The following is a 72,089-nucleotide window of genomic DNA, read 5'->3' on the forward strand; positions in this document are numbered from 1 at the left end:
TTTATCGCTTCACCCAAATTATTCATACAATTAACAATCTCATCTATACGTAAAAAGTAACTAGCAACACTCTTATCACTATGCATATTAAGAGTTTCATACTGAATTTTGAGAGTTTGAAGCTTAGCACGTTTTACCTGAGAGTCTCCTTTGTAGCTCTGAATGATTTTGTCCCATATCTCTTTGGCTGTCTTGAGTGGCATGACTTTGAAAAATTCTAATTATGAAAGACTTCTAGATAACATATTGATAGCTTTGGCATTGTTTTCATGTAACTTCTTACCTGCAGAATCTGTAGGAATTGCTGCTGGAAATTGATAACCTCCTTCCACAATTTCCCAAACATCGGCTCCAAGTGATTGTAGATAGGCTATAGTTCTTATTTTTCAATATACTAAGTTTCTCCCATTGAATATTGGTTGTCTGATGGATCCCATGCCTTCGTGATTATTCATCTTGAAAGATCTTCCTTCAAGCGATCAAGCTTCTTCTGAAGGACCTGCTCTCATACCAATTGTTGGAAATAATATTGCGGGGGGGGTGAATCAGTATTATCAAATCAATAATTTTTCATTTCCCAAACAGATTTATATACTCTATTTCTATGAAGTGAACTAGTGTGTACATGCTACTGTGATTAGTGAAACCAGCATATACCGAGTGAACTTGTGATTTAGTTAATTTATCATGTGTTGATCTATAACCAGTGCATCAATAAATTATTAAACAGTGTAGTAAAAACATAATAAACCATCTCACATAAGCAACACACATGAACACTAAGATTTAAGGTGGAAACCCAATGTGGGTGAAAACAACCTCCTGCTATCATCTATGTCTTCTTTTAATAATAAGAAAATCTGTTTACAATCTTGTACTGGTGCACACTCATACCAATATGCAGGCACTCATCTGCAGAAGGATACAACCTTCTCTTGTTTTTCAGCTTCTACTGGAAGGGAGCTACAAACACCTAGCTCTTTTACTAGCCAATGTGTTTACTAGTATGTAGGCATGGACCTACATAAGACTATGACCTCTCTCTTCCTCCAGGGACCACGTTTCATAAATTTTCAGACTAGATGCTCCTGGTACACAAAAATACACATGAAGGCCTCGTTTCATCAAATTTTCATAATGGACCTATTAGAAACTTTAAAATTCAAACTGCATCAACCAACAATCAGTTAATCTGAACAATCAAATCATTGTCACCAAAACACTGTGCTGAACCCAAAAACCTGCATCATCATTCATAACCATCTTCAACCTCAAAAATAATGCATCATAATGTATACGTTACTTTATTGAACTCAACCTGCGTGTATACGCTACTTCCTTTAATCAAACCTGCGTATACCTTCAAAACTACTGAAACATAAACCTTCTGAATCAAGTTTGTACCAACCAGAAATATACTGAACATCTATTGTCAATTTACATAACCTTACATAGGCAGTGGCAGAGTTCACCCTTCTCACTTATACAATCAATCAATCAGATATCAAACTCCTTATGCATTCAGTTTTACAATAAGATCTATGGAGACTTCATTGACATGCAACAATAAAACAACAATACTGATCAAATAGATCAGTGATCTCTGAACAACATACTTTTCTTTTGCATACGCTACTTGGAAGAGCTGAACTAGTGTGTATACGCAGCTTCACCAAAGCAAACCAACGTACATATATGCAAATATTAATTCTTAACTTCTTTGCTATTCCGCACTTCAGACAAACCTAGATCATGACATTCAAAGAATAAAATAGGTGTACACAATTAGATCCAGTCCAATCAATATCAGATCATTCAATGATAAGTCATTTCAGGTCTCATGATCCTGATCCAACGTTGAATTCAAGGTGCAAAAAATATTTCAGATCAAATCACCAACATAGCCCCTGCAACATAAAATATACTTTAGATAGAAGTATTCCTTAGAAACCCTTTTCACTTGCACACCTTGGCCTTATTATCTTCTCCTCCTTATATAGTTTTAGGCCTTTCTCAATACCTCAGACCAAAACCACTTAGGACCCGTGGTATTCTTGGGTGGGATAAAATAGTCGTTACTTCGCTCAATATTGTGGGCTAATACCATGGTATTGACCCCTGGTATTTTTTACTCTTTAAATTCCTTGATTTTCCAACCTGCACGCACTTCTCCTCTTGCGGGAGTGTGTGTATGCGTATACGCGCTTTTTGTTTTGTGGACCTGCGTGTGTACATTGTTGTGACTAAGTGATATGCATATACATCTTAAACTGCTTTTCACCATCCTTTACCTTCAACTTCTTCATTCTAATTAGTAGACTTTAGTTCCATCTTCCTGTTCTTCTGTACCAATGCCCTATTACATCTGAATGGATCTGTTACACTGTGGGTTGCCTTTCATCAAAACTTAACTGATCTATGAGTGAGTTGCCATCAAGGACAAAACTTGTATCATAATTCCAACAACGTTCTGTCGCCTTACATGGTGATGGACTCCCATGTTATTCCTATAACGCTTCAAACACCAAAGGATCACGAATGCATGCGAATCATGTTAAGTTTGAGACTTGTAATGCGGTTTTTGCTTACATCGGTATGTGTTATAACACCCTGTGTATAACTTATGAGGTGCGTTTTAGAATTATCCAAGAGAAAAAAATATGTTTCTCCTCTCAGACAAACTATTGCTAATTCGTTCTCCGTCGCTTTGTGTAACCTCGCTCTGATACAAATTTGTTGGAAAGGCGGAGGAGACAAAACATGAATTCACACAAATAATACGAGCTGCGGCTCTTCTATTGATCACACAAAACTTGATGCTTACAATGAACCCATTGAAGGGTATTTAACCCTTTCCAACTAGAAACTTTCCTAAAATATGTTAACACGCAACCACATGCAACTACATACTAAAAGTCATCTATCACTTAACTCGACTTGACTCAACACTCAAACACTCAACCCTCAACACTCAGTTAATTGACTCTCTAAGTTTAGCCAACTCCACATGCAAGAGTAATTATCTTATTTGAATAATAAGATGAGTTGAATATTAATTGGGGAAGAAGTACAAAACAATCCTTATAACATATGGTTTTTCTTCTACATTTGTCAAGTAAATGGAGCCCAATCCAAAGATTGAATTTAAATCACTGGGCTTCACCTTTCTATTACCGCAGAGATCTCTCACCAATTTTGTTTCACACTTCATGCAGTCCGATGAGGTCAAATGATCAAGAATAGAACCACAACTATGCAACTTCTTTTTCCTCGTGTTCTGCGATCAATGAGATAGGTGGATGGCAGGTTTGCGAACAACGCCTTCTAACAACGCTTTTAGAAAATCTCTCTTCACCTCCGCGTTGACAACAACCTCTCACAACAGGTTTCAACACTCGACACCATAAGTATCTATGAATGTAGCCTTTATCTCATGCGCACCAACAAAGCACACCCAACACCAATGACTTCTCCCAAGAATTACAAGCTCCTCCTAGATTCCCACTTTTGACTAGGAATCCTCCAATTCTAATACAACTTCCTGCGAAAAATTGAATGAAAAATTAGCAACGGATCCTTAATAAAAATAACGATTTCCAGGAGCCTTTGATCTCTTGCCAGTTTAAAATCAGCCTTCAAAACTCGTCCACACCGGATGCAGATCTGCGGTCTCCACACATATTTGCAGAATCGGTCAACGTAGCACACTTGCCCTCCAACATATCCACCGTGCAGCAACCACCTTCGACTTTCAATCTCTAACGACATTGTGCCTCTCCAGTCAACTTATGGGAAGAGGGATTTCCCTCACTCACCACACCAGTGGGAAAATCATATAGCAGGCTCTCCTCCGGACACTAAACCACATACCTTTTCACACATAAACCACACTCCTCTTAATACTGCAATCACACGAAATACACAATGCTCTCCAAATGTTGTGTGTACCAAAATCAATCTGAGATCGTATTCTAAATACGCTCTTTGTGGAGCTCTTCAAATAAGTGTGAAGGATGAAACAACTCATCGCTGCAAGACAGTTATGTAGAAAGCAATCTACACAATTCTCAACTTGGTAACTTTCTCCAGAAAACACCTCCTTGTTGAAATGTAATTCCAACTGTAGCACCAAAACCGTCATGGCATGCGATGGGATCGCTATCGCAAATTTCATCCACGCCCTGTTGCCTTTGTTACGCCCTGTCTTTTCTGTCGATTGCGATTCTGCGATGCGATTCGATCGCAAATCGCATATCGCACCCATATGATAGTGCTCCATTTTTCTCTTCCGCCGACGTGACGTTGCGATGCGATCCAAATCGCAAATCGCATATCTCATCTTCTTCAAACTGATCTCAGCCGTCTGATTAGATCAACGGTTGTGTACAAGCCAGAACCATAAATTGCGTGACGTGAAGTGCAATTCTCATTGACCACCAGTTTATCAATACAGTAATTAATGAAATTTTTACTTCGGTTGTTGAAAGTAGATGAAGAATTTATTTCATTTTATTTTTCACGGGAGTATGGGATGTAAAAAACATATATGCTCTGTTTTATGTTGTTGAACATTGAAGTAATTTTCTGTTGTGTTGTTGAAATGTAATGTGCAGCAGCGCGAGCTCATATGAATGAAACTTTTATGCACAACAGTGCAGAGATTGAAATGTAATGTTTCTGTTTGTTGAAGAAAACGAAAGGGAGCACGCAACAGCGTGAATACAATGTTTGTTGTTGTCCGTTGAGAAATGTATGTGAAGCGTAGCTGAGCATGAATTAAAAAGAGGGCAAAATGTAGCAGAGCGTGAATGTCCAGTTTTTGTGAATGTATTGGAATGGGAAAAACTCACAACAGCGAATGTAAGAGGAGTTTTTTCAGCAGGTTGAATGCAAAGAATATGCAGCAGCGTAAAAGGGCGAATGCAAGTTTTTTTTTTTAATGGAATATGCAGCAGCATAAATGTAAGAAATTTTTACACATAGCAATGTAAAATATCAAAACAGAGACAGAGTAATTTTTTTTTTGTGGAGCTGAACTGTTCGTGATGAAATCCCTCTGTTAGAGGAAGAAGTTTGTAATAGCAGTCTTGTTAATAAATACAAAGTTTTTTTGTGCAAATGTGAAACTCTGTTCTTCAGAAAACAATTTTGCTTCCCTGTGTTAAAACAGAGTATTTTCTCTGTTCTGTTCAAATTATTTTCGTTTTGGAATTAAACAGAAAATTCCCAACATGGTATCAGAGCTTGTCCAGGCTCTTTGAAGGTGTCAAAGAAGCCGAAGGAAGGATTTCTTGCTGCAGCAGCTTCTCCAGTAGAGTGAAGACTCAGTTAAAAAATATCCAAGGTATTGCTCAAGTTAGTTTGTGTGTTACTACTGAGGACAGTCAGTTATTTTAACACACAGTCAAGTATTTTGAAGCACAGTTAAGAGTGCAAGAATGGCTAGAGCCCGGTTCCTTCATTCAAAGTTTAACAGCTTGAAGGTCGACATTTAGAACACAAATGGCGAGGTCAAGGAAGAAAGTCTCCAATCCTCCTAAGGATGTGTCTCCCTCTACTACTAAAATAGAAGACAATCAATTTGATGAGGCTCCAAGGCTCAATGGGAACTTTAATATATGGGAAGCAAGAATGAGGACTTTCTTACAGTCTCAAGGGATTGAAATTTGGGAATCAGTGATTGATGATAGCAGGATGGATAGAGAATCCAAGGAGTACAATGCAAAAGCAACAAAGACAATCTTGAATGGGCTACCTGATTCTGTAAAGAAGAATCTAGGAAAACATTCATCAGCAAAGGATATATGGGACAAACTTCATGACCTTCACTCAAAAGGAGCACTGACCATGACCATCAATCAAGAAGGAGATCTTGAACCCATCATAAAAGCTGAAAATGAGAATGATGACATCAAGGTTGAAGCAGACCTAGAAGATGAAAAGAATGAAAAGGACTTTGTAGAAGAACTCCTCGCTCAACTTATGACTTCCATGGAAGAGATTAACAATTTGAAAATGGAAAATGAGGCACTTAAGAAGATAACTCCAGTTGGTAACCAAGATCAAACAAGGAAGAAAGTTGACCTCATCAAGCTTCAAGTACAAGAAATAGATGAAGAGCTTGCCAATCTTACGAAGGAATTTCATCAAAGCAAAAGGAAGCATCATGAAGAAGTCATATCCATGACAAATCAATTGAATAAAACAAAGAAGCAGGAAAATACCTTGTCAAGTCAACTTGAACAAAGGCACAAGAGCGTGAACAAACTTGAAGAAGAGATTGGCCAGTACAAGGTAGAGGTCTCCTCCCTTAAGTCTCAATTACAAGAAGCCAGGAAACAGGCACAAGTAGCTGAGAAGAGAATGGAGAGCATTCAAGAAAAGAATGAAGAAATATTCAAAATGAAGTCAGATATCATCTCTCTTAAAATAGTAGCAGTTGAAGCTACTCGTAGCAAGGAAGAAACTAAGGAACAACTTGCAAAGAAGAATAATGAGTGTGAAAGATTGGAAGAAGAGATTGTCCTCCTCAGAAAAAAGGTTGAAGGGATGAACAAAATCTTGAAGAGCTCTCAAGTCTTGGATGACATGCTTAGCTCTCACAGATGTCCATATGATAAATTAGGACTCGGGTATGCAGGTGAACCCTCAAACAAGAATGAAAATGCTTTAAGCAAAAGAGATGTGAAGAAGCCAGAAAGAAATTGTGATGCTCCTAGTTCCAGCAAAGGCAAGGAGAAAAATCAAGGCTACAATAGAAGAAATCCTATTCCAAGAAGAAATCTTGCTCCAAGTAGAAAACCAGCTCCAAAAAGAAATGTAGATGATGTCAAAGAGGCAAGAGGCAATGGTTATCATCAAAGGATCTCAAGGCAGAAAGGCTTCAGAAGTACATCAAGGAAACCTCCATCTCCCAGGTACCAAAGTTCATTTTTTGGTTATTGTTATTTTTGTTCAAACTTTGGTCATATGGCAAAAGACTGTAAAGCATCTCATAGAGATAGATGTTATAGTCTTCGACAACCTCCAAGAAACAATTTTACAGGAAGAAATCATGAAATCTTATTCATGAACAATGTAGAATGCTTCAAGTGTCATAACATTGGTCATATGGCATGTGATTGTAACTTAACATGGGCTCTTACACAAGCTAGAACCATGCAAAAGAAGAAAGTTACACAAGTATGGAGAAGGAAGGAAATATAGTCTGAAAGTCCCTTGAGCTCTCCAGCCAATCTAAGTTTTTTTTTAGAAGACTCTGCCAAAAGGAGACGATGCATACAGTTAGGGGGAGCCTGTAATTCTTGATCATTATCGCTGAAGCTATTAGTGAACGGGTCCTTATGAAATCCTTGCTGAACTATATTAACAGTCATTCTTTGATGACGATCATGTTTTAGGAGCCATTTCATGGGCTTCTAAAAAGCAGCCTATTGTAGCATTGTCTACAGCAGAGGCAAAATATGTGGCAGCATGTCAAGCAATTTGGATGAGAAGGATGTTAAGGAATTTATGCCAAGAGCAAGCAAAAGGAACTGTGATTTTTTGTGACAATAGCTCAGCTATCGCATTATCTAAGAATGTTGTGTTTCATAAGAGAACGAAACACATTGACACAAAGTTTCACTGCATCAGGGAATTGGTAAACAATGGTGAAGTTGTTCTACAACACTGCAGAACTCAGGAGTAGGTCGCAGACATTTTGACCAAACCATTGGGACAGAAAAGTGTTGAGTTTTTGAGGAAATGTCTGGGTATGAATGATAACCCAGCAGTTGAAATTAAAGGGGAGTGTTGAATGTAATTCCAACTGCAGCGCCAAAACCGTCATGGGATGCGATGCGATCGCTATCGCAAATCGCATCCACGCCATGTTGCCTTCGTTACGCCCTGTGTTTTCTACCGATTGCGATTCTGCGATGCGATCCGATCGCAAATCGCATATCGCACCCATATGATAGTGTTCCATTTTTCTCTTCCGCCAATGCGACGTTGCGATGCGATCCAAATCGCAAATCACATATCTCATCTTCTTCAAACTGATCTCAGCCGTCCGATTAGATCAACGGTTGTGTACAAGCCAGAACCATAAATTGCGTGACGTGAAGTGCAATTCTCGTTGACCGCTAGTTTATCAGTACAATAATTAATGAAATTTTTACTCCGATTGTTGAAAGTAGATGAAGAATTTATTTCATTTTATTTTTTACGGGAGTATGGGATGTAAAAAACATATATGCTATGTTTTATGTTGTTGAACATTGAAGTAGTTTTCTATTATGTTGTTGAAATGTAATGCGTAGCAGCACGAGCTCATATGAATGAAACTTTTATGCACAGCAGTGCAGAGATTGAAATGTAATGTTTTTGTTTGTTGAAGAAAACGAAAGGGAGCACGCAGTAGCGTGAATACAATGTTTGTTATTGTCCGTTGAAAAATGTAAGTGAAGCGCAACTGAGCGCGAATGAAAAAGAGGGCAAAATGCAGCAGAGCGTGAATGTCTAGTTTTTGTGAATGTATTGGAATGGGAAAAACTCGCAGCAGCGAATGTAAGAGCAGGTTGAATGCAAAGAATATGCAGCAGCGTAAAATGCGAATGTAAGTTTTTTTTTGTAATGGAATATGCAGCAGGATAAATGTAAGACATTTTTACACACAACAATGTAAAATTTCAAAACAGAAACAGAGTAATTTTTTTTTTGTGGAGCTAAAGCGTTCCTGGTGAAATCCCTCTGTTAGAGCAAGAAGTTTGTAATAGCAGTCTTGTTAATAAATACAAAGTTTTTTTGTGCATATGTGAAACTCTATTCTTCAGAAAACAATTTTGCTTCCTTGTGTTAAGATCCTGTGTTAAAACAAAGCATTTTCTCTGTTCTATTCAAGTTATTTTTGTTTTGGAATTAAACAGAGAATTCCCAACACTCCTCACAACTCAGTCACACCTTTTTCACAAACCTAGAACTAACCTTACACTCATACCAACTAAAATTTAAGAAAGAACCATACATAAAAGAAATGTGCAGCTCCAGGTGAGACCAACTCAATCTAGAGAGTGTTTGCACTCAACACACTTTGTTTTCCATTAGCAAAAAAGATAGTACATATATAAGGTTATACATTATTGAGGAGTTGGAACAACTTCCTCATAAATAGGAGCTGCATCCTAAATAAATCTCGCAATCTCAACAAACATCTAATAATACATTCTAAAATAGTCTCAATTTCTCCATTAATTCCAAGTACCTCTAAATATAAAAATTAACTGGACATAGCTTGGGAGCTTCTCTTCAAGCCTTAGCTTCATATGATGTTAAAATAATCCTTAAAGAAAATGCATCTACACAACTATACCTATTACTGCATTTACATTGCAAGCCCGCAAGTAGGAAATATAATATTCGCCATGCGAATGGAGGATCTCAGAGTGAAGGTGTTGTGGTTGGTAAACAAGGACGATATTGTTCCAAAAGTTCCTGGGCTTGTTTCCTATGAAAACTCATGTGGATGGTTGAGAAAACTATTCGGCTGGATTTCTTCGACATATTTTCATGTCGGTGTGCAAATCATTATGGACAACCACGACAAACGTAACGTTGATTCTGCTTACACAAACAATCTAAAGGTTTATCTTCATCTGATTGATGGTTATGTCCGAAAGGGTGAACCTTTCAAATATTCTGGTAGAAACACTCCCACAAACATCAAATTAACGTAGACAACAAGTAGAACTACAGATGATGGATGAAGCACCTTGACACCTGTAAACTACGAGGATGGATGAATGACTTAGATTGTTTTTGTACTCTCTTATTTTATTTTATCAACGTTCTCATTGTAAGAAGATTAAATCATTAGATAACCTATTTAGTGACTCAATGAGAATCAACCGCTTTTGTATCATTCAAATAACCTGTATAAATAAAAATAAAAATGATACAATTAATTTTAAAAATCGTTTAAGTTGGATTCCCTAAATTTGATTTTGGCACCCATCATATATTTCAATCCTCAAAGTACTCCATTCTAGGAGTTTGGTACCCAGCGTATCAAACTAAAATTTGTAAGTACTTTTTTTTCCATTCAAATAAAAACCCATGACAATGGGCACTACCGTCAAAATGCATTGGGAAATAGGCAGTGAGACCTACACTACACAACTTAACCCTTCTCTCAGGATTTGAGAACCTGTTACAATGGATATAATCATTGTGATTGTCATTCATATTTCCCATGAATATCACACCAACACTTCGTCTCATATTCAAAAGCATTCATGAATAATCATAAAAATATTCAACCAGCTATGCATTGCATTTAAGATGTCATATTGTATTAAGAAAATGAGCACATATCTTTGTCAACATAACAGAAACCAAAGGCATACAAATGTAATGCATAAATTCAAGGGAAAGAGAGGTTAAAATAAAAGAACTGTAATACCAATCCAATGGTCGCCCAAACCAGCCGGAACAATGGTTCTTTTGAGGATAATAATAATCAACTTCCACAAAACCACCCCACACCCCACATTTGTTTCAGGTTTAAATACAAAATTGATTAGCTAAGGACATCAAATTCAAATCCTCGGATCATATCAATGGATATCCTGTCAGAGAGAAACAGTGACTTTAATTCCTCGCTTTAATCATCAATCTTGCAATCATTGGACAAACCAGTAAACCTTATTCTAGAACATGTAGCAGTCAATGCCTTGTTCTTCAGAAAGGCCAAAAAAACCAATGGTTTCCTTTTGAATCCGTCATATGAAGCATATTCACAGAATATCAAACATTTTTTTGATTAAAAGGTCAATGTGGGTTCATCCACATGAGGTTGAAATAGAAAGCATTTAGCTAACAAAACTAAAGTTATTAAATTTGAACTCGACTTAATAATATTTAAAATCCAATTTGGAAACACCACTTGCCATACCATTTCGTTGACATGGGAATTTAAATGTGTATTAGAAATAAGATGGAAAATGTTTGCACGCACCCAAAAATTAAACATTTAAAATCCAATATGGAAACACCACGAATTGAGAGGAAAGGGAGGGTTGGAAGAAGTTTCTCTAGTGGAAGAAAATAAAGGCATTTCAGATGCAGCCAAGAAGCAATTGAGAGGAAAAGGAGGGTTGCTCACGTTGCCTCCATTTCCTTCCAACATTTGAACAACCCTCCAGTCATGCCTATCAAGGAACCAAGAGCCGGAGCGCGGGAGAGCCGAGCGTCACAGGGAGAGTTAGCCACCTTGCAGTCATGTCTATCAAGGAACCAATAACTGACAGGCTTAATCTTTGATCTCAGCTGTCTTGCAATTGGTTTGTGTTTTGCCCTGGAACCATCCATATCGCTCGCAAAAGTTGTGCTGCTCCAACAACCAACCGGGGACGAGCCAGCCTTATTCACTTTTGCATGGCCTTCGATTCTGTTTCATTGCCACGTTCTCCCTTCCTGCATGAAACATCCTTTGTGGCAATCCTGATTTTTCTCTTGCATGCATGGGGACGCCTGGAGGGTAAATCACGCCATCTCGAAGCTTCCCTCACTCCTTTTTAAGTTGCCCCCTGCAGTCTTCGACAGGTTTTCGGCCTTCTGGCCTCGCAGCCTTGGGGGCCTTCTGTATTCCTGGTTTTGATCGTGAAGGCATCCTGCATCTTAATCTTTCTTTGTGTGGATTGTGGTGGTTTCGTTTAAGGTCTCAGGCGCTCTCTCCCGCGGCTCTCGGTGAAGTTTTCATAGGTCAGTTTCTTTCCCTATCCTATCTCTGTGTTGCTTTTCTTGTTTTCATGGTAAAGCTGTTTAAAGGACTCAGTTATAGCTGTAGGAAGATATAATTTCTGCCCTGTAAGTAGACAGTTATGGCTTAGCAATGTGGATTAAAATGGCTATGTTCTTCTGAATGCTGGCCTGAATTCCGTCGCTTCCAAAAATGCTGAAGTCCTTACTATTTAAATTAAAGAATTCTATAGTCATTTACAGTTCGTGTTCAGATTTTCGGGTTAGAATTGGCAAATGGTGGTGCATTTTTCAGTTGTACTTTTGTTGCATGGACTGTCAGGACTATTCAAATTCTTAGCCTTCTCCTCAAAATATTGTTGCTTTCACTCTGTTCCTGTAAGGGTGAAGCCGGAATAACCAAATAATTTTCGGGACCTTTTTTCCAGCGATCTGTCAAAGGGGATTTTCAAAATTTCCTGGAGTAAATGGCTCTGTCCTAATCCACCGTGTCTTCTGTACTTAATAGTGCTCTCTTTCACCCGTTACAACTTTAGAAATCTTTGTGTTCCATTTCTGGTCAAATTGACGGTGGGGAAATCGTCCTTATCTGGCATCTCTATATGTGAGATTTAGAGCTCGGGTCTTATCGCCTTCATTTTCCCTTTCTGGAGCGTTCCATTTCTCGGATCCCGAGGGCTCTCTTCGCTGACATTCTTATCTCTCCTTATCTAGTAGAGTCTTTTAGTCAGGATAGGATCTACGGATCGGATATTTCCTGTACTGTCTTTCTTAATTCTCCTCATCTAGCAGTTACTCCATCCGGGGTTTTTGTTCAGAAAGGGATCTTCGGATTGGATATTTCCGGTACAGTCTCAGCATGTCTTTATGATCTCTAGGTGTCTTCTGCCTATATAGCGATCTGTCCTCCATCTCAATGGCAGGTGGGTCCGACTCATCTGCCACGCAAGCAATGATTCAAGCCACTATTGAGGTTGAGGAAGCTCATGTGAAATCAAGGAAGTGTACAGGTTGGCAAGCCACGGTGGAAGATATGATTGTCAAGCCCGCATGGCATGGAAAGAATGGTCCTCCTCCCGCGATGCCTGTTTCTGCCTTCTCGACAAAAGGAAGGACAGTTCTAGAGATGGGCGGTCATATGACCAGGCTTTTCACTTCAACAAATCCAGGATCCCGGTGAAAACTGTCTCTCCCCCAAAGGCAATTTCTTTAGAAAGCGCCATTCTAACGGAACGCATAGACAGTCTGCAAAAACTGGCTTTGATCGGGAAATGGCAATTCCCTGAAATGGGTGAAGCGGACATGAGGCAATGGTTGGCAGACAAATGGAGTCCCCTGATTGGATATACTCCTGTCATTTCCCACCTAATGAAGGAATGGTACTCTTTCCACTTCCTAAAAGCTTCCGACTTAGAGACTGTTCTTATAAAACCTTGGGTCTTTGGCAGAAGTTTCTTGTCCCTGTTTAGGTGGTATATTGGTTTTGATCCATTAAAGAACACTCCGTCTAACAGTCTGATTTGGGTGAAACTTCCGAATTTTCCTTTGGAAATGTGGTCGACTGAAACTCTCACAGAGATAGGGAACTCCATTGGCAAGTTTATTTATGTAGACCCCTGGTGCAGAGGAGAGAAAGACAAGAGAATCGCGTGGATCCTTATAGAGAAGCCTTACAAAGGAGGTTATCCGGACCACATCGAGATAGCATGGGATAGTTTCAAAATCAAACAAAGGTTAGACTTCTGGGGTATTCCATTTAGGTGCTCCTTGTGCCATAAAACAGGACACCTGATTAAAAATTGCAGTCATCGTTTCACCCGCAGGCACAAGAGAAATTTTTGTAAATTTGGTAGGAGGTCTGATTCATCTTTTTCAGAACGTACTTCTGATACTTTAAGTCTTCCGGAGGATCCTCATAAGATAAATCGGGGTCCAGAGGCTCCCGACCTAAAGATGTCTCAAAATCTTTCTCCCCAAGAACCCCTTCTCGAGTCGGACCTCCGCTGCTCTTTTCAATCTTCTCATGGCCGTCCTGATGCTATCAAATCGTCTCCTTTTGGATGCATTTCCATTCCTGAGCCCTTGGAGGAAAAAATCGTTCCCTCTCCTCCCTCTATGAACCAAATGGATTTTCTGGTCGGTTCTCATCCCATCCAGATTTCATCTTTATCTCCAACTCCTATTAAATCCCATACTCTTGATTCAAAAGGAAAAGAACCTCTTCTCACGCCTACTCCTTTCAACTCGCCTGCAGGGTCCCCGGTTAATAAATTTGATAGCGATATTGATCTCTTATTCGATAGAAAATCACTGGAACTGGAGCCATTGACTATTCATAAACCTAGAAGTTTGACCTACCCTTTCATTAGCCCTAATTCAGCAAAGAATATAACGGTCAGGAAGAAACACAAAGGAGGTAGCCGACACTTTAGAGGAAGATCGATAGCTTCTGAGCATGGAGTGAGAAATCTATCTCTTGTGGATGTACCAATTCTGGATTCGTCTGAGATTCAGCCTCTTAGAGCAAGTATGGCTGGCGAGTCATCCAAATGACTTTTATTGTCTCAATGAATATCAGGGGCTTGGGCGCATCCCCTAAATTCCTTGCGCTAAAAGAAATCTTCTACTCGGCTCATCCTAAAATCATCCTTATTCAGGAAACCATGCACCCCAGCAAGGTATCTATAGCATTCTTTAGGAGAATGTTCCCTTCTTGGTTTATGGTTGCCACTGAGGCAAATGGCCAATCAGGAGGCCTAGCGGTCTTGTGGGATCCCGCTTGGATAAAGGCAAAGGCATTCAGATGCTGTGCGGGAATTTTAATTTCAGCCTCTGTCAGGGGTCATGCCTTAGTCATCAACATTCTTAATGTCTACGCTCCTTATAAGAATAGACTCTCCTTTTGGGAAGGGTTGTTTGCCTCGGAAATTCTTGATATTGACTCGCTGATGATAGCAGGAGATTTAAATGTGACTCTAAGCTCTGATGAATGCTGGGGTAAATGCAGGTCAAAAGACCCTCTGGCAGACAGGCTCAGGAAGGAATTTTTGAACAGGAACCTGGTGGATATTGTGCCCAATAAAATGAAGCCTACTTGGGATAACAGCAGGACTGGGCAGGCTTATATAGCCAAGAGGATTGATCGTTTCATTATTCATGCAAGCATCATTGGAAAACTGGGAACGCCAATTTCGTCTATAGGAAACAACTTCACTTTCGACCATAGACCTATTTACCTCAAATGGCGTGGTAAGGATTACAGGCTCAGCTATTCATTTAAATTCAATAGAATCCACTTAGAAGATCTATCATTTAATGAAGTCATCTCAAACAAATGGAAGGAATTACTGCAATCTGAAATGGCTCCTTTCATGACATTTCGGGAAAAGATTGCAAGCCTGAGGACTGTGGCAAAGGACTGGCAAATTTGAAAGAAAAGGAAGGATAAACAAGAACTGAATGACATCCAAAAGGAGTTGGATACCCTATTAAATACAGCAGATCCGAATATTCTATCTCTTGGCCTCAAAGGCCTAATAAGAAATTTGGAGAAAAGAAAACAATTGCTTTTGCAAAAGGAGGAGTCTACATGGAGGCTTAAGAGCAGAGCCATCTGGCTCAAGGAGGGAGATAGGAACACGAGATTTTTTCACAATTTTGCAAATGCTAGAAGAGAGAAAAGTTCTATTTGGAGGATCAGAAATGATAAGGGAGCCTTTCTCTACTCTCAGCACGATATCTCGATAGAAGCAACGAGATTTTTTAAGAATCAATACAGAAGAAACGAGGTTAACATCCAAGATACTCTCTGGGGAATCGAACTGGTTCCGGAAATGTTTGATGAGGCAGCAAATGAAAGTTTCCTTAAGCCGATTTCTGAAGAGGAACTTCTAAGTGTTATTAAAGCTTTCAAAAGGGATAAAAGTCTTGGGCCGGATGGATGGCCCATCGAATTTTTCTCTCACTTCTATGACCTTTTTAAAGAGGATTTGCTGCGGATGGTGGAGGCTTCCCGGATGTCAGGAAGTATTCATAGTGCTATTTCTTCTACTCTGATAGCTCTAATTCCTAAAAAGGCAAGGTCAGACTCATTTCAAGATTTTAGGCCTATATCGCTCTGCAATATCATGTTTAAAATTATTTCAAAAATCATAGCTGAGAGGCTGAAGCCCACTCTGAATTCCTTCATCTCAAGGGACCAACATGCGTTCTTAAAAGGCCGTATCATTTTGGATGCAGTAGCCATGACTCAGGAAAGTTTGTTCTCAATGTTGTCAAACAAAATGGATGCGGCTATTCTTAAGATAGATCTGCAAAAAGCCTACGATTGCGTAGACTGGGGCTTCTTAAGAATTCTGTTGGAAAAAATTGGGCTGAAATCACAGGGCATCAACTGGGTAATGTCATGTGTCGAGAATGTCAGATATTCAGTTATCATAAATGCAATACCCTCGTCTTTCTTCTTAGCGGAGAGAGGTCTTTGCCAAGGTTGTCCCCTCTCCCCTTTGCTTTTTATCCTGGTAATGAACTCTCTCAGCCTACAGATTAACAAGGCTATTGAGGAAAAGAGATGCCGCCCGGTCAAGATATGCAAGAACATTTCCTTATCTCACAACCTCTTCGTTGATGATGTCCTCATTTTTGCTATGCTCTGTAGAGCTTCCTGGTCTTGCCTAAATGAAATCCTTGAAAAATTTCAGAAAGCAATTGGTCTGGTTATTAATAAGGCTAAATCTTCTTTGTTTCACAATGACACAAACATGGAAATCATTTTATGGATTTTTGAGTTGATGGGCATTGCTTCGATTTTGATCAAGGAAGGGATTAAATATTTGGGATTCAACTTAAAGGCTAAGGGCAATTCCAAAGGGGACTGGCAATGGTTATTGGACAGATTCTATAAAAAGATATCAGGCTGGGAGTTTAAGTTTCTTTCTTTAGCTGGCAGGTTCATTTTAGTGCAGGCAGTCCTATCTCAACTGGCAGTCTATTGGGCTCATATATTCTTTCTCCCTGCTAGTATCATTAACAAAATGACCAGCCTTGCGGCCAATTTCCTCTGGGGAGGCCAATCAATTCAGAGCAAGATTCACTTAGTTAAGATGGCTTCAATTTCAAAACCTAGGAAGGCTGGTGGTTGGGGCCTTTTAGACATGCGCTCTTTTGGAAATGCGCTCCTTTGTAAGTCTCTTTACAGAGGCATTTTTGGAGATGGACCATGGAGCAAGGTTATAAGGATGAAATACTTGAAAGGCAGGAACCTAGAATACTGGTACAGAAGAAGATCCATTGGTGTAAGAAAGGGTTCGACAATTTGGCTAAGTCTCAGGAAAGTTCACCTTTTCTTCTTGGAAAATCTAAGATGGAACCTATTCTCGGGATCCAGCATGCTAATTGGCTTTGACTCTATTTTAAATGGACATGATTTCTCTTTTCCTCCTCCGTTGGTATGCTTCCTTCATAGAACGGGATGCTTTTCTTGGGACAAATTGATCAAATCATGGTCAGACTCTATCCCAGTATGGAAGGATGGGGAGGACCTGAACCTGCCGCAAACGTTGCTCCCACTCTGGATCTCTGTAAAAGAGCGGCTTAACAGTCTGGGGATTTTTCGATCGGGATCCAGGGATCTTTTGATCTGGTCTCTTCCAAAAGCTAAACTGCCAGTGCGTGTAAAGGATATTTATGCAACAATGATCTCTGTCCATGCTCCAAGTTCTGGTTTGCTTTTCCCTCCTTGCCTCTGGAAGGCAGGATGTCCTCTTAAAATGATTATTTTTTCATGGTTGGTATTCAGAAACAGGAATCTAACATGGGAAGTCCTCCAAAGGAAAAACTGGCAGGGCCCAAGCAGATGTGTCATGTGCCATAACGCAGAGGAATCGAACCTGCATATGTTTTTCCAATGTGCCTCGTCTCTCCATATCTGGTATGATCTATCTTTGTCTTTTGGTTTTCATTACCTTATCTTTCCTTCTGTACAGGATGGTTTTAAATGGTGGAGCGAGCAAAGTCTATCCTGGAGATCTTTGTTTATCATAACCTGTTGCTTTTTGTGGAAATGGAGAAACGCTCAAATCTTTTAAGAATCAAAGGAGCCTCTCAATTCAATCCTACAACGCATTATGGTATGATACGACTCTTTTCAATGAGGCGATGTACAGTCAAAAAAAGTTTGTAAAAAGATGCAGGATATCTATCCCTTTCATGCTCCTGCTGCTTTCTTTGATGGAGCTGAATGAAACAATAGCTGCGGTTGCGGAGTCTTCATTGTAATAGATGACAGCCTACAATATTCACTATCTTGGCACAGGGGATACAGCTCTAACACTTTGGCCAAGGCTCGGGCACTCTCAGGGATGCTCGCCTTTTGTGTCTTTTTAGGCATCCAGTTTATTTCAATCTTTGGTGACTCGAAATCGCTCATTGATCATGTAAATGGAATGGGCCTCATTAACAGTCCTCACCTCCTTGGATGGCTAGGCCGAATCATGTTTTTTCAGAGCTCAATGAACCAGATATCTTTTCAGCATATCCCCCGTTCCAGGAACGTCCAGGCTTATCTCCTCTCTAAGGATGGTCTTGGCATGCCGCCAGGTCTATGCTCTTTATCAGTCATGCATGATGGAATCTCCTTTCTTATTCAGGATTTCAGTATCAACGGAATGTGACTCCTCTCCATAGTAAGGCAAGCGAGTTCTCTGAGCTTCAGTTCTATACGAATGTGACTTATCAAGTTTTCCTTAGTGTCTTTTTACTTCTGCTGCTGAATGTACTGAATCTAATCTGTTAAGAAGATATGGGTAAGGTTTTGCTTCAGGGTTCCGTGAATTGGATAAATCTGTTCCACTATATAGTACCTGGTTTTGGGCATCTCATAGCCCCCAAAAAAATGTAATGTATTGCAGATCTTTATATTTCCTTAATATAAATCCATGATGTTTTTTTTCTCTGAAAAAAAAAAAATGGAAACACCACTTGTCATACTATTCCGTTGACAGGGATTTTAAATGTGTATCAGAAATAAAATAGAAAATGCTTGCATCCACCAAAGAAGAAGCGGTTGAAATAAATTTGAAAATACTTACGAGGCATTACTATCTATATCAAATTATTAAATATGTGTTAATTTCTTCCCGTGTGTAATTCGAATGGACGGATTAATCTGCCAAATGGATTAACTTTGCGGATTAAACCCCAAATTTCCAAATTCTCTCGGCCAATTCGATCATGAACAACATACCACCAATAGAGAAATATTATTATTTTAGAGGAGAAGCAGATATAAACCCTTGTGAAGGGAAGAAAGTCTATACTTTGGCATAAAACTGATAGAAGGTTGGTATAATTGTGTATGAATGAATTATGAAAATTTAAATATAAAAGTTAAAAAAAATAAAATTTTTAATAAAATTACTTATACTTGTTATGCTTGTAATGACTTATATTATGGTGGTTAACATGGTAGGATAATTTGTGGGAGGAATAAATTTTTCATATCATATATGATTGACATAATTCTTTCACGAATGGAAAGCTTGGTAGCGTGTTTGTTTTGGGTACAAAATGTTGCAGGTTCAAATCCTGTCATCCCTACCTTTCCCTTCTTTTCTACGGAAAGAAAGGAATGAAAGATCATTTGATATTTATTCGACGGGAACATCAAATAATTGAATCGTATCAGATGTGAATTCTTTCACCAACGGAAAGATATTTAAGAGTAGAATACCATTAGAGCACCCCAATTCTCCAAATTAAGGCTCACATTAAAATAATTCAGCTAGTTGATTCTTATAAGTACTTCTACTTTGAAAGCATTGAGATAGATGATAAATAATATAATGATCCAATCCAAATTAGGAATTCATGAATATATACATGTTACAACTCGATGTATTGTTGTTTTCTTGTGAGAAAGAGCTTGACATGATAGTCATGTTGATTTATAGTAGCATCAGATGTGCTCTAAGTCTCAAATTTTGCAGGGAGGATTGAGTACATGTATTCCAAATAACCCAAAAAGCGTTTTGGGAAATTTCACTCAGAAACAATTTTATTAACATAATTAATCATTTTTAATGGGTCACTAAGTTTAAACTTAGGCAATTCAAATAATTAATGGCTATTAATCTAACTATGGGTGTAACTTCTAGAAGAAGATGAGGATAAAAAAGAAATGATCGTATCCATTGATTATATTCTAACTTGGGCCGTTGAATGTCAACACGGATATTATTTAAGGAAGGTTGAGGGTCATTTAGAAGACACACAAAGAGTTGATCAGTCAGATCGAATTGTTGAAGCTAGAGGCAGTGCAATGATTTGTAGTGATCAAGCAAAGAGGGGTAGAGGGAGTTTTAGCTGGGGGATCTTCTGTGGAGCCAATAATACTTAACGGAGAGGCAGAGAGACACAAAGGAGGCAGTATAGAGGCTAGAGAGGGTGACGCAGAGCCAGGAGGGGCTCACGCAGGCGCCACACAGAGCATTGCATAGCAATCACGCAGAAGTCTGAATTTGCTGAGGAGGCTGACATTTCTCACGCAGGAGGGCTAGAATCATCTCTAGAAGGAAAATTGATTCCCAGTAGAGGCGACACAGTTCATTAGAGGTTGACGTGGGCCCATGTAGGGGCAACATAGAAGTAGTTGGGGAACTCATTGGATCAGCTCCCAGATCAACCAAGATTTGCTGTGTAGAGTGAGGTAATCTCACTAATTTATTCTACTGAGTGATATTCTCTATACTGGATTTCCAGAAAGGCATATAGAAGTTGTATTTAGAAATAATTTTAGCTTAATAACAAAAACCCTCAGATCTAGTGCATAGGTTTTCTCACATTGGGTTTTTTCGGGGACGTTTGTCCAAAAGCTATTGTGTCATTTGTGTTGTATATTTATTTATTATTCATATTCTTGTTTCGACATATTATTTAATTCGTGTAGGCTACAGTGTATGTATTTCGATGTTTTCCATAGGAAACTGCAAATAACTTGTTCACGTAAATCTAACAAGTAGGAGAAATATCATAATTTGTTGTAGTAGGGATTCCAGTTTAAGGATTTTTCACATGGTATCAGAGCAATGCAAGTGGAGCAAGAAGAACAGTGCCAGAGAACCCAACATTGAGCAGAAAAGGAGATCGAAATAGCCATATGAGGCAGCAGTTCGAATTTCCAAAGGGTTTGTGCAGTCTAGGCTAGGAGGGCTCAATGTCAAGGCAGTCTTTCTTTGAGTGATTCGATAGAGAGGAAGGGCTTCTAGATCAAAGGATGAGATGGTGGGACGCAGTTTTTTTGCAGGTCGTTCTGCTGGGCAGAAAGATGTCATAGGAGAGAAGAGAAGCACAATGAGGGAATTTTTCCTCAGTAGACTTCCTGCCAAGAAGTATGTTTTCTTATTGTCCGAGCAACAGCAGTAAGAAGCATAGAGGAACAGTTTGACACTTTCATGGTGGAGATGACAACAAGTGGGCTGAGAGATCAAGACAGGTTGGATGGGGCATCCGACTACATCATCTGGAAAGCAAGAATGTCATTCCTTCTAGATGAAAACTGTCACGCCCCTACACCTGCAGTAGTCTTTCAATCGCTTATAGCGAGGTGTGGCACTACCAACCGTTTTCTTTTCACCAATACTTACGATTGTAGAATACACCTAACATTCCATACTTAGTTTATTTCTTGTTACCAAGTATTATTAATGTTCCTTTATACAAGTGAAAGCCCATAACATTCACATAAACAACATTATACAAGAGAAATGTACAACAGTATAAAGGGAGGGAAAACTCCCTGCAATATGAGTCTGCCCGAATCAATATATATAATCCTCTTTTACAAGTACAAGTTAAATCTTGGGAAACCCCAAATTTACACTTAGCCAAGTTTCAACTTCAGCAAACTCGATTGCCCAGCTCTTCGGCACTTCTGCACGGTTGCCGCACGACTCACTAACCCTTCGTTCACCTCGTCGCATGATCGTGTTTTTTGCGCAAATTGGGCCGACCTCATCATAACCAAGTCGCCACACACAGGCACCTCCGCACGAGTTACACCTTCGTTCACAATCTCAACACTTCACCATTTCCACCGTTTCATCGTGCATGGCGCGCCCTCACCCATCCGCACAACCTCACCGTGTCGACCAACTCACCTTCGTGCACAACGCGCCCTACCCGAGTCACCCGTTCAACACCTCGGTTCATTCATTCAGCAGACGCCCTACTCGGGTCGCCCATCGTGCATGTCTGCACGGACGCTTTCACCGGTTGCCTGTCGTGCACGCCTACTTGGACGCCCTCACCGGTCACCCGCACACCTCAACTGATAACTAGAACCCGTGCGATATTACTGTGTCTGCCTACCCAAGAGTGGGCGCATTATGATTTGCGCCTTTTCCTACGACCTGCTCCACCCTTCGCACCTTTCCCTCACTATCATATACTTCTCACTCGCACTACCCCATGAATGGTCGAGTTTGAATGATGAACTTTCGCTCCAAACTTATTGCATATATATAAGGTGCGTTGGGCAAGTATTGGCTGCCCAACCGACTTGCCAACTCCCTATACCTCCATTTCAAAACGCCCTCCAACCATATTGGCCTTCGTTCTAATGCGTTGTAAGTATAGGTCGGCCGTGGGTGTGTCCAAATGCTCCCCACACCATATAAACTCCTTGCTCTCCTTTACTTCGTGCGCATTATCACCTAAGTCCATCGCACTTTAAGTCTGAGCTCGCACTTTGTTCATTCAAGCCACTTGTTCTCCAACAAGTCTTCGCACTTCATGCCCGTGGGCGTGCCAAGTACCAAAGGTCCTTACATCCTCCCCCACTTAAAATCATTGTCGTCCTCGACAATATCTCATCCCAGCAACCATTTGTCACCAAGATCACCATACCAAGGTATACACCCCATCGGTATGTCATACACCGGAAATCATTTCAATCCATGATCATCAACCACCCTGTCACAATCTCCACATGCTGCTCCCCATTGTGGAAGGCTAGCCCCTCCATCTCAAGCTACATGCTTCTTGCAACATATCATGTCGACCTCATCATGTGTCGTCCTCGTGTGAACTGCTGCCATGATACTCCAACACAATGCTAACACATCTTTGTACACTGACGCCCCCCATGTCTGAACTAGTTGGGTAGTTAATCCAACTGTCACGCTCAAACCATGAGAATGCACATCCTTATGCCACCATCAGTTGTTTCTCAGAACATTTCGTCACATCCTCAACTCGATCAAGAATCCATCTCCATACAAGTGTAAGCCATGCTCAGGTCCATGAAGTAGTCCTCATCTCATCTGCAACATGTTGTCCATGATGTTTGGTACCAATGTGCTGCATGAAATCAGCCACATCTACCCCAACATCATCATCCATATGTGTGCCTCCTCAATATGAAGAGACCATCTCGTCAAACTCCGACTCTCGATGTGCCACATCTAGGTCCACGAAGCAACCTCCATCATATCAGTATGTGCCACTCCTCAAGTCTGCCATAAAAACAAGTATGCAATTGTCTCATCTATCCATGTGTTGCCCATGATCATAGATCAATCAGCTCCCATGTGTCAAGAGGTTAATTCTCGGCTCAACCCATGCCCAAGTGTTGCCACCAAGGCATCATCATCATTGTGACTCCATCACTCCAAAGTGTCTCATATCGATCCTCCACATCAAGTCACTCTTTCAAGCCATTCCCATACATGTACTCGAAAGTATGCACCCCATCCTGCATCAAAGTCTCTGACCTCAGCTCCTTAATGCATCAGATCCTCTAAGTCCACCATATATGAAGTCTCCCTGGAAGTCACAACCTCATGTCATCATGAGCTCCATAAGTCATCTCCAACAAACATCTCAGCAATCATACAAGTCTCGGCCCAAAGGTCTCTGCAAGATGCCTCAGCTCTCCATGTAGTAGGAATGCTCCATAGTTTGCTCACAACTCCATCCAAGTCCATGGCCTTCTTGTACATAAGTGCACAACCTCTCCATCGGCTCATAAGTAAAACATCTCCATGTCACATCAACAAATCCACATGCACAACATTCCTGCCTTGGCACTCCTCATTGGATGCCCATAAGTGACACCTATACAAGTGCTCCCGCATAATGTCCCTACATAAGACTGCCATGCTCCATGTCTCCAGCCTGATGTCCATGACTAAGTTGCCCATGTAGTCCAACCAAGTAGACCCATCACAACAATCGATCATCCTCATCCAAGTCTGCAATCTTTGGTCTAGTGAACTCAGTCACCCAACCACATCATCATCGCATCAGGAGTCCCTTCCATCATAGCTCCCCCACTAAAGGTTCCACCAAGACTTGATCTTGGTCTCGGCCATGAGAATTCCACCCAAGCAACTCAAGTGTGTTCCCTTCTCCAATATGTCCATGAGTCATGTCGGGCACTTAGCCAATTCTCCATATGGCTAAAGCATGACCCAATCTTCTGCAACAATCATCATGTTCCTCCCTTGTCATGGGCCTTTGTACCTTCTACCATAAGGTCGCAAACAACCCCAACAAGTCCTGCAATAGTCAACAATCCTTGCTTCTCCATTCAAGGTCTCATCATAGTCATCCATGGTAAGATCCTCCCTAGCATCGGCAAACTGACTTTGCTCTTCCCTGCATACGGTTCATCTACCAAATGCTCAAGTGAAACACAAGTATCAATGATTACTTCATCATCATCATGAGGCTCCTCCATATGAGTATCCTCATCCATCCATGTCTGCAAACTGCATGATCCTGGTCCAACTTGATCAACCTCAAGTTCATCCTCCATTGTTGTCACATTTGCAACATCCTCAATCATCATGACTTCCTCTTCCTTGTTAGCACAATCTGCAACTTCATCCTACTCCATTGTCCAACCAAGTTGAAGAAGTTCGTCTTCAACATTCTTTTCCAAGACTTCAAGTTCCTTTTGAATCCGGGGATTCTCTTCTTTCATCCGCTTCAACCTATATAAGGTAAGAAAGAGCTTCCCCTTGCATTCTTCAAAACCTACCATGCTTGTCATTCAGCTTGGCCCAAGCACTAATCTTCACCCCTGCTAAACCTGTTCACCATTCACCAGCTTCACCAAGTTCCCTGCAACCATGAACCAGCCCTCGTTCCACTTGTATGTGAAACCAATTTCCTTCACTTGCAAGTACCTGCTTCCACTGTCATCAACTGTCAAGTGTTTACACACCTGCTTCACCCAGCTTCCTGCAAGACTCCTCCAAGTCTTCAAACTAGCTCTGATACCACCTGTCACGCCCCTACACCTGCGGTGGTCTTTCAACCGCTTATAGCGAGGTGCAGCACTACCAACCATTTTTTTTCACCAATACTTACGATTGTAGACTACGCCTAACATTCCATACTTAGTTTATTTCTTGTTACCAAGTATTATTAATGTTCCTTTATACAAGTGAAAGCCAATAACATTCACATAAACAACATTATACAAGAGAAATGCACAACAGTATAAAGGGAGGGGCAACTCCTTGCAATATGAGTCTGCCCGAATCAATATATATAATCCTCTTTTACAAGTACAAGTTAAATCTTGGGAAACCCCAAATTTACACTTAGCCAATTTTCAACTTCGGCAAACTCGGTTGCCTAGCTCATCGGCACCTCTGCACGGTTATCACACGACTCACCAACCCTTCATTCACCTTGTCGCACGATCGTGTTGTTTGCCCAACTTGGGCGCGCCTCTTCGTAACCGAGTTGCAACACACGGGCGCCTCCGCACGAGTCACACCTCCATTCACAATCTCAACACTTCATCGTTTCCACCGTTTCGTCGTGCACGGTGCGCCCTCACCCGGCCGCCTGTCCGCACAACCTCACCGTGTCGACCAACTAACCTTTGTGCATGGCGCGCCCTACCCGGGTCACCTGTTCAACACCTCGGTTCGTTCGTTCAGCGGACGCCCTACTCAGGTCGCCCGTCGTGCATGTCTGCACGAATGCCTTCACCGGTCGCCTATTGTGCACGCCTACTTGGACGCCCTCACCGGTCACCCGCACACCTCAACTGATAACTAGAACCTGTGCGATATTACCGTGTCTGCCTACCCAAGAGTGGGCACATTATGACCTGCGCCTTTTCCTACGACCTGCTCCACCCTTCGCACTACGACCTGCTCCACCCTTCGCACCTTTCCCTCGCTATCATATACTTCTCACTCTCACTACTCCATGAATGGTCGAGTTTGAATGATGAACTTTCGCTCCATACTTATCGCATATATATAAGGTGTGTTGGGAAAGTCTTGGCTGCCCAGCCGACTTGCCAACGCCCTATACCTCCATCGCAAACACCCTCCAACCATGTCGGCCTTCGTTCTAATGCGTTGTAAGAAGAGGTCGATCGTGGGTGTGTCCAAACGCTCCCCACGCCATATAAACTCCTCGCTCTCCTTTCCTTTGTGCGCATTATCACCTAAGTCCATCGCACTTTAAGTCTGAGCTCGCACTTTGTTTGTTCAAGCCGCTTATTCTCCAACAAGTCTTCGCACTTCATGTCCGTGGGCGTGCCAAGGACTGCAGGTCCTTACAAAAACTCTCTCAAGACCTATGTCGATAACGTGGTGGCTATGCCTGCAGATTAAGATCCACTAAAGAAGTACCGAGAAGAAATGACAAAGGCCAAGAGGATGATCATCAATGGAGTAAAGGATCATGTAGTCTTTCACGTCACTTGCAGAGGGACTACTAAGGAGATGTGGGATGCCTTTCCAACGCTATATCATGGATCTTCCGAGCAATGAAAGATGTACCTAGAGTAGAAAATGAGATCTGCATAGATGCAAAAGAGGGAGCACATAAATCCTTTTCTCACGAAGCTTCAGGAGAACTGGGATGAGTTAGCAGTTGTGGGGTCTACACCTCAAGGGTCCGAATTTGTTAGACTAGCCCTCAATTTTGTCTCAAATGAGTGGCAAGTCTTTGTCCAGAGTATCCTGGGCAGGGAGACTTTACCAAATTGGGATGAGATGTGGGCAACTCTTAAGCAAGTGGAGTTGAGGAGAGACTTCGTCAAGTATAAGCTTGATTGAAGTAGTAGTAGTGGGTAGAAGCCCAAGGAGGAGGAAGATAATGCAACCCTTACATCCAATAGGCAACAGGAGCAGTAGAGGCGAGAGAAGGATGTTTCAAAGATCAAATGCTTAAGGTGTGGTGAAATGGGTCACTACACTACATAATGTCCTCTCAGGAAGAAGTAAAAAGATGAGAAGCACAACCCAAAGGCTGCACCCGTGAAGATCGAGGAGGAGGAGTTTTCCATGACAACAAAGATACCTCCAGGAGGGAGGTGGTATGATTTGGAGCTATAGTTCAAAAGAGCTACAGATGGGTAGAATCCTTGAGGAGCCCACCTCTCGGATCAATACCTTGCTACGGGAGCCTAGATCAGTAGTATTAGGATGGACTAAGAGTTAGTTGGTGCAGAAGAGTGTTGGAGCGATAGATGCAGTGGCTAGAATGCCAAATCTAAGTAGCGCAGTGTAGGGAGGCACAATGCAGTAGTAGCAGAAGCGCAATGGATTTAGAGGGTCAGCGTAGGACCAACAACAATCAGATCTTCAACATTGAGATGCATCTATGCTGAACACTTGTTCAATAATTTGGGATGATTTTACATTTCTGATGCAGTAGCAACAATAGTTTGTAGTGCAGGGGCAGTTAGTAGTGGTCGTGCCAACAACTGTACAAATGCAAAAATTCAGAGGGAGTTGTAGTACGGATGTAGTGTTTACAGTGGCAGTGTCAGCAAAATATAGTTTCAGCAGCAACAGTGTAGTTGGTGGATAGCATGTCAAATATCAGCAGCGTAGAGGACGATGTTATGAATTCATGGTGATGCTTCAGTGGGAGGCATTGCTAGAGCACATTCCTCGCTAAGAGGGAGTGTTGATTTCTGGTAGCATCAGATGTGATCTAAGTCTCAAATTTTGTAGGGAGGCTTGTGCACATGTATTCCAAAGAACAGAGAAAGCCTTTTGGGAAATTCTACTCGTAGACAATTTTATTAAAATAATTAATTATTTTTAAGGGGTCCCTAAGTCTAAACTTAGGAAATTAAAATAATTAATGGGTATTAATCTAACTATGGGTGTAACTTCTAGAAGAAGATGATTATCAAGCAGAAATGATCTTAGACGTCTATTAGCTTCTATTTTGGGCCATTGAGCGTCAACGAGGAGATTATTTAAGGAAGCACGAGGGTCATTGGGAAGACACACAAAGAGTTGATTAGTGAGATCGAATTGCTAAAGCTAGAGGCAACACAATGATTTGTAGCGATCACGTAGAGAGGGGAAGAGGGATTTTTGGTTGGAGGATCTTCTCCATAGCCAAGAATACTCAGCAGAGAGGTAGAGAGACACACATAGGAGGAAACACAGAGGTCAAAGAGGGTGATGTAGAGCCAGGAAGGGCTCACGTAGGCCGTACGTAGAGAAACACAAAGCCTTCATGCAGAAGTCAGAATTTGTTGAGGAGGCTGACGTTTCTCAGTCAGGAGGGCTGGAATCAGCTCCATAAGAAAAATTGATTCCTAGCAGAGCTGACGAAGTGCCTTAGAGGCTAATGCAGGCCCACACAAGGGCAACACAGAAGTAGTCAGGGAATGCATTGGTTCAGTTGCTGGATCAACCGGGATTTGCAGTGTAGAGTGAGGTAATATCACTAATTTATTCTGGCGAGTGATATTCTCTATACTGGATTTCCATTAAGGCATCCAGAAGTTGTATTTAGCAATAACTTCAGCTTAATATTAAAAACCCTCAGATCTGTTGCACCAATTTTCCCACATCGGGTTTTTCCCAGGACGTTTGTCCAAAAACAACCGTGTCATTTGTGTTTCATCTTTCTCTATTGTTTAGTTTCTTGTTTCGGCATATTATTTAATTGGTGTAGGCTACAATGTATGTATTTCAATGTTTTCCATAGGACACTGCAAATAACCTGTTCATGTAAATCTAACAAGTGGGAGAAATATCATCAGTTCCTACAATACGGATTCCGGTTTATGGAATTTTCACAAGTCACTCTAGGATCCATAAGGATGCTTGAATGATGGATCTCATGAGAGTTGATAATCTCAATAAAGGTACCATAATATTGAAATGTATGAGTAAGCCCCGAGGGTAAGCTCAATTGGTCGAGTCCCCATTGTTAAAGCACCTTTTCTATTGAAGATCACAAGTTCAATTCTCTCGAAACTCTCGGGGTTAAGCTCCATGGTTGAGCTAAGAGGAAGTGATCCCTTCTGGTGGATTTGCCTCGTACAATCATTCCATGGTTGTAGCAGTCACCAATCTCTAGGGTTCGTGACCACATAGAAAAAAATATTGACAAGTATAAGGTATGAAACATTCACTAGTTTTATGGAATTTACTCTAGAGTCATCTTGTGCATGGGACCATAAAGTATTATGAGATGGTTGAATTTAAAGAAATTTTCATATGTATAGGATTGTAGGGTCTTGTGACATGACAAAAGTTAGGGTAAACCCGCTATGTTACAACTCTTGAAACATATAATAATCAACACATGTTATGATTAACATAATATGATGGGCATTGATATATAAAAGACTATTCCTAGAAGATGGATTCATGCCTTGGTAAACAAAATCATTCTAGCACTAGTTGTGGCATAATTGTCAGTTTTGGGTTATAAAACATGTATGAAATGGTGGTGGGCTCTAAATAAATTTATGCATTGTCTTGATTGTATTGAATTGGAGTGTACACAATTTTTTCTGTGATAAAAGGGTGTATAACGTAATAGGATTAAGTTGACATTCTATCACATCTTTGAATATGAAAAACATGTAGTATTTGGAGAAGTTATTTATTGTTGAGCATTAGTGTATCTACAAGTTTCTTCACATGATGACTAAATTGCACATTCTACATTTTTTACACTAGTAATATTATATATAAATGTTCTTGATGCAATGAATTAATTGTATACTTATAATAATTTAATACTTGGTAAAATATTTAGATAAATATGTGCATCTAATAACTAAATCAATTCCAATTTTATTTACATAGGCTCATGTGGAATATCATTATTGTTATAAGTTTACCTATATGATTTATAATTAGATGTATCCATGAGTGTGAGCTATATAATGATAAGAATAAAATTTTTAGAGGAATAATTCATATCTCAATTTTAAAGAGAGGATTGAGATATTGATGCATGAAGTTACATAAAATTTGTGATCTAAAAAACTTGTGTATTAATAAACTTAATTTGAGAGGGAATTTAGTTAAATAAATTAGTAATTGTGTGTTTGATAAGTCTAAAACTCAAGGTCGAGAGAATTATGTTAAAAGGTAGTCCACAATTATTTGTAGATTCAATTTTTGAAGTTGGTTCTTTTCTAAGTCTATTTAAAAGCTTTAAATTGTTATTTTCAGTCATTTACATAAAACGAGAATTTGAAATTTCAAAACACTTATATATATTTCAACTTTAAATTCATTAAACATAACTTCTCATTAAATAAGCCTCCAATACTACTTTCAACTCATTTTCCTATATTCAAAATAACCTTTATTCCACCTTTACTATAATTTTTCTACCCAAAACGATTTACAACTAATGAGTCGATATGTTGTATTTACCACATATGAATACAAACTAAATTAAAAAAAAAACAAACAAACAAACCAACATCTATCACAAAATGTGCATTGCACAACAAGGATTGAACGCATAGAAGTTGAAAGAAATGTTTATCATCCTGGGCCACAAGATTCCCATGTATAGAACACCACAAGTCCATGTCCCACTTTTCTCAAGCTTGAAAGAAATATTTGAATGTTGTTATAGTCCATCGACAACATTCATAGATGGAGAGTCGCATATGGTTTTGTATACTAAGGGTTGACATGTTTAAAACTTAATAACGCAGACCAAAAATATTGAGGAACTTAATCCCCATCACTAAAGAAACATAATTACACTCAACAGAAATACTCTATAGTTCAGTTAGGGGAGAGATGTCTAATGTTGTATAGGGACCAATAATTGATATAGTACTGGTCCCACCAAACCACCATAACTTGAGAGATGTGCAACCAATATTTAAACAAAAATAAATAACATTAAGTGCAAATATGTTTTAATTTATGTCCAAAATTTCTCAAAACATTGACAAAGCCCACAACTATCCATGAATAGTATCTTAATACTTAAGAGTACAAATCATATTTACCCAACTAGAAAACAAATAAAACCATAAATCCTTCCAAAATGGTCTATTCCAGAAGTACAAAGTAACAATCACTTCAACCCGCACCCATCAAAACTGAAGTTATGTATCCCAAATGCATACACATAACTTCACATAATAAAAGTGAATGTATGTCAGCCATAACTATTGTGTTGTTCAAAATTTAAACCCGATGTGTTCAATAAATGACACCAAACCTAATAACTTCAATAATGATACCTAACCCATTCTATTTCCCATTAAAACAAATCAAAACACATGGATCAACAAAAAAAAACCAATTCCTAGCCATTGGATCACATCCAAATCAATCTAGATCACACATTCAAAATGAAGCCATTGCAATCCATGTTCATCCTTACCACCAATTAAATTCAAGTGAAAAAAACTATAAAAGAAGTTCAACCACTACTGAAGTTGCATGTTTAACATCCAAACAATTCACCAACCCTGCAGACAAACCATCACAAAACATTTGACAATATATTCAGGTTAGTTATTTCAATTACAACACATTTTTCTCACAATTTTATTTTCATTTATCACAGTTTTTATTTCAGTTTTCTTACAGTTTTATTTTCATGAAAATATATTTCTTTTCTATTTTTCTATATTCTGAATCATTTTCAAGTTGATTGGAAAATATGACACAACCATAATGCAAAGTATTGGCTAGTATGACTAGCTACAAATGAAAAAGAACAGAACTTGTGGAGACAAAATTTAAATTGAATTGACAACTACATATTCTAATTCTTAAACCACAAGGGTTCATTTCTTCTTTTATTGAAAATAAATATCTCATTAAACTTCTTTCTTGAGCAAAAATAAGTCCAAAAATCAATGTGTGATAGACAATCTAGATCAACATCTTAACCAGAAAAGGAACTAGGTGTCACTTTTTATAGTTGAAATTCCGACTAGAGCTTCTGAAGGGTGTTATCTATAGGAATAACAATAGTATTGAACTTATGTCTCTAAGTTTCCAAAGAACCCAAATGAAAATTCAAGAATAGCGCCAAAGAAAACAAGAAATGTAGAAGTTTATGAAGCATTACGCTTAACAATAAGTAGAGAAGTTTGCTCATAGTACCAGAAGAAGGAGGAAACCCAGGGAAAAAAAGCAATGCATAAGTTTATGAAGCATTACAGTCAAAAATAAATATATGGGTTTGCTCAAATGACAAGAATGTAGAAGCCCAAACGATCTTTTGGGAAAATTCAATATTAAAAGCATGCAAATATGTGAGTAGAGGCAGACATGATAATGATATCAGAAGGAATGAAAATGGTGCAACATTGAATCATCTATTATGCAACGTAAAAATAAACTAACTGCAAGAAGAAGGTAACTGAGGAGAAAAATAAGTTATGAATAGGTTCCCATTTGAATCAAAGTGTCAAAAAGGCTTTCACATATATCTTATGATGTAGTTCATATATCTATGCAGGTTGGCATTTTTGTGGATGATCTTGCATTGTCAGATCTAGAGTTCTTGTCTTGAACAAAAGATATAAATATTGTTCAGATCTTGGTACTTAGAGACTTTGTTTTTCTTTTTCTAAGTAATACTAATTCTATTAATAAAAACAGTGAAATACAGTGAGGCTCCGGCCTCTGCGGTGTTGAAACAAAGTTATATCATGTTTAGAGATTTTGAACTGAAACATGACTGCCCACCTAGGCAAAAGCTGAGTAAACCAATAAAAAAGTGTTGCCCCCACAGGGGTCCCAACTCAAAAACCAACAGAGACGTTTGCGGAGTTATACCAAAATTGACAACATATTTTGTAAAAACATTAAAAAAATCCCCTAGGAGTAGGAGCGGGGGTTCGAAACCTGGTGTCATGGAAATCTGGCTGCATGGACCCACTAGGTGTCATTGGTTGAGGCTCTTCCACAATGAAACATCTGTACTCAGCCCAATCTTCCACAGCTGCTTGAGTGCCACTAGGGATGCCCACCACTGATTGTGTGCGACCCGAACTGCCCTCGACTGCATGCCTGCCTCCAGGGATGTCCTTACCATGCTAAGCGCTATCATGGCCGTCTTTGTGTCTGGGAAAACTAGAGCTGCTGTTCGAGTGCTTCTGTCCACTGGTGGCTCGCTTCTCCTGTGCCGTCTTTTGCTTGTCGATATCCTCCTTCTTCTGAATTGTGTCGTGAGTCTGTACATCCTGCTCATCCTACGGGCGGATTTCTTCGCTGAATTCCACTGTGACAGTGGCAATGATATCAGGGCGATTCATGGTGTTGTGAAAGCGGAATTGGGTGAAGTGGTGCGAATGTTGAGGGGGCGTAGGGGGATTGGTTGTCTGAGTTGCAGCATTAACTCTTTGAGCACCAAAGGGTTGGGCCCGACTTCTTCCGCTACAAGTGGCATGATATTTTCCAGAGTATTGGCCTCTGGACGAAGCTGAGGAAGAAGAGGACGACGAGGTCATCGGCTCAGGAGGTGGCGGTGAGGGGGGATGGATATTTCTGCCTCGGTTGCTACCTCGCCTGTTGTGCATCCGATGTCGAAGATGCGACATGGTTCTGCAGGCAGGATGGAGCTGATTGGTGTGGGCCGAGATGACAAGAGTATTAGCAGTGAGCACTGAGGGTGAGGTAGAGTCTACATGGGAGTTAATAGAGCTATTCAGGCGAGAAACAATGACATTTTTAGAAAAATTCAGAGCACAATGAGCATTTTGGGAGAAATGGAAACCATCCCCCAGATCAATATAGCTGAGGAGCCAGCAGCGCCTCCCTGTTGTCGTGCGAGAGCTCGACTCCACAGCATCAGGGGGGCAGGAGAAATTTAGTGGGGAAGGGGTGAAAGTATGCAAGCTTGCAGAAGCCATGGCCTTAAGCTTGCAGAGAATGTCTCGACCTGTGCACTAGAGTAATGGCGTCTGCAGGTTGACGGTGGATCGCCATAAATTACCCTGGATGGGAACGCGGGTGACCATGTGACTTAGTCGCCTTTCGTCCCCCTGTCTAATCTTTATTAAATTCATCTTAATCACCCGCATCCGGGGTGATACTCAGAGACTTAATGAAACTAAACAATATTGATAGACATGAGGCTAAACAATTTAATTCAAATAACAGTTTATAAAAAAGAACTAAACCAGATCAACATCTTAACTAGAAAGATCACTTCGTTTAGTTGAAATTCCTAGGATGTCTGTGAGTGTCTCCAAAAGTGTCAGACTTTAAATGTAGACTTTACAGTTTTCAAGATTTAAGGATTAAATTTAATTGAAACAACAATAAGGAAATGCACTTTACAACTAGGTCCAGGAACAAAACTAAGGTTACCCTCAACAGTCAAACAACTTGCAAAATTATGATGTCTTCCCAATCCAAACCTAAGATGTTTTTGTTCACTATGAATAACAATAATGACAAACATGAGGCTAAACAAATTAATTCAAACAACAGTAACTACCAGATCAACATCTTAACCAAAAATTGAACCCGGTGTCACTTTTTATAGTTAAAATTCCTCCTAGAGCTTCCTTCATGTCTGAAGAGTGTTATCTATAGGAATAACAAGAATATTGACATTAGGTCTTTAATTTTCCAAAGAGCCCGAATGAGAATTCAAGGATAGTGCCAAAGAAAACAAGCAATGTAAAAGTTTATGATGCACTATAGTCAACAATAAGTAGAGGGGCCTGCTCATAGTGCCAGAAGAAGATGGAAATCCAACGAAAACAAGCAATGTAGAAGTTTATGAAACATTATAGTAAAAAATAAATATATGTGTTTGCTAAGATGACAAGAATGTAGAAACCCAAACGATCTTTTGGGAAAATTCAATACTAAAAGCATGCAAATATGTGAGTAGAGGCAGACATGATAATGATATCAAAAGGAATGAAAACGGTGCAACATTGAATCATCTGTCATGCAACCTAAAAATAAACTAACTGCAAGAAGAAGGTAATGGAGGAGAAAAATAAGTTATGAACATGATCCCATTTGAATCAAAGTGTCAAAAAGGCTTTCGTATATATCTTATGATGAAATTCATATATCTATGTAGGTTGGAATTTTTGTGGATGCTCTTGCATTGTCGAATCTAGAGTTCTTGTCTCGAAGAAAAAATATAAATATTGTTCAGATCTTGGTACTTAGAGACCTAATGAAACTAAACAATATTGACAAAAAGGAGGCTAAGCAATTTAATTCAAATATCAGTTTATAAAAATGAACTAAACCAGATCAACATCTTAACCAAAAATATTACTTTGTTAGTTGAAATTCCTAAGATGTTTGTGAGTGTCTCCATGATCTGAATTGGATCCATAAAGAACTGTCAAAGAACCATGACTGTATCAGGTCGGACAAACTTCTAAGAAATTCCAAAACAATGATCAAAAACACCCTGAACCAGTGGCAATGGCAGCCAACGTGGAACGACGAGGACCTTGGTCAAAGCACGCTGACCGAGGCCCATGGAGACTGCGCGGGAGGTCAAAGTAGCCCCTGGGAGGCCCGGATTAGGAAAATAAGGAGGGTTTTGATGTGCTAATCGCGCATCGTTGGGGGAATAGGGCCGTAATGGAGGAAGCCCGAGCACTCGGATGCATGGCATGCTGGAGAACCGCGGGCAAAAAGGCAAAAGCGCGGAAAGGACAAAGGCGGGACCCACACTCTGGAAACCGGCGGTATTGATCGGGGCACCCTCAAGCAGTAAGTGGTTTTGGACAACAGCAGATCGATTCCATTAAACGATCGATGCGTGGCAAGCGGAGGCGAGAGAAAACCGTCGTTGATCACGGGCTAACGGTTGAGCAAGTCAACTGCGCGAATCGTGCGTATGGCGTCGGATCTGGGGGACCCAAATCAGACGGCTGAGATCGTGCCCGATGGGGGAAGTGGAATCGACAAGGGATTAAGTTGAGATTTAGAGGAATTTGAGGTTTGTTTGACTGCCATGGTGGAGGAAAGATTCATCCACGATGTAAATGAAGAAACAAACTGACAATGCAGGCTGGTGCGAGTTACAGTAGGACATGTGTCCACTCCATGCGAGATGATGATGACGCCGAGTTAGGGAACTCCAAGCGCAGCTGCAGAAAGCGAATCGACGGAGGCGGCAGAGGAACCGAACAATCTTGGAACGAATGGCCTAAAAGCCATGAACAGGGACATATTACACAAAAGAATAGCCCGAGAGAATCCTGAGAGGAAGACGAAGACAGAGAGACAGAAACAGAGAGAAGAAGACAGTGAAGCAAAAGCAGAAGAAGGCAGAGGGCCGAGCTGACCAAAGGCAGCATCAAGCACCAAAGAGATTGAGAGGTTCAAGCCATCCCATAGAGGATCTGTCCGGACTGACCACCACATTGGGCTCTTTCCACTGTAGACCAAAAGGTCACAGAGTTGGTAGGCAAGCGAGTCTGTGCACTCTAGTGGCTTGGGGAATCCAAGAACCACCCTGCCAAGCAAACCTGCTTTAGGAGAACTCACATTGAGTCCCTGCATTGTAATTTCTCTGCTTAAGACACAATAAAACAAGGCCACCACTAAGAGCTGGACCGGAGATGTAGCCCTAGAGAATAGGGTGAACTCCTTATTAATTTCTTGTGTTCTTGTATTTGCTTACTGTATTTCTCTGTTGTCTTTCCATTTAAATGTCTGTGTATTGGCAATCTGATCGATCCGTTGCTTAAATAACACAGAACACACACCAGCACGAGTCTGTAATACCTTTGTTTAATAAATCTTTAACTGATGTCACTCATAGGGTGATTATCAGATCAAGTGGTATCAGAGCACTAGGTTGTAAGGTTAGACAAGCTTGTGTTGGTTTAGCTGTGAATGCTCACTAGATCAAAGCTCAAATTAGGAGAAGGAGAGTTGGTGGAAACTAATCCTGAAATTGGGAGAGTCTATCCTCGGAAGACAATGTCAGAGGAAGGTTCTGTAGGTCCAGACCCTCAATTCATAGAAAGTTTCCTAGCTATAAAGTCTATGGTAGAAGAAATGTATAGAGACTTTAGAAAGCATAAGGTGGAGGATTCATCAGGTTCTAAACAAGATAAAGAAGAAGATGAGTCTCACTTCCATGACCACTCCAAAGGAAAGGGGAAAGAGGAAAGCTTTCTCACACCTCCTAATAGCCCTGTGCATAACAAGAAAGCATCTTTGATGAAGTTAGATGTTAAATTTGATTTTCCTATATATGATGGAGAGCTAAATGCTGAAGAGTTGGATAATTGGATTAGACAAATTGATGTGTATTGCAGGGTACAGAACATAGACTTAGACAAGAGTAAGATTCCGCTGGCAAGCCTACACTTAGTAGGCACTGCCTTGGTTTGGTGGGAAGGCAGGACCCAAGCTGATATGAAAAGACATGGTAAGACCATCTTTGTCTGGAGTGAATTTGTTGCTGCAATCAAAAAGCAGTTCTATCCATTGGCCTACATGCAACAAGCCATGATGAGTTGGCAAACTCTTCGACAGTTGAAAGGGAAAAGTGTGCAAGGGTATACTCAAGAGTTCAGAAAGAGAGCATTGATGTTGGGTATCTCATTAGACTCACCAGAGACTCTTTTGAAGTACATTGGTGGTCTACACAACTACATGAGGCATACCATCCTCATGTTTAATCCCACTAGTATAGATGAGGTATCTGTACAAGCTACTCATCTAGAAGCTAGAGGAAAGAATGGAAATCCAGAAGTTGGGGGACCATCCCAACCCACTGTAAGCAAGAGCAAGGAGAAAAGAAAGCAGAAGTGGAAAGCAAGGAAGGATAACACTGCACAGAAAAGCAAAGCTTCAAGCACTCACTGTAAAAATGATGGGCATGATAATGAGCATTGTTGGATTCTGCATCCAGAGCTGAGACCTAAGAAGTCCGAGGGCAAGAAGAAGAAGACTGCTGCAACTATTCAAAAAGATTTAGGGTCAGACTCAGGAGATGAAACAACTATAGCAGCCACAGGTATAAAAGGTTGTCTGCTTTAGAGAATGATGAAATCAAGAAGCAGGTGCAGGAGTTGCTCGAGAAAGGGTTCATCAGGCCTAGCACATCACCATGTGGGTCACCAATCGTTTTGGTGAGAAAGAAATATGGCTCGTGGAGAATGTGCATTGATTACTGAGCACTGAATAAGATAATAAAAAATCGTTATCCCCTTCCTCGCATAGATGATCTTTTAGATCAGTTAAAGGAAGCTGTTTATTTCACCAAGCTGGATTTGCATAGTGGATACCATCAGGTCAGAGTTGCAGAGCAAGATGCATGGAAGACTGCTTTCAAAACAAAGCAGGGATTGTATGAATGGCTGGTTATGCCTTTTGGCTTAACTAATGCTCCTGCTACTTTCATGAGATTAATGAATGATGTACTCAAACCTTTTCTTGATGATTTTGTTATTGTATACCTGGATGACATTCTGATTTTTAGTAAAACGTGGGAAGAACATTTAAAGCATGTTAAGCAGACATTGGATGTTTTGAAAACAGAAAAACTTTATGTTAAACTCTCAAAATGTGAATTTGGCAAAACATCTCTAAACTACTTGGGTCGTATAGTAGGGGGAGGTGAATTGAAAATAGACCCTCTAAAGTGGCAGTCATTGTGAAATGGCCTAAACCCAGGTCTGCTACAGAAGTGAGAAGCTTCTTAGGAGCAACACAATATTGGAGGAAGTTTATCTCCAACTTTTCCTCAATTGCAGCTACCTTACATGCTTTAACAGGATTGAATAAGGCGTTTCAGTGGGGAGGAAAACATCAGAAAGCCTTCAACACCTTGAAAGAAAAGATTAGTATAGCACCTGTACTAGCACTGCCCAATCTACAAAGACCAGTTGAGATCCAAACTGATGCCAGTGACTATGCCATGGGAGCAGTGTTGACACAGCACGATCAACCCATATGTTATCATTCTGAGACTTTTAATCCTGCAGTAGTTAACTATCCTACATATGATAAAGAATTGTATGCATTAGTTCAGAGTGTGAAAAAGTGGAAATGTTACTTAATGGGCAAAGAGACAGTAATACATACTGATCATCAACCACTTCAATATCTACACTCCCAAACTAAGTTGCAGCGATCAAGACATTACCGATGGATGGGTTTTCTACAACAGTTTCATTTGGTCATCAGATATAAAAAGGGCATACATAACAAGGTTGCATACTTGTTATCTAGACCCATTATAAATGCATCTACCATACTTAATCATAATTTTGTGCTACATGAAAGCTACATAGAACAATATGCTTAGGATATGGACTTTAAATATGTATATTCAACTTTCAGTCAAGGAAAAAGAGTAGAAGAATTGGACTATCATGTGAAGGACCAACTCTTATATCATTGTGGGAAACTCTGCATTCCACAAACTAAGAGAGTAAAGATAATTAGGGAAGCACACACTTCTCTAATATCAGGTCACTTTGGGGCATGTAAAACAGTTGCACAGCTGCAAAGATTATGCTATTGGCCGAAAATGAATGAGAAAGTTTCTAGATATTTAAGAGGGTGTGCTATGTGTGCTAAAAGCAAGCCCAATAACAGGAAACTAGGCTTGTACACTCCATTGCCAGTTCCTTCTCACCCTTGGGAAAGTGTTTCCATGGATTTTGTTGGAGGACTGCCTAAATCTAGGAAAGGTCATGATTATGTATATGTTGTTGTGGATAGGTTCAACAAAATGTGTATTTTGATACCTTGTAATAAATAGATTACAGCTAAACAGACTGCAAAATTGTTCTTTGAACATGTATGGGTTCATTTTGGATTACCCACTTCCATTGTATCTAATCGAGACACCCGATTTGTGGGGAAGTTTTGGTCGAGTCTGTGGGAACTAATGGACACTAAATTGAACAAAAGCACAACTTTTCATCCACAAACAGATGGCCAGACAGAAGTAGTAAACAGGATAGTGATCCATTTACTGAGAGGATATTGCAGCAAACATCCTAAGCTTTGGGATGAGCATTTTTGTTATGTGCAGCATGCTTACAACATAGCAAAAAACTCTTCTACACAAAGATCTCCTTTTGAGACCTGTTTTGTTTTCACACCAAGGTCTCCTTTGGATTTTGTCTTTGGTAAATATACCATGGTTGATGGACATAGTGATGTGGACAAGGCAACTAGGTTCATTGAACAGATCCAGGAGGTCCACCAGGAAGTACAAGAATAGCTGGAAAAGAGCCAAGCAAAATACAAGGCTAGGAATGACAAGCATCGGATGGAGCATAGTTTTCAAGTTGGAGACCAAGTCTGGCTGTATATCAGCAAGGACAGGATGCAAGGTGAAGGTAAAAAGCTAAATCCTATCAGGTATGGACCCTTTAGGATACTTGAGAAGATTGGTGAAAATGCTTTTCTCCTTGATCTACCAGCTTACATGCACATCTACTCAGTCATAAATGTAGATTGCTTGAGATTGTTTGAACCTTCAGTGATTAAGGACCCTGAAGAGTAGAGTCAATTGCCTTCTATTGATGACCTGCCACCTGAATATCTTAATGAATTGCAGGTAGACCCAATGCTGGTCAGGAAGGTGAGGATGAAACGCAGGGGAGATGTTAAGTACCTCAGGGTTGGGCTCAGAGGTTCGAAGCTAAGCAGTGCAAAGTGGATTGAGATTGGACAAGTGAGAAAACAATACCCTCACTTATTCGATGCTTGAAAACCAACTTTTGGTGGTCCAAAAGCTTTCTCAGTGGGAAGGCCATGATCCAAATTGGATCCATAAAGAACTGTCAAAGAACCATGTCTGTATCAGGTCGGACAAACTTCTAAGAAATTACAAAACAGCAATAAAAAACACCCGGAACTAGTGGAATTGGCAACCAGCGTGGAAAGACGAGGACCTCGGTCAAAGCGTGCTGACTGAGGCCCATGGAGACTGCGCGGGAGGTCAAATTAGCCCCTGGGAGGCCCGGATCGGGAAAATAAGGAGGGTTTTGATGCGCTTAGCGCTCATCGTGCATCGCTGGGGGAATAGGGCCGTAATGGAGGAAGCCCGAGCACTTAGATGCATGGGGAGTCGGAGAACCGCGGGCGAAAAGGCAAAAGCTCTAAAAGGACAAAGGCAGGACCCACGCTCTAGAAACTAGTGGTATTGATCAGGATGCCCTCAAACAGTAAGTGGTTTTGGACGAGAGCGGAGCGATTCCATTAAACGATCGACGCGTGGCAAGCAGAGGTGAGAGAAAGTCGTCGTTGATCGCGTGCTAATGGTCCAGCAAGTCAACTGCGCAAAACGTGCATATGGTGTCGGATCTGGGGGACCCAGATCGTACGACTGAGATCGTGCCTGATGGGGGAAGCGGAATTGATAAGGGATTAAGCCGAGATTTAGAGGAATTTGAGGTCTGTTTGACCGCCACAATGGAGGAAAGATTCATCCACAATGTAACCGAAGAAACGAACCGACGAAGTAGGCTGGCGCGAGTTACAGGAGGACATGTGGCCACTGCCTGCGAGCTAATGATGACGCCGAGCCAAGGAACTCCAAGAAAAACTGCAAAAGGCGAATTGACGGAGGTGGCAGAGGAACTGAATAGTCTTGGAACGAATGGCCTAGAAGCCATGAAAAAAGACATAATACACAGAGGAATAGTTCGAGAGAATCCTGAGAGGAGGACGAAGACAGAGAGACAGAAACAGAGAGAAGAAGACAGTGAAGCAAAAGTAGAAGAAGACAGTGGGCCAAGCTGACCAAAGGCAACATCGAGCACTAGAGAGCTTAAGAGATTCAAGCCATCCCATAGAGGATCTGTCAGGACTGAGCACCACATTGGGCTCTTTCCACCGTAGACCAGAAGGTCACAAAGCTAGTAGGCAAGTGAGTTTGTGCACTCCAGTGGCTTGGGGAATCCAAGAACCACCCTGCCAAGCAAACATGCTTAAGGAGAACTCACATTGAGTACCTGCATTATAATTTCTCTGCTTAAGACACAATAAAACAAGGCCACCACTGGAAGCTAGACCAGAGATGTAGCCCTAGAGAATAGGATGAAATCCTTATTAATTTCTTGTGTTTTGTATTTTCTTAGTGTATTTCTCTGTTTTCTTTCCATTTAAATGTCTGTGTATTGACAATCTGATCGATCCGTTGCTTAAATAACATAGAACACACACCAGCACATGAATCTGTAATACCCTTGTTTAATAAATATTTAACTGATGTCACTCATAAGGTGATTATCAGATCACTCCAAAAGTGTCAAAATTTAAATGGAGACTTTACAGTTTTCAGGATTTAAGGATTGAGTTTAATTGAAACAACACTAAGGCAATGCACTTGATAACTAGGTCCAAGAACATAGCTAAGGCTACCCTCAATAGCCAAACAACTTGCAAAATTACTATGTCTTCCCAATCCAAAAGTAGGATATTTGTGGTCAGTATGAATAATAATAATGAAAAACATAAGCTTAAACAAATTAATTCAAACAACAGTGACTACTAGATCGACATCTTAACCAAAAAAGCAACCAACTGTCACTCTTTATAGTTGAAAATCCTCCTAGAGCTTCCTTCATGTATGAAGAGTGTTATATATAGGAATAACAAGAGTATTGACATTAGGTCTATAAGTTTTCAAAGAACACAAACGAGAATTTAGCGATAATGCCAAAGAAAACAAGCAATGCATAAGTTAATGAATTATTACAGTCAACAATAAGTAGAGGGGTCTGATCATAGTTCCAGAAGAAGGTGGAAACCCATGGAAAACAAGAAATGCAGAAGCTTATGAAGCATTATAGTCAACAATAAATAGATGGGTCTGCTCAGATGACAAGAATGTAGAAACCCAAATGATATTTTGGGAAAATTCAATACTAAAAGCATGCAAATATGTGAGTAGAGGCACACATGATAATGATATCAAAAGGAATGAAAATGATGCAACATTGAATCATTTTTCATACAACCTAAAAATAAACTAACTACATGAAGAAGGTAATGGAGTAGAAAAATAAGTTATGAATACGATCCCATTTGAATCAAAGTGTCAAAAAGGATTTCCTATATATATTATGATGTAATTCATATATCTATGCATGTTAACGTTTTTGTGGATGCTCTTGCATTATCGGATCTAGAGTTATTGTCTCGAAGAAAAAATATAAATATTGTTCAAATCTTGGTACATAGAGACCTAATGAAACCAAGCAATATTGACAAACATGAGGCTAAACAATTTAATTCAAATAATAGTTTATAAAAAAGAGCTAAACCAGATCAACATCTTAACCAGAAAGATCACTTTGTTTAGTTGAAATTCCTAGGATGTCTGTGAGTGTATCCAAAAGTGTCGGACTTTAAATGGAGACTTCACAATTTTCAAGATTTAAGGATTAAACTTAATTTAAACAATAGTATGGCAATATACTTTATAACTAGGTCTAAGAACACAATTAAGGTTACCCTCAGTAGCCAAAAAACTTAAAAAATTACCATGTCTTCTCAATCCAAATCTAGGATGTTTGTGGTCACTATGAATAACAATAATGACAAACATGAGGTTAAACAAATTAATTCAAACAACAATAACTATCAAATGAACATCTTAACCAGAAAAGGAACCAAGATAGCACCAAAGGAAACAGGAAATGCAGAAGTTTATAAAAGGCTCATTTTCCAAGTACAAATAGAGTCATGGTATTTTGGTGTAAAAACAAGTTATCAAAACAACAATCACTGATAATTTTGAAGACATACAACAAATTCATTATGTAGATTTGATTTTTCAAGGATACTAACATACATGTTGATAATTTCATGTAATACAGTAGAAATATTTTTGGCTTGGAAGAAAGAATAATTTTCAAATATTCTTAGCTAAATGCATGCAATAATTTGGGAGATAGTTGCATCTATGGAAAGAGTTAGTTATGTTGCTCGTACAAAGAGAGGTGGTAGGAGAGTCACAATGGGTGTCCAGCTACGATGCCCTTCATCAGATGAGGACAGGACATGTGATGTGACTCCCAACAATGCTCCAAGCAATGTTGTTGAGGATGACCATGCGACTAAAGTTAATGTTGTCACTAGGGAAAATTTTAAGAACCACCCTAAATTTATATGTATAATAAATGGGCTAATCTCCATGATACATAGGAAAAATGGGAGGCGATTTTATCAATAATATAATATGCATATATAATTTTTTTGGCGAATCTCTCACCAGATTATATTATCTTGTACATTGATGGAGAATCTTTCACTGAATTATAAAATCTTGTAAGATCTTGGCAAATCTTTTACTGAATAATAAAACATTGTGAAGTCTTGGCGAATGTTTTGTTAAAGTATGAAACCATATATGATAATAAGAAAACATATTCATTAAACTGTAATATACTAACATACATGTTTGGAAAAAAGAAACATAATTTTCTCTTCCTACAAACAATGTTCCAAGTTTCAGTGGCCGTTTTTGTCAAGGTTCTTACAATACACTCTTTCATATCCTTCTATTAGTTTTGATAATATTCCACAACAAAGTTCTTGTAGGTGTTGATATTGAAAACGAGTTCTGTCAAGGTAGGAGAGATTAATCTTTTCTCCACAACATTTGTCAAGCTGCCACTTTTTTCAAGTTATCAAATTTCTTTCTTATTCCATAGACTCCAACTGCAAGATAAAACACACACACACACACACACACACATATCAAGTTTGTTTACCCCAACACAACAACAAGTAGCAAGCCCCAACTATATTATATAAGAAAGTATTAGGTATCCCAAAGGTTTGAAGGGGATCTAATTGAAAGAAGTGACCATTGTGAGAATACTTCCAATCAATATATGAATATATAAATGTAGATTTATTATTATTTTAATTGTAAATCTTCAATTAAATAACAAAATTTAATTATGACTCTCCCAATCTAAATTGCTTATTAGCATAATTCACTACCCTCATAGGTCTCACATTTTTTAAGAGCTTATTAGCATAATTCGCTACCCTCATTGGTCTCGCATTTTTTAAGAGCGTTTTAACATGTAGATTAATTTCCTTTTTGGTGAACAATCTCCACCTTTTAGGAAAATATGGTGCAATGGCGCCAACCCCTACAGATCATTAGGACAAACTAAGAATAGCATAGAAGATGAAAGGTTGTACAAACCAGCTTATTTTTCAAACAACTAATCCAACATCAGTACCTAAAAATATCATATTGAGAATGTTTGAAAAATGGTGAGAAATCTTCTGCGAGGGTGATGCGGAAAGAGTGATAAGGTTTCATTGTTTTGAAAAACCAATATTAATGGAGATATTGATATTTTTTACTAAATTTTGTGAAGTCACTAAATGTAGCTTTAACCATTCACCTTAAGATGTTTTTACACTATAATTTCCTAAGTCTATTTAATATCTTCATTATCATAAAAACCAACCTATATCCATCTTAACTCCACATCTACCACTTTTAGGGGGATGAAATCTATTTATCCCTCTGAGCACTTGGTAGACCCAGAATTAAGATGGATCTAAGATGATAGAATTTCCCCTTTAAATAGTCTATGCTCACATGAATACCATGGTATTACCATGGGTTGTCATAACCCTGGAGCTTAAAAATTACTATTAGTAATTTATACAAATTAATAATTGATTTTTATTTTAACCAAGTTAAAATGTTTAACATACATTAAATTACAACATCCATTTTTACTCTTGATCCACCAAGCCCCGAGAGGGATCAAATATTTTTTCACTCTATTCTAGTTTGCATATCACAATATGTGATCCCTCTCGGGGCATAGTAGATCGAGAGTAAAGATGGATCTATGCCAGTTTAATTCCCCCATTTAAATAGGCTACATTCCACGTGAATACCATGGGTCAATACCATGTGCTATTTTTATTTTTATTAATACTAATCTTAGGGTTAATAATGTTTTTTTGCATGGTATTAATAATAATCTAGCCCATGGTATTTGGCCCATAGTATTTTGCCCATAGGTTTCATCTAAATATAACACATTTTTTTTAGTGTTCGTAAATATAAGGTGACTTATGGAGTAAATATAAAAAAAATGTTTTATTTGTTTACCATACCTCTCGTTTATTTATATTTTTATTAATTTACCATACCTCTTTTACAAATATAGTATTTGTCCCATAGGATTCACTTAAATAAAACCTCTTTTTTGAGCCTTCATAAATAGAAAGAGGGTTATGGACTAAATATAAAAAGAGGTTTTATTTATTTACCATACGTCTAGTTTATTTATATTTTTATTTATTTACCATACTTTTGAGTAAGTATAAAAAGAGGTTTTATTTATTTACCATACCTCCACATTATTTATATTTTTTTTTGTTTCCACCCTTGCATGTATATAAGGTGACTTATGGAGTAAATATAGAAAATGTTTTATTTATTTACCATACCTCTGATTTATTTATATTTTTATTAATTTGCCATACCTCTTTTATAAATATGGTATTTGGCCCATAGGATTCACTTAAATAAAACCTATTCTTGAAAATTAGGGCAAATGGAAGGTTGTAACTCCTAATTTCAAGGGCTAAATTTACCTTTTTTACCCTCTCCCTTAAAATAAGGTGGGCTATTTGAGGTGATTTGTAAAAATGTACTATGATACAAAATATTCGCCCACTAAAAATTTAAAACCCCTTAATTTCGCCAAAGGGCGAACATTCGCCGCTAAAATTTTCCATGGTTGTCACACCATCACCCACATAGCCACCACCAACAACATTCCAAGGGGAAAGTTCAACTAAAAAGATCAGTGCTATAAGAGGCTGGAAAAAAGAAGAAATGTTAGTTGTAATTGATGACATAGAGTTTAATGGATATTCAATTTGGGAATTTGCAAAAAAAACATGGTATTCCTCCCTTGTCAATACATTATTAGATAAATGGGCTGACTCTAACAAAACATAGAGGGCCTCTTACAGTTATAACTAAAGAGGAGGCTGAGGTGGTCGAGTGGTGTAAAGAGATGGCCCAATTGGGACCTGGGCTAGAGCGGATACAACTCAAATCCACAATTGATAAAACCTATCAAGGGAGGCCAAACCCATTCAAAGATGGGTTTCTTGGTAAATCATGGTGGTTTAGGTTTAAAAATGGCATCCAGACCTTGTATTTCCTATAATTGAGGGCCTTGACAGAGACAAAGCATTAAATTTGCGCCCTGCAGTTGCATGTAATTTCTATGACACTCTTCTAGTGCTTATGATAAACATTCTTATGGTGCAGACCATATATGGAACTCTGATGAAACAGGTTTATAGGCAGGAAGGAATTGTGGCATGCATGTAATTTCCAAGAGAGGGAGCCGAAACATGCCAAAGATGTTGCCTAAGAGTAGGGAGTAGTTAACTATTCTATGTTGTGTAAATGAAATTGGTACTTCAATCCTAGGATTTTATTTATTCAAAGGTAAAAATCAACTGAAAAACTATATACAAAACTGTGAACCAGGTGCATACATGGTTGCACATCCCCATGCATGGATGGCTAAAGAACTTTTTTTTAATTGGCTTTGTCACTTTTCTACATCTATACAAGGTGGTGTCTCAGCTAATAACAAACACCTATTGATATTATATGCCAATGGAAGTCACATGGTTGTACAGGAAATTAAGGAATCAAACAATTTGGGCATCAACCTGTTAACAATTCCTCGTCATACTACTCACATATTGAAATCCCTTTATGTTAGTGCGTTTGGCTCTTTCAAGTCCCATCAGGTCAGAGCATGCTACATGGATGGCAAAGAATCTAAGGGTTTATGTGAAAAGGTTCGAGCTAGCAAAGCTTGCAAGTAAATCGTTCAAAAGGGCTATAACACGATCAACTATCAAGGTTGTCTTTAGGAGGAAAGGAATCTAGCCACTTAATTATTATTCTCTTATGCATGATACTAGTTATAGCCAGGGATTTCATGCGGATGGTTAGGAAGAAGGGCATGTCCAAACAGGGGTTGAAGTGCACGAAGTAGATGAACAGGATGATGTGGTTGCAACTAGTAATATGTTTTCCCTCTCTCAATGACACTTATATGGTGATGATGATGAACATGTATGTGAAACACAGTATAATCACGAAGAAATTCACAGTAACATGGAGGTCATTCTACAAACTCAAGAACATGAAACTTTTGCTGCTGATATTGTTAATGTCATTGTTGAACATGAAGTTGACAATTAATATGTATTTGAAAATGACATTGTTGATATTTCACTAGGAAGCAAAAATGACCAAATGACATTGCCAAGCCAAGTAACCCCACCATCATGGCTAGCAGAAGCCATGATTAATTTGAACGAACATAGTGTCTCAAGAACCAATGAACAAAGAATGAACATGCATTCACAACCAACAGAATTGAACAATGAAATTGTTCATTTTTTGTGGACAATAGATCAATGGAAGAAGATGAAGCACAAAATGAGGCATCAAATGAAGATAACAATATAGTTCAATGAGTTGTCTAAGATATTGGAATGGAAGTACCAAGAAATGACATGTAGGTGGGAGGGGTGGAGAAGTTACTTGGTTGGTTCCTAAAGCTACCAATAGAGAGAGTGTCAATGAAAGAAAAAGAAAGGAACATTGGGTAGTCTTCGTTTGGGTCGAAGTTCAAAGTTACTCACCTCAAAAGACTATATAAACCTATTAGTTGAGTCTGAAAAAAAGAAATTTGAAATTCAGGAATTAAAACAGAAAAAGAAGGATCTAGCCAAGGAGAAGAAGGTAACAAGGATTGTTGCAACACAACGTCAAGAAGATGAAAGGCTTGAAAGAGATAAATCAAGGCAAGAGAAGGACCAAGAAAAAAAATGGCAAGACAGGAAAAGGAATCAAGAAAGGCTAAACAAATGCTTGAAAAGGAACAAGGGATGACCAATATGGTTGACAATGATGCAAGCACAACTAATGAAACTAGGATTATGTCAAACACATTAGAAAATATTGTAGATAATACACCATTATTCCAAGATCTCATAAACATTCAAGTGCCTCACTATTAAAATGGGTGTTTACCCACTTGTCTTATTCCTACCAGAGGAGGTGTCAATTCTATGTATGCTCATCACACACCTCCACTTAATGAAGGGGTTAGTAGTGCAAATTTGAGGTATGCGTACTCAATTCCTCCATGGTTGGAAGGTGAAAATTGACTCAATCATATGGAAGAAATCAACCATTTCCTAATCAAACCATTTTAGGTAGGCCAACCTACTTGGCTCCAATAGGTAACTCAGGGAGTTTTGGCACTAAAGATTCTCAAGGCCATAAAGAATAGGGGTGTCATATGTTCTTGGTTGTAACCACATTATGATGTGGATTTTGGATGGATTGTCTCTTTTTCTTGTCAAAGAAAGATTTTGGCTTACAACTTAATTTGTTTTATTTCAGATTGTTCGCAGCATTGTAACCAAAATCCATTTTAGAAGGAACATCTATAGTCTATTATAATTTAGAAATGTTACCTAAGAATGCAAATGGGATTTTTTGCTATGCATCTACAACTATATTATTTACAACACTTTTATAACTAAGTTGTAAATATGATGACAAACAAGTGAATAATGAAATATTGAACAAGTCACTTATTTTAATATGAAAATTCCATAAAATAGTGAACAATAAAAGTACCTAACCTCACACCACATATGAAACATCATTTACTGTAAGTTAACTTAGAAGACAAACATAGTGCATGTGTGGTGGAACATCAAGAAGCCAAATAAAACATCAACTTGCCAAGAGAATAATTAAATGACAAACAAGTGAATAATGAAATAAAAAAGCATCAACTGCATTGTTAATTAAATGATAAAGCATCAACAAGCAGAAAATAAGTTGTTAATTAAATGATAAACAAGTGAATATTGAAATCTACAACAAGGCACTTGTTTTAATATGAAAATTCCAAAAAACAATGAACAATAAAAGTACCTAACCTCACACCTCATATGAAACCTTGTTTACTGCAAGTTAACTTCGAAGACGAATAGAGTGCATGTGTGGTGAAGCATTAAAAAACCAAATAAAACATCAACTTGCCCAGAGAATAATTAAATGAAAATCGAGTGAATAATGAAATCAACAAGCATCCAAAGGAGATTCAACAAGTGAAAAACCTAGTGGAAAAATCAAAAGGATTCTTCCACACATTTGTGGATGGAATTTCTCGTCAATGTAAACTGGTATACATAACCCAAGGAGATACAAACAAAACACCTATGGATATAGACTAGCCAAATATACAACAACATTGGCAATAAATGAATGAGCTAACCCCTTGAGATTATTTTATGAACAATACTACATTTTTATTCAATAATAAAGTGTAGGAAATTCTTCTCAGAAGTAAAGGCAAGCATAAATCGTAACAGAGGAAGAAACAGGTAAAGCAATTACATATTTTGACTGTACATTCATGTTCGATATTATCTTGAATGGGGAATATCATGCAATAGCTAGATAATGTCCTTGACTAAAAACACATGCTTGTAGTTATTAATTGGAAGTTTTAATAGTGTGTTTATGGATTATTTCTTAATAAGAACAATATTTACTTTTGTTATAGAAGAAGGAATCAGAAAATGAATTTCACAGATTAATGCAGTCACTGCATTTAAAGTATCTGTTTAAGAATTCCGAACATGAAATCTCTACATATTATCATAGACAGTGTTGAAAATATCAGCGAGGGTCTAGAAAATATCTTATTGGCAATATCGGTGAAAATATCGGCAAGCATAAAAAAATGCATAATATATTCATTTTTTTAGATTCCTAAACATATAAAGCAATAACAACATGAACTAAACACATTGGCACATAAATATGAAGAAGGAACTGATATATATGATGTCAAATAGAAATGATACATCAAACTTCAAAGGTGATACCAAATCCTGTTGATCCCTAATAATTGTCCAATCAAGGACTCAAACAAAATAACATCACATATCCTGTTGATCCCTGATAGTAATAATTGTCTAATCAAGGACTCAAACAAAATAACATCACATATATAAAACTTTAAAAGTATTTCATCATCATGAGTTATAAACTTATATGTAGCAAAAGTTGCAAAACAAATAAAAATAGCAGCTATCTATCTGAGACCATTGGCCTCTCCCTAGCAGCTTTCTTTCTGTCTTGTTCAGCAATTGCTTCATGAGCTTTTTGTATAACCTCTGCAATAGAAACCATACAAGGCATTACATCTGCATCATATGCAGAGAGTCTATCCAAATGGTATTTCAATCGTGTAACCCCTCCTGACATCTTGGTCCCACACAAGTTGCATGATATATATGCCTGATTTTCCCCACCAACAGCCTCCCCATACTCCCAAAATGGGTTCAAGGCTTTTGGCATATTTGACATTTGTAGTGAACTAATTCAAACCTAGGGCACAAAAAAAACAAAAATTGGCATTAAAACCCCCAACACAAAATGAAAAAATAATAAGTAATAACCACCTCATTCAAAAAAAATTACTACATTATTTGCATTTTGCACTGTGAATGAAAAATGGCAATAAGAGGGTGCATAAGAAATTTGAAAAAAAATGAAGCTCGCTGTCCAAATATGGAGAAAACCCTTGCATTGGTTCATGGGCATGAAAATCATAGCAAATGGAAACAAAGAAACAAAATGTTGGTAGGCAAAGGGGCAAGAAAGCATAACCCTAAATCTATGAAAAAATCATTAACATAGGGGTTTTTAAGAACATACATGTTAATGGAAGAAATGAACTTTGTCTCACTATTCTTCAATCTTTGATCCACAAAAAAATCTTAGCTGGTGGTGATAATCGTTGTTTGATCCTCAAACCCTCCTTGAAAACCACCACAAAACTCTTCCCCTTCCTTCTCCAACACTCAGAAACAAAAATGAAGAAAAAAAGGATTTTTCCTTTTTGTAGTCGCGGCAAAACACGCCCGGCGATATTTTATATTGTCTCGCGATATTTTGCCGATATCTCGGAAATATCGCGATATTTTCAGGAGCCAAAAATATGGCGATATTTTCTCGGCGATATTTCGGCTCGCCAAAAATATCACGATATTCAGCAATATTTCACTGATATTATCTTCACTGATCACAACATTATTCAAAACAATACATAAATTGTAGTCCTTCTACTAGCCACTACATATATTACTGAGACCACATTTCACTAAGCCATTTCATCAAAAGTTTGGCAAGTTTCATCTATTCTACCGTGGTGATTATAACCAGAGAGCATAGCATCCTTCTATTGGCTACTGCATATGTTACTGAAACCACATTTCAATTAGACATTTCGTAAAAAAACATAATAATATCCAACCTCACAAAACAGAAGGAATTTGTTTTTAAGGTACTACAAATGTCTTAAAGAAAAGGAATAAAAGTATTGCTAACAAAATTGTTGGTTGGATAACATTTTATGAAAAATATTTCTTATATGAAAAACCTAGTGCAGGAAATGCTTCTCAGAAGCAGAAGCAAGCAAGCAAAAATAGTAACAGAGGAAGAAAGTGCAAGAAATGCTTCTCAGAAGTAGAGGAAAGCAAGCATAAATAGTAACAAAGGAAGAAAGTGCAACAAATGCTTCTCAAAAGCATAAGTAAGCAATATAGTGTTTTCAACCCTACAAGCAGCACTTAGAAGCAACATTATATAAGAAACACTACAAGCAAAGATAGATCGTAACAGAGGAACAAATAGGTAAAGAAAATACATCTTTTAACTGTACATTCTTGTTTGATATTATCTTGAATGGGGAATATCATGCAATAGCTAGATAATGTCCTTGATGAAAAACACATGCCTGAAGTTATTAGTCTTTGACTAAAAATACATGCCTGAAGTTATTAATTGGAAGTTGTATTAGCATATTTATGGATCCTTGCTTAATAAGCACATTATTTCCTTTTTTTTTATAGAAAAAGGAATCAGAAAATGAATCTCACAGATTAATGCAGTCACTTCATTTAAAGTATCTGTCTAAGAAGTTTGAATGTGAAATATTTTCATATTATTGTAGACAGTATTCCAAACAATACATAAATTGCAGTCCTTCTATTGGTCACTACATAGATTACCGAGACCATATTTCACTAAGGCATTTCATAAAATTTTTAGCGAGTTTCATCTATTCTACCATGGTGAGCATAACCAAAAATCATAACATCCTTCTACTAGCCACTGCATATGTTATTGAAACCATATTTCAGTCAGAAATTTCATTAAAAAACATAATAATATCGAGCCTCACAAAAGAGAAGGAAAATACTTTTAAGGTACTACAAATGTCTTAAAGAAAAAGTAATAAAACTATTGTTAAGAAAATTTATGGCTGGATAACATTTTATGAAAAGTATTTCTTGTATGAAAAACTAGTGCAGGAAATGCTTCTCAGAAGAAATTCTGGTTAGTTATCTTTCTCATCTTGCATATTCCAATGCGAAAGCCCCCGCGCTTTCAAATGTCGAATGCACCATCTTAGGGTTCAAAACAAAAAGAATTGATAAATCTTGGGATCAGATAGCGTTCAGGATTTATTTTCGCACCTGAGGGATGCATGCACTGTGATTTTATGGAGCATCATAGGTGAACATATATGTAGTTAATTAGCGTTCGTTCCAACCCAAACTAAAAGTATTGCTAACAAAATTGTTGGTTGGATAACATTTTAAAACCTAGTGCAGGAAATGCTTCTCAGAAGCAGAGGCAAGCAAGCATAAATCATAACAGAGGAAGATCTATCAGCAAGAAGAAATCGTAACAGAGGAAGAAAGTGTAGGAAATGCTTCTCAGAAGCAGAGGCAAGAAACATAGCATTTTCAACCCTACAAACAACACTACAAGAAACACTATATAAGCAAAACTACAAGCAGATAGAAATCGTAACAGAGCAAGCATAAATTGTAACAGAGGAAGAAAGTGCAAAAACTATGCAACAAGAGCTAATTTCCCAACAACAATTTCATGTGTTGAAAAACACAACAATGCAACAAGAGCTAAATTCCAAAAATCCCAATAGAAAATTTAAGTGTTGTAAAACACAGTGGCTGGTAGGACTTAGAATCCTACCGTAGAGTCGCAGAAGCCACCACCGTGTCCAAATGTCCCCTAGACCTCACCATACCTCTTTTGCGAAAGCCATAAAAAGTACTTGCAACACAAACTTGCAAACATAGGAAAAAATTAGCATTTGAGAGAAAACCTAATTTTTTGTTACATCAAATTCAAAATAAAACCCATGAATTTACCTTCATTGACCTAGAAACCTGCATGTCGACCACCGAACTTGTTAGAATATCCCACTCTCTCCTTAGTAAACAACAGGCCTTGAGGATGAAATAACAATGAGGTATTTATAAACCCCTGATAGTGCAGAACAAACAACAATAATGAAAGTTTTAAAGCCCCCTCGAAACAGGTAAAGAAACCACACCCTAAACTTGAAACGACAAGTGAACCACTGCAAACAACAATGTCAGGCACGGTAAAGAAACCACACCATAAACCCTAAACAAGAAACGAACCACTATAAACAACCTCCCCTGGTGAGTAGCTCCAAAATGGCGGACAAGGTGAACCAGTACTAGAGCCGAGAGGAGGCATTGCCAGCAAAGCGAATTGGCCGTGCACGAGACCCGAACGAAATAACACATGGAAACAAAGACATGCCACAAAACACACCCACCACAACACGTGGTAGGACCCACTCGACATTTGTCGTACGTCAGCAGTGGTGTCTCCATGTCGACATCTTACCTGAATGGGAGGGTGTACCGGTAATGGTGTCCCTCCCCTAAATCTTTTTAAAACAATGATAAAGTATTGAAAATCATTTAGTAATGAATGGAACAAGACTTTAATTACACTGCATTTCTCTTAAATGCTTTAAAAACAAAACAATTAAGTGCCCAGGCACACATGGAACCTAGAAATTGATGGATAGTCAAAAGACAATAAAAAAGAAGAAGTGTCATAACCATTGTTAAAATTAGCCCAAAAAATTATGGAAATTTCCGCTGGATTTTAATAAAATTTGGTAGAATATTTTGTAAATCTATGTTATAGTTGTTAAATTTAAAGATTTTGGGTGCGCGTGGGAATTTGGTAGAATATTTTGTGAGTCCATGTTACAGTTGTTAAATTTAAAGATTTTGGGTGAGCGTGGGTTTACAAGGGTTCTGAATCTATTTCCACTATCAAAAACATGATTCAAAAACTCTTGGTACCAGAGTTTTTGAAAAAAAAAAATCTCGATTCTTAACATTTTTGACCATCCATACAAATTCTTTAGACAACCCCAAAAAAATTATAAATTTGTAATATATTTTAAATTTCTTATGAATAGTTTTTAACTTAGATAAAAATAAAAATAATAGTGTATCATTTTGTCTAATCAACCATAAAAATTGTAATGAAAGTTTAAGTAAAGCAAAATTTAAAATGTTGTAAAACTATAAAAAAATGAAATAATATTTTTAGAATTATTGAATATTTAATTTAATATATAATTTTCAAAACAGTAATAAAATTGTTTAATTTAAACTAAAATTAAATGATTTTAACTTCACATAATATACTTATTTTAACAAGTGTTGTATGGTAGTTTAGATTTTATCATTTAAGTGGAAATTGTGTTTTTAGAAAAATTGCAAATTGATATATAAAGTGGAAAAATTACTCCTACTTGCTACAAGTGTCGAAGAAAACATAAATAATGGTGGGTAGCAACTATATGAAGTGGAAAAATTACTCCTATTTGTTAAAGTGTTGAAGAACAAACAAATAAAGGTGGGTAGCAACTACATGAAGTTGAAAAATTACTCCTACTAATTAAAGTATTGAAGAACACATAATTAATTGTGAGTAGCAACCACTACTAGTAAGTCTACTCATTTACATTTTTTATCCTACGGGTTAAAGTGTTGAGAAACACATAAATAATGGTGGACAACTATCGGAAATAATGTGTCCATGATTTCCAAGTTACCATGAGGTATAAGTGTGGGAGTTCCTAGGTTATTAATTGTATAAACTATTTTTAGTAATCTAAATCCACCATTTTCGAATTTAGAAATATCATGTATTCTTATATATTTAATTTTTGTAAGATTAATAAAATCATAAAGTCATTTGTGTTGTGTGTGCAATCTCTCACAATCTCATCAAATTTGTAACATGGTATCGGAACTTGTTCTAGCTTGATTCCCTTACGAGGACGCCAGCAAAAAGTGAAAAAAAGCCTTGAGTTGCTTGATTCCCTTACGAGAACGCCAGCAAAAAGTGAAAAAAAGCCTTGAGTTTATTACCATGTAAGTAGATTAGGGTAAGATAATTTGTCGTGAGTTTATTACCATGTAAGTAGATTAGGGTAAGATAATTTGTGGTGTGGAGATTTTGTGAGACTTTATTTATGTTGTGATTTTATTTCTCTGTTTAGATATGTGTATGAGTCGTGTAAATAAGAAATTGGGCATTCTATTTCAAAAGAAAGAAGGCCGCCACATTGTCATTGTGGCCGTAAGAGAAAGATTGTGTGAGTCAAGGGTGTTTGTGCCTCATAGTTGATGAACCAACCAGCGAAATAGTCTGCAAACTCACTGTACCACTGATGCATAGTCTTGCGTGAAGTTCTAGCGCGTAAGAGTTCATATCTATCTTTTAGTGGCTCGTGGAATTAACGCAACAAGAGTATTAAAGAATATAATAAGAAGTGTGTTCTTTAATTCCTCTAGAATTAAAGATTATATATCCTATATGCTCGAAGATTGCATTTAGAATTAAAGAATAATTTTCTTGGTGCGTTCTTTTATTCCTATATGTTCGAAGGGTTATATAAGTAATTCCTCCTGAATTACTTCATCATCGCTGCATGTCAGGGTCCGTGGCAGATCGTGGCTAATTATTTCTACGTAGTTTCTCCAAATTTCGACCATAGTCTGAGGGAAGCAGTGAATCCCAGCACCATGAGTTTGATGAGGAGCGATAATTGTCAGCAAACATGGATCCAAAAGACCCTCGCAACTTCCAATTAAAATCTGAAGGTCTCCATTAATTCACTTATTATCATATCCAAGCAAAGCAGCAGTAGATTAATCTCATCCTCCATCATCATCATCTACGACAACAGAAAAACACCATTTTTCATCTCTGTTTTACAGATTGTTTTCGATATGCAGGCAAAGAGATGGCAGAGAAGAAGATTAAAGGTTTTGCAATCAGCGAGACAACCATTGAATTTGTCAACTGAAGCTACTTCCAAAACACTTGCTGGAGATCCTTACAGAGAAGATATACTCGGAATATCCTAACAGTCGTGCCTAGTACGGATGACTGCTAAAAGACTAGGTGATTCAGATCCGGACAGTACCAGCAGTGACAACAAAGATCATGATGTGAGTTAAAGATTTGCTTCATAATGGCGTTTTCGTCGATGCCAGTGAGAATGGCCAATAAAGTACGGTTTCCTCAGAGAAGGTAGTCGACTTCCAAGTTCAAGCCAATTATCAAAATTCTAATCAACCTCCTATTGTTGGTGGGTAAAATACTCGGAATATCCTAACAGTCGGGCCTAGTACGGATGACGGCTAAAAACCTAGGTGATTCAGATCCGGACAGTACCAGCAGTGACAACAAAGATCGTGATGACAGTTAAAGATTTGCTTCATAATGGCGTTTTCGTCGATGCCAGCAAGAATGGCCAATAAAGTACGGTTTCCTCAGAGAAGGTAGTCGACTTCCAAGTTCAAGCCAATTATCAAAATTCTAATCAACCTCCTATTGCTGGTGGGTAAAATACTCGGAATATCCTAACAGTCGGGCCTAGTACGGATGACGGCTAAAAGCCTAGGTGATTCAGATCCGGACAGTACCAGCAGTGACAACAAAGATCTTGATGAGAGTTAAAGATTTGCTTCATAAAAGCGTTTTCGTCGATGCCAGCGAGAATGGCCAATAAAGTACGGTTTCCTCAGAGAAGGTAGTCGACTTCCAAGTTCAAGCCAGTTATCAAAACTCTAATCAACCTCCTATTGTTTGGTGGGTAAAAAATATATATTTGTTAGCCCATGTTATTACTGATATGCTATAGTGGAGTGAAGTGTGTTATATTTATTTAATTAAAAAAAAAAAAAAGTATCGGTCAGAGTGGTTGAGTGTGGTGGAGTGGTTATTGTATATTTAAAATTATTTTGGTGTGAAAAAAAAAAGTAGGTAGAATTACAAAAAAAACAGATTAATCATTGAATAGATTTATGTGATTTGGGAGTATTAGTCACAGATAGTTCTTAACAAAGTTAAGCTGGTATGACCTGTCATGTTTGGGGAGCCTCACTATAAGTTATTTTATACAAAGTCAAGTTGTAGAATTGTCTGTTGAAAACATTCATCCAAAATGCTATGTTATTGATAACTGGTGAATATAGTGGAGGATCATATATTCAACAGATGGTGGCAGTTCCATAGGATGGTTCGGTGTTGACACTGACCCGTTGCACTCCTGGAGGTTGAGAAGCATTAATTCTACAAAGCAAACCAATGATGGTCTGAAGCAGTGATGTCTTAAATGGATAAAGTGGGAAGCTCGATAATGTGGTAAAGAAAAGAGCAGAAACCGTGAGATTTTACAGTGGATATTAGTGCTAGTGATGGTCATATGAGACAAATGTGACAGACTTTCATCTATTGTTGTAACGAGTGTCATGTCAGTGTTAAGAGTGTCATGTCAGTGTTAAGGGAGAATATTAGAAGTAATGCTTCCATGACTTCCAAGTTACCATGAGGTTTAAGTGTGTGAGTTACTAGGTTATTAGTTGTATCAACTATTTTTAGTAATCTAGATCCATCATTTCGGATCTAGAAGTATATGTGTTCCTATATATATAATTTTTGTGAGATCAATAAGACCATACTGTGATTTGTGTTGTGTGTTCAATCTCTCTTGCTCTTTTCAAATTTCCAACAACAATAACTATGGGTAAATATATTTATTTACATCTTGTTCCTATTCATTTTTTATACAAATATTTGCTTTAAGTATGGTAAATATGTTATTGATGTGAGTATGAGCTATTTTCAAAGATTTTAATTTTAGATTGTTTTTCTATGAAGCTTAATAATAAAAAAAACCATTGCACCAATATGTAAAAATCATGAAAAAAATATTGTAATTGTAAATATGTTATTTATGTGAGTCTGAACTATTTTCAAAAATTTTAATTTTGGGTTGTTTTCTATGAAGCTTAATACAAAAAATCATTGCACAAATATCTAAAAATCCCTTATATTTCCATAAGGGAAATCTCTATCCCATTAATCAAATATGATATAATATGATATTACATATATATGGGAATATTGTCTCAAGATAGGAAAACCATGTTGGTTGAGAGAATATCTCAACCACAGACAAATCTGAACATAGTTAGGAATTACATATTCCAACAAAATCATGGCAAAAATATTGCAATTGCATTTAGAAATTATGGCTGAAAATTTTGAGGCAATTATCCACATAGTAGTATTTTATTGTGCAAATGTTGCACTAAGATAACCATGTTGGTTGAGAGAATATCTCAACCACACACAAATCTGAACATAGTTAGGAATTACATATTCCAACAAAATCATGGCAAAAATATTGCAATTGCATTTAGAAATTATGGCTGAAAATTTTGAGGCAATGATCCACATAGTAGTATTTTATTGTGCAAATGTTGCACTAAGATAAGATATTCAAGTTATGTCGGATCAAATTCTTGAAAAATAAAAATCATGAAAAAAATATTGCAATTGCATTCGGAAATAATGACAATTTTTTTTGAACCAGTTATTCATATCGCATTTTATTGTGCAAAGGCTGCAATAAGACATTGAAGTTATACCATATTTGAAAAATAAGTCCGATAATATTAAACAAAATATTTATTTTACAAGATTATAACTTATATTGATTATTGCTAAAATACTAAATTGACAGGGACTAATACGATCAATAGCCAAACTTTATAGAGCATAAAATCCTTAAATTTTTTCCAAAGTATAAATTCAATAAATTCCTTCTGTTTCATTATTTTAGGTTTTATTCTCTTAATACAAGTCGATTTTAAAAGCACATGTTATATTTCTAATATTATTCATTTTATAAAATTCCATGTTGGTCTGAATAGACACAAACCACTGAAAGGATGCATGGTATTATTACGTATAAATTCATTTCCCCTGACCAATTTGCAAAGTTTGAATTGGTAATCACGTGTTATCAATTGGACCTTCCGTTTGTGTTGAGAATTTTACATCGGCAAGCAACGTTTCAACATTCTACCTTCGAAAAGCTGCTGTCTGAGAGTGTTCGCACGTAGATGAAAAGCAACGGATTTAATATTTAATATATTAACTTGTTCTCCCTCTGGAAGTTCACACACGAAGGAAACGATATATTCGCCACTATACATACATATTTGTGAAAACACATTCCTTATTGAATCCATATCTGCTGCAGCAGCAAAAACCCTTCAAATCGATACCTGTAACTCTATCGTTTTGAGTTGATCATTGCGCTCAACATTTGAAAAAGTTTCATTGTACAACATGGTAATGCAGTAGGCCCTCAAATTCCCTACAAAAACTCGTCAAAAACACTGATAATCCTATGATAATACTGGTAGCGGCATTAATAATCCGAATCACTGACTTCCCTAACCTTGTTTAGATACTAACCTTATTATTATTTGACATGTTTTTGACATATATGCCAACACAACATTACAAGCTTTTCTTCTTGTAGGTTTCAGTCAACTGTTCGAGCTTTTGAAGGAAATCATGGATGTAACGACTCTGCTTATTGGCCGCTATAATATCACGGGCCTTCGCAGCTTTCGATCTCAACTTCTTCCCCTCCTCTCCCGCCATTGCCTTTGTTACTGTTATCGATATGCTTTCTCTCAGAAAAGAGCCATCGTCTCCCCTCTCTATTTCGATCCCCGCCTCCAATTCCGCAGCTACTTGCCGGGCATTTAAGCCCTGGTCAAGTCGAAGAGGGAGCAAGATGAGGGGTATTCCGAAGCTCAGTGATTCCATGACGGAGCTCCATCCGGCGTGGCTAAGAAACCCACCGATGGACGAATGCGACAGGATCCGTACCTGTGGTACCCAGCCCTGCACGACGAGGCCTCTGTCCTGGGTTCGAATCTCGAATCCCTCGGGGAGGATCGCCAGCGGATCGTGTCGGCCACTGTCCGAATACCGTGGAAAACGGAGACACCAGAGGAACGGGATCCCACTGGCCTCCAAGCCCAGCGCGAGTTCGTGGATTTGGTCGTCCGAGAGAAAGGCCTCGCTGCCGAACGACACAAAAACGACCGACGCCGCCCTCTGCCGGTCCAGCCATTCCAGTAGATCAGACCGCTCGCTGCTGTTGGCACTGGCGCCGGGGTGGACTGCTGGCAAGAGCGGTCCGACAGAAAGCACGGGGACTCCGATGGCATCCTGGAAGTAACTAATATACTTGTCTTCGTATTCAAAGCAGGATTTAAGAATTACCGCCATGCATCCTTCTAGGCATCTAGCGAACCGATAGATCGGAGGTATGTGGCCGGGTATTCCTGTGTACATGACCAACATATCCCGTGCTTCGTATAGCTTGAATGTGATCGCAGAGGACGGGAACCCGAAGGGAGGAGCCGCCAGCTCCTCAGCGGTTATGTCCTGCTTACGCAATTTAGAAGGGTTTAAGGCATGGGCACAGCAAGCTGGGGGGAAGATAGAGAAAAAAATGGCCGGAACTTTCATATCCGCAGCAGCTCTCTGCGCCCAATATTGCGCGAAGTCGTGGACGAGATAATCCGGTGAGAGCTTCTCCAAAAGACTTCCGAAGGGCTTCTCCATGCCGTCCATGGCTTTCTTCAGCGGAAACGCCATTTCTGGCGGGATGTCCGCTGTACATTCCGCGCCGAGAGTCAGTCCCTCTGTGGGCGGTAACGGCAGTTCCAGCAGATCGATCTGGCCTGGCCAGTCCTGATGCTGTAATGACGGCCTGATTCTGGAAATGTTAAGAGGCGTGGAGAGAAATGAGACTTTGTGGCCGTGGATTGCGAGGGCCTTGGAGAGCTGTAAGAAAGGATTTATGTGGCCCTGCGCCAACCATGGAAATACCAGAAAGTGAAGCTTCTTGATTCCATTATTGTGACCGTCCATCGTAAAGCTCCCAATCTGGAATGGTGTTACACAGAGATGCAATCCATGGTTCGTCAAATATGGATTATATAGAGAAAATTGCACAGCTACCATTCTAAGCTTCAAGATGCATGGCATTATTGTGCTGCCGATGGGAGATTTATTGTAATTGTTTAGGCATAAAAAAATATTTTCATCTTTGTATAATTATAATTATAAATATTTTCACGTTTTAATACTTGTAAAAAATTATAGACATAAAGTTGTAATTATTTTAGAAGATATTAATTAACTTTTTTATATTATTGTTTAGGAAAAAAAATCCATTAAAGCACTTCTTGTTGTTCTAGAAGATATTAACTTTTATATTATTGTTTAGGATAATCTTAATAATAAATATATTAATGTATTTTATACCCTCATTTATATATATTTATATATAAAGATAAGCCTGAGTAATAATAATATTTTTTTTAATGGTATGATTGATATGAATTAAAGCTAAGCAATAGAGGGAGAAGAATCAATCCACTTAAGAGATGACGTAATTGGTATTTGGTTGGTGAGTATAAACTAGTTCCACTTTGCTTATTTTCAATGTAGAGTACGAAGTAAACTTAAATGGCTCGAACTAAATGACAAAATATTTTGTCTACATGACATTAATAGCTAATATTTTACTAAGCTTTTTAAAGAAGTATACAAAGAAAATTGCATCACGTTATTATTTTGTGGAAGGTTGCCCACAACTACCATTCTTCCTTAGCCTTTGAGTCGCATGGTATTATTTTGTGGAAAATGGCCCATAGCTTTGAGTCGCATGGTATTATTTTGTGGAAAATGGCCCATAGCTTTGAGTCGCATGGCATTATTATGCTATGGAAGGGAGATATTTTCTAATTGTTAGGAAATATTTTGTAATAGTTTAGGAGTAAAAATAAAATATTTTTATAGAAATATTTTAATCTTTCTATAGTTTATGAATTTAATTTTTGAATAAGGAAATATTTTTCATATAAAATAATATTTAATATTAATTAAATAAAATTAATTATTTATATATTTGAGTATAATTTTTTTTGGAATTATAATTTAATAATTAAATAGATAGTATAAATTTAATTTTCGAAATATTTTAAAATGTTTTTAGTAGTGATAGATTAAAAGTTTATATTAATTTATTTTAAAATATTATTAGTAGTTATAGATTAAAGATTTATATTAATTTTAAGAGTAGTTATGTCTTTTCTATTTTTTAATTAACTTTATTAATTTAAAACAAATTAATATGAAATGAGTTACAATTTTTTAGGCATGTAGTATTGATAAACTATGTATTGACATATGATATTGTAACAAAGCCTATTTACAAGTTAAGGATATTTATGGTTAAATGTGAATGAATTTCCATGATTAAGAATCTTATTACATGTTTTTAAAATGTATATATGATTAATTAATATTTTAATTCTTTTTATAGTTAATTATAATAATAATAACCTAAAATAAAGTTATAACTTATTCTTATACCAGCTTAAATTTATCTTAACTCCATTTACCAAGTTTTGAGAGTCCTCTCAGTGCTTGGTAGATTGGGAGTGAAGATCGATCTAGACTTGTTTCATTATTAATTATAATTATAATTACAAATATAAATATAATTATTGATTTTATGCTTTTCTTTATTTTTATTTTATTTTGACATAGTAAAAATATTAAACATGACATTACAACATCTCTAATATACTTGGGCTAGATATTTTTTATTTTATTCTATTTTGATCAAGTTAAAAATGTTAAACATTACAAAGCTCTATTATACTCGGGTGGAGAGCCTCTTTAGACACAATTATTTCTTTAACAATAAGTACAAAATGGGTTCTCAGTAAATGTGATATCATTTATAAATCACATGATATGTAGTCAAAATACATGCCAGACACCATTCCCTTTCTTCTCATAACCTAACAATAATAGAAAAATAAATTTAACCTCTTTTTTTTTTTTTCCAATAAAATGGCATGATAGCTATATCAAATATTTAAGCGAGACCATCTTTAATTCAACGTTTCTTATTCCATAAAGATACAAATTTTCTCATTGGTCACAAACTCCAAGATTTAGTATCATTATAATGATAAGATTTAGTATCACTCTAATGATATGTTAGGATCTAGAAATAAATAAGGAAAAAATAAATGACAAAAAATAAAATAAATAATAAAAATAATTGCTTTTCTATGAAATCCTTAATTCAACCTTTCTTCTTCTATAGAGATGTGATTTTTTTCATTGGTTACACACTCCAAGATTTAGTCTCACTCTCATAATATGTTGGATCTCCAAACAATAATGCAAAAGAAATTATGATAAGAAAATATCCCCTCTACACTAATAAATTATAAATTGTTTTTTAAACAATAAGCACAAAGTCTAAGAAGAATGTGATACAGATCAATCTTGCACATACTTATGAAAGGGGTTTAACCCATTACATACTAGTCTTGATTTTCATGACAAAAGTGGTATTACAAGTCTTAACCAACTATCAGCTTTTAGTAATGTCAGTCCTAGTCACGGTACCAAACCAACTGTAATCATTATGGACTAATTTCCTATGGAAAGGATCAACTAATAAACACATGTGGGCATTATTAGGGTGACATAAATTGACACTCCTGAAGAAGAATGAGGGTTAGGTCTCCATGATCCCACTCTAACTAGCTTAGTGTATGCCATGAAGCTCTAGTGGCTTCTGGTCTAGGGTGTTTCTCAAACCTGGAAGGAAATATGGTTATGAAAATACCTACCTTTGATTACTCAAGTTGAACGATTGTGATTGGATGGGGAAATTAAAGGTTCGGGAGCATGGAATTGGTCCTCCCAGACCAGAGACTTTGTTAAACAAAGTGCATTCTAGGAGATATGCAATGGCACAACGACTACATTTTAGGAGGAATCCTGGCATCAGTGTCGAATTATGCAAGTCATTGATAAAATCCAAATAATTAAGGATCTTTCTCAATCCTAAGGAGCTCATCAAGTCACAAATGGAAAACAAAAACTGACTGGGATCTCTTGTAGGAACAATCTAAGGGCACACATCATTTGAATGACTATAATATGATGTTACATAATAAACTAATCTATATATTAGAAAAGTTAGACATCCTGTAATGGGGGAGACAACCGTGAGGTGAATTTACACTAAAAGAAAGCTACTCTATGTTAGCGGATTCTTAATTCCAAGAACAGTCAAAACTGTGGAGCCACCTATGGAAGGATTGTGTATGGACCAAAATCACGACCTTCATCTGGATGATCTCTTGGGGACGATTACTAATATGGGAACGTTTTAGAACCAAACGTTTTGAGGGTCCGTCAATATGTTTTCTTTTCTCATAGGAGGAAGATACAATGAAACAACTATTTCTTAAGTGCTCATTCCCCTGCATATTGTGTAATTTCGTCCAACAATTTTTCAGATGTTTTGTTAAACACACATGGATAGGAAAACAATAGGAAAGATAAATCAGTGAGTATATTTTTATTAACATAAGATACACCTTTATAGTACAATAGGTGACTCTTGGGATTCAGATCCCAAGGTCTCTTGGACTGCTTTGTCCATTCAACTTCCACGCTAACCCTTTAGGATTAGGTGTCCAACATTCCCCCCCTTAATCCGAAGGGTTATGTATGAGTCCAAGAAGAGAGCTGTAATACAAAATGTGCAAAAAATGCATGGCAGCACTAGGCTGAATGTGCTCTATGAAATGTTGGTAAAAAAGGGCGGTGGTTTAAGGATGACCACCAACACTGGAACGCTTAGTGCAGTTCCCGGAACTCTTCCATAACTGGCAAGAAACTGAAGTTTTCTGCTAGAGGAAGTGATCCTATTGTTTTAAAGAGGGAAACCTTCAACCATAAAAGGGAGGTCTCACCCCGCATAAAAGGTAAAACTTCAACCTGAAAAGGGAAGTCTCAACCTGTGATGGTTTAAGGATAACCAACAACTCTGGAATGCTTAATGCAATTCCTGGAACTCTTCCAAAGCTGGCAAGAAGCTGGAGTCTTCTGCTAGAGGAAGTGTTCTCAATCTGTGTTCACGGGCATCTTTGTCTCTGGCTGCAACTCTGAAACTGGTGTGACAGGTTGTGGCTCAGGCTCGCTTGATGTGACTTTGAAGCTTGTAGATGACCATCATTTCCCCCCCTATCAGGTACAAGGTGAGAAGATGGAGAAAACTCAACTGCAAGACTGTTCAATATTCTGGAACAAGTTCTGACATGTGTTTGGAATATCTTCTTGGCTGTTGATGCCCATTGCCAAGAAGCGATCCATCCAAGATGAATCTTTGTTCTTGCAGGATGTTTGTTTTTGAAGCATCTGTGTGAAGAATGGCTGGTTTTATGACAGTGCTCACATGGATGAAGATCAAAACAGTGATCTTTCAGATGGCCAACTCGGTCACAGTGTTGGCATTTCACGATCTGTTGTTTTTGTTGTTGTTGTTGTTGCTGCGGTGGAAGAGGAGTAGAATCTGGAACAACTGAAGCTGAACTGTCATGAGGAGCAGGTGAACTGTCATAAATGAATCCAGCACTTTGAAACTGAATGGGCTTTGAGTAGTCTGGAATATGAAAGGACAAGTCCTTGTCATATCCAAGACCTGTTTTGTGCTTGTTGTGGACAAGCTGTTCCCAAGGTCTGATGATGGGCTTGGGAAGTGCAAATTGAGTTTCTGCATCTGCATGTACAACTGCTGCTTTATTGGGTACTGAATCTGAATGAACTTGAACAATATTGACTTGCTGTTTATGGGAGTCTACTTCATTGTTCTGAACAGAAACAGGTTCAGAATGATGACTCCACTGCTGTAATTCTTCCTGTTGTAGCTTTGTTTCCAGCTGCAAAAACTCAATATTTTCTTGTACATTTTTCAAACAGATTTGAATGTTTGCGACAATGGCTTTATCAATCACAATTGTATTGTCCGTGGTAGAATGTATTAGAGTATTCAGTAATTCTAATACAACACTCATTCTATCCATTTCACAATAATATCACTGGTTACACAATGAGATCTCTTCAAAAATCTAAATCAATATATGACAACCCAAACATTTGCAGAAGTCATAACACTTGTCTTATAACTTGAATATCTATGTATTTCAGCCGTCAGACTTGAATTTCAAAAAACCCCTTCAAATAGGAAGACCAGTGTGAAGCTTTGAGTCTGCTAAAAGAAGCTCCTCCAAATGTGTCTGCAGCTCTACCAAAAGATCCTATATATTTGTTGTCACTGATTTTATCTCAATGTCAAATTGAAGATGAATGCATTCATAAAGTGCCAAAGCTCACTGTTGCTATTATGAAAGCATACAGATCGGCTGCAGAGAGTTCACAAAGACATTATTACAGCAATCTCCTAAGCCATGCATTCGAAGTGATTTCATACGTGATTCATAGGCTTACATCTACTGATATTTGGGAGGTTCTAACCACTCTAGATGGCCTCCTTACCACTGGTGATTCAACCTTGGATGAGGCGCCAAGAGAATTTAAACCAGCACTTGCTTCATTTCTTGCAAGTTTAAGTGCGGTGGAAATACATGATAACTACGGACTCGGGAGGATGTATTGCATGTGACAAGTAATGACAAAAATGTGGACGCTTTGATATTTATCACTTCATATTGAGAGAACGACATTGGGCTGGTGTATTGAGAGACCAAGATGAACACAGTGGATCATATACGTGACAGATGTTCATCGGAGATGGTGCCAAACTCGTTCGCTATGCTTTTCAACTTGTAAAGGAGAAAGCCCCATGTATTATCTTTATAGACGAGGTTGATGCAATTGGAACAAAGCGTTTTGACAGCGAAGTAAGTGGAGATAGAGAAGTGTAACGCACGATGCTTGAGTTACTGAATCAGCTTGATGGATTTTGCAGTGATGAACGTATAAAGGTCATAGCAGCAACAAATCATGCAGATATTTTAGATCCAGCTTTAATGCGTTCAGGCCGTCTAGACAGGAAGATAGAATTCCCTCACCCAACAGAGGGTGCACCGGCACGGATTTTACAGATTCATTGTTTCTGCACTTGCATACTACAGGTATATATCCACAATTTATAACTCTGCATACAAATTACTAAATGCTGAATAACCTGCTGTAACCATGAGTGTACTAATGTATTACTCTCACCAGGAGCTGGACATGATTGACTATTTGAATATACCGTATACTACTGGGGATATTACCAAACAAATCGTTCCACAGCTTTAATACCCTGCTTGAAGATTAGTGCGATTCATGATAGTGATTTTCCATGCTATATTGCTCAACACAAAGCAATGTTAGTCCATGCCATTTAAATACACAGAGACACTTACCACAGACAATTGATCGATGCCATCAGCTTATCCTCAAATCGAAACCACTGTTCCATTATCTCAAGAGGTTGTAAGTCCTCCTCATAACAATCACATACTACTGTAATTACTGACTGCTGGAGATCGGAGATATTTTGGAACTACAAGCCAGAGGTGTTAGTTTTACAAAATATGTAGAATAGAGATAAAAGCATTCAGCGTGACAGAGCGGCAGAGGACAAACGGGTGATAAGACGGATTTTACTTGCCGGTTACTTGCAGCCAACCCTTCAATGGAGTAGCTATTTGGCCAAAATCGCCCAGGTACAAAACGTGACCTCATTCCTTTGCAACCCATGCCATTAGGGCTGCGCAGACCACAACCGGAATAAAACCCTGGTAAATGATTTATTACCAGATCGACCTTACCAGAGAACGACGGCCGTAAGGGGCCACAGAAGCCATTTTCAATCCCAATTCCCGATCTAGAGTGACTGTACAATGTTCGATGCGGGCTATAAGATTGATGGACACCAGGGCGAATCCAATACCTGGAAGAAGTGCGGACGGTTTTTGAAGTCCCTCGAGTACTAAATTTCTTGGTTTTTAAAGTCCCTCGAGCACTAAATTGCACGTCCTTTCGTAGAGACGTTGACAGTTCGCCGTAGGAGGAACTCCTGGAATGGCTACACCAACACAACGTCCAACAGAAAGCAGTAATTCATTGTAATTCACCGTAGGAGGAAGGTTCTGAATGTAACTGCGCCTTCCTAAATCAACGTTTGCCTACCCAGACTATGGCACAGTTGGACCCGAAGTGTGCATAAGGAACTCAGAGGAAACGCAATGTTCTACTCAGGACATGCAACTAGCAACCATAAGGAACTCAGAGGAAACGCAATGTTCTACTCAGAAAAACGCTTCATATTACCGAAGCTGACCTGTGTGGATTTGCTATGTATGGATACCTTGAAAAACTTCCCACAGAGACGTTACCTCTGTTCTGACAAATGCTCTGAAACAGGTATAAAAATGTATTAAACACAGTCATATGGCAGATGTGAGAAGCACAGAGGACAATACAGGAATAGTAATGAATAGCGGATTATATGAAACAGCGTCAGGGCAACGCAGCGTTCAGTTACTCATCAGTTACTCATGCTCAAAAACGCATCAACGCTCAAAACGCATCAACGCACATCAGTTACTCATGGTCAGAGGGCGCAGTCTCAGAGGCGCAGTCTTCTGGCAGTGAGAGAATGAAACGCATGACAAAGGCAACGCTCAGGTATGAGCAGCTCAGACACAGAATTATGGGCAGAGGTGCAGGACTGACGTGCACATAACAGGCCACAGAAAAACAAGTTGCTCTGATACCATGTTAAACACACATGGATAGGAAAACAATAGGAAAGATAAATCAGTGAGTATATTTTTATTAACATAAGATACACCTTTATAGTACAATAGGTGACTCTTGGGATTCAGATCCCAAGGTCTCTTGGACTGCTTTGTCCATTCAACTTCCACGCTAACCCTTTAGGATTAGGTGTCCAACATGTTTAATGCCAAACACCTTGATAGTTAGAACTTGGTTAGAAGATTGTTTTGAACGTAATATTAAACACCCTTTGATATCAAAATCTTGACACTTAGCCATTAGATCCTCCTTCTAGACTCTATGGAAAGAGAGGAACCTACGACTATTTGAGGGTAAGAAAATGACTTTACAAGTGCTACAAGACACCATCCTTAATAATATCAGGGAGATGATTATGGTAGCTCCTCCACCTACAAATGAATACGTCCCATATGAGAATGAGACACTCATATTAAAAGATATGGGTATCTAAGCACAAAAGGGCATTGATAGTTCTCTACACAAAGTACATAACAAACCTTAGAGCCCCAGTATTTTTATACCTCCTCCACAATACTTCATCAAATAAAGCTTCGATGGATCCTCTAAAGGAAATCCAGGCAAAGCAGGCATTGGTGGTATCTTGAGAGATGCTAACTCAAACCCCTTACATGTTTTTGTTCAGTCATGTGGGATAGCTATGAACAACATGATGGAATTCATGGCACTCGGAAAAGGGCTCCAAATATTACAAGACAATCTAAGTCCATGGTGATTCCTAAGTAGTATTGACTTGCATTAGAAAATTACTCCTTTGTCACTAGCCGAATAGAATTATTCACAGTTGGCATCTGAATTTGACATTTGGAAATATAAGTGACTTGCTATCAAACTTTGACTACATAATTCCCTTTTCTATTTGTGTTGTTCTTGAATAACATGGGGTCTATCCCATATTTTGAGTTGGTGGTCATATTATTCCTGACATCCTTGCAGAGCTCATAACCAACTAGAGTATCCTTCAACTTCCCAACGCTTGTATGTGGGTTTTGGTATTAAGGTACTTTCTTCATTTAGTTTTAGAAATAGGTCTCATCACTCCCAACCCTCATATGTTTACAAAATCGTAAGGTCGTTTCAGTTGCGGAAAGCGGTGTCTTATAAGCCTCCCTCAACCCTCAAACCTCTCACCTTACTCCCTTACTTTGTAGTCAATTACGACTTTAGTGTCCGGGTATAATTACATTCCCTCAAATATATTGTTAGGGTCCTTTCCCATTCGTCAGTGGTAGTGGTTAGTTATTTTGTTTGCAGGTTATGTATGGCGTTGCGAAAATGATTGCCCACCGACATGGTGGAGTGATAGGGGCATCTTCCTCTAGGCATAGGTGACTGTTAGGGTGGGAATCAGTGGAAATTTTCTTTGAGGCTGCTCATTTGGAGGCCAAGAAAGAAATTCTGAAGCTAGAAGCTAAGGAATTTGAAGACTACCAATATTCTTATATTTTGAGATAAGCGAAGGTAACCTTAGATAGGTACTAGATCTTGGAAAATTTAGATAAAGACAAATCCATTTTATTCACTCAATCACTCACCATCACCAAATGGAGACATTTCTTAGCATGGCTATCCATTATAATCAAGTCAATAAGTACAAACTCTTCGCAGGCCAGGAAGAAATTAAGCGCATCATGTGAGACATTAGATAACTTGGATGACATAGTCGTAAGGATGACCCAAGTGGAACGGTACGTAGCTTCAAACTTTGATACTTATCTAATGGACATGAGGAAGAGGATGCAATCATTAATGCATGTCCTCTCAATACTATCAATGCCAATTCTACCTTCTTGGAGAACAACTCCCATATTGTTGGCTCTCCAGGATCTTCAGTTATCATCCTTGATTAGTTTATGTATTTCTCATTTTTTACTATACTTTGTGGTGTCTAATTTATCTTTTGTGGTGTCCTTATGTTCACTTTATTTATCTCATGTTATATTTTTGTAAAGGGTGACCTGGTTCAATTTTAAGTATTTGATGTGAGACACCCTAGTTTTCTGGCCAAGACAAATGTCTACTATGCTCCTTTTTTTTTGTATCTGGAACAAAGAATTTTGTTCAATCTAGATCTATTAAAGTTATGA

At 38.2% G+C, this 72,089-nt stretch overlaps 3 protein-coding genes across 3 annotated transcripts; 2 read left to right on the forward strand and 1 right to left on the reverse strand.

The window, feature by feature from the left end:
* Positions 1–14,402: 14,402 nt before the first annotated feature.
* On the forward strand, positions 14,403–15,170 carry LOC149244189 (uncharacterized). The gene has a single exon (XM_089371463.1). It carries the CDS (start codon positions 14,403–14,405, stop codon positions 15,168–15,170), a length of 768 nt encoding a protein of 255 aa, XP_089227589.1.
* A 45,217-nt stretch (positions 15,171–60,387) lies between these two features.
* On the reverse strand, positions 60,388–62,281 carry LOC149244190 (UDP-glycosyltransferase 91A1-like). The gene has a single exon (XM_089367938.1). It carries the CDS (start codon positions 62,218–62,220, stop codon positions 60,790–60,792), a length of 1,431 nt encoding a protein of 476 aa, XP_089224064.1. The 5' UTR covers positions 62,221–62,281; the 3' UTR covers positions 60,388–60,789.
* A 5,686-nt stretch (positions 62,282–67,967) lies between these two features.
* Positions 67,968–68,496, forward strand: LOC149244191 (26S proteasome regulatory subunit 6A homolog). The gene is made up of 3 exons (XM_089371464.1): positions 67,968–68,090; positions 68,175–68,324; positions 68,419–68,496. The coding sequence occupies exons 1-3, from the start codon at positions 67,968–67,970 to the stop codon at positions 68,494–68,496; spliced, it is 351 nt and encodes a 116-aa protein (XP_089227590.1).
* Positions 68,497–72,089: the final 3,593 nt, after the last annotated feature.

The sequence above is a fragment of the Pinus tabuliformis genome, chromosome 8 (genome assembly GCF_031772625.1).
Source record: "Pinus tabuliformis cultivar Carrire ecotype Pingquan chromosome 8, CPIR1, whole genome shotgun sequence".
NCBI lineage: Eukaryota > Viridiplantae > Streptophyta > Pinopsida > Pinales > Pinaceae > Pinus > Pinus tabuliformis.

Bases quoted from the DNA above. Each gene is read 5' to 3' on its own strand.
- LOC149244190 (XM_089367938.1), bottom strand. From the start codon at position 62,220: ATGGACGGTCACAATAATGGAATCAAGAAGCTTCACTTTCTGGTATTT.
- LOC149244191 (XM_089371464.1), top strand. From the start codon at position 67,968: ATGTTCATCGGAGATGGTGCCAAACTCGTTCGCTATGCTTTTCAACTT. The intron at 68,091-68,174 runs GTAAGTGGAGAT...GAACGTATAAAG, and splicing joins CAAAGCGTTTTGACAGCGAA to GTCATAGCAGCAACAAATCA. The intron at 68,325-68,418 runs GTATATATCCAC...TACTCTCACCAG, and splicing joins TCTGCACTTGCATACTACAG to GAGCTGGACATGATTGACTA.
- LOC149244189 (XM_089371463.1), top strand. From the start codon at position 14,403: ATGCACCCCAGCAAGGTATCTATAGCATTCTTTAGGAGAATGTTCCCT.